Source organism: Diaporthe batatas, assembly GCF_019321695.1.
Source record: "Diaporthe batatas strain CRI 302-4 chromosome Unknown Contig00016, whole genome shotgun sequence".
Taxonomy (NCBI): Eukaryota; Fungi; Ascomycota; class Sordariomycetes; order Diaporthales; family Diaporthaceae; genus Diaporthe; species Diaporthe batatas.
This window is the reverse complement of record NW_025408563.1, coordinates 129,246-196,365: the sequence shown is the minus strand read 5'-3', so window position 1 is coordinate 196,365 and position 67,120 is coordinate 129,246. Positions and strand designations below refer to the sequence as shown.

General features: G+C 56.8%; 12 protein-coding genes across 12 annotated transcripts; 2 read left to right on the top strand and 10 right to left on the bottom strand.

Annotated features, from left to right (window-relative positions):
- Positions 1–15,812: 15,812 nt before the first annotated feature.
- KVR01_011605 (uncharacterized protein) lies at positions 15,813–19,812 on the bottom strand. Its single transcript, XM_044792433.1, has 2 exons — positions 16,660–19,812; positions 15,813–16,599 (listed from the first exon to the last, which is right to left on the bottom strand). The coding sequence occupies exon 1, from the start codon at positions 18,972–18,974 to the stop codon at positions 16,962–16,964; it is 2,013 nt and encodes a 670-aa protein (XP_044639314.1). The 5' UTR covers positions 18,975–19,812; the 3' UTR covers positions 15,813–16,599; positions 16,660–16,961.
- Positions 19,813–21,298: 1,486 nt separating this feature from the next.
- KVR01_011552 (uncharacterized protein) lies at positions 21,299–23,809 on the bottom strand. Its single transcript, XM_044791940.1, has 2 exons — positions 22,893–23,809; positions 21,299–22,761 (listed from the first exon to the last, which is right to left on the bottom strand). The coding sequence occupies exons 1-2, from the start codon at positions 23,217–23,219 to the stop codon at positions 21,358–21,360; spliced, it is 1,731 nt and encodes a 576-aa protein (XP_044639261.1). The 5' UTR covers positions 23,220–23,809; the 3' UTR covers positions 21,299–21,357.
- Positions 23,810–26,339: 2,530 nt separating this feature from the next.
- Positions 26,340–29,353, top strand: KVR01_011509 (uncharacterized protein). Its single transcript, XM_044782340.1, has 3 exons — positions 26,340–26,738; positions 26,850–28,502; positions 28,578–29,353. Exons 1-3 carry the CDS (start codon positions 26,679–26,681, stop codon positions 28,686–28,688), a joined length of 1,824 nt encoding a protein of 607 aa, XP_044639218.1. The 5' UTR covers positions 26,340–26,678; the 3' UTR covers positions 28,689–29,353.
- A 1,940-nt stretch (positions 29,354–31,293) lies between these two features.
- Positions 31,294–32,472, bottom strand: KVR01_011501 (uncharacterized protein; the record flags this gene model as incomplete). Its single annotated transcript, XM_044785789.1, has 1 exon — positions 31,294–32,472. The coding sequence occupies one exon, from the start codon at positions 32,470–32,472 to the stop codon at positions 31,294–31,296; it is 1,179 nt and encodes a 392-aa protein (XP_044639210.1).
- Positions 32,473–40,882: 8,410 nt separating this feature from the next.
- KVR01_011608 (uncharacterized protein) lies at positions 40,883–45,191 on the bottom strand. Its single transcript, XM_044793827.1, has 2 exons — positions 43,921–45,191; positions 40,883–43,860 (listed from the first exon to the last, which is right to left on the bottom strand). Exons 1-2 carry the CDS (start codon positions 44,533–44,535, stop codon positions 41,665–41,667), a joined length of 2,811 nt encoding a protein of 936 aa, XP_044639317.1. The 5' UTR covers positions 44,536–45,191; the 3' UTR covers positions 40,883–41,664.
- A 467-nt stretch (positions 45,192–45,658) lies between these two features.
- On the top strand, positions 45,659–46,651 carry KVR01_011734 (proteasome core particle subunit alpha 3; the record flags this gene model as incomplete). The annotated part of the gene is made up of 3 exons (XM_044794194.1): positions 45,659–45,682; positions 45,777–45,961; positions 46,105–46,651. The coding sequence occupies 3 exons, from the start codon at positions 45,659–45,661 to the stop codon at positions 46,649–46,651; spliced, it is 756 nt and encodes a 251-aa protein (XP_044639443.1).
- Positions 46,652–46,944: 293 nt separating this feature from the next.
- Positions 46,945–48,222, bottom strand: KVR01_011789 (uncharacterized protein; the record flags this gene model as incomplete). Its single annotated transcript, XM_044791428.1, has 4 exons — positions 46,945–46,953; positions 47,028–47,921; positions 48,030–48,086; positions 48,196–48,222. The coding sequence occupies 4 exons, from the start codon at positions 48,220–48,222 to the stop codon at positions 46,945–46,947; spliced, it is 987 nt and encodes a 328-aa protein (XP_044639498.1).
- A 397-nt stretch (positions 48,223–48,619) lies between these two features.
- On the bottom strand, positions 48,620–50,973 carry KVR01_011701 (uncharacterized protein). Its single transcript, XM_044785051.1, has one exon. The coding sequence runs from the start codon at positions 50,906–50,908 to the stop codon at positions 49,337–49,339; it is 1,572 nt and encodes a 523-aa protein (XP_044639410.1). The 5' UTR covers positions 50,909–50,973; the 3' UTR covers positions 48,620–49,336.
- Positions 50,974–51,840: 867 nt separating this feature from the next.
- KVR01_011736 (uncharacterized protein) lies at positions 51,841–56,346 on the bottom strand (the record flags this gene model as incomplete). Its single annotated transcript, XM_044788397.1, has 5 exons — positions 51,841–53,306; positions 53,396–53,864; positions 54,034–54,722; positions 54,786–55,019; positions 55,074–56,346. 5 exons carry the CDS (start codon positions 56,344–56,346, stop codon positions 51,841–51,843), a joined length of 4,131 nt encoding a protein of 1,376 aa, XP_044639445.1.
- Positions 56,347–57,034: 688 nt separating this feature from the next.
- Positions 57,035–59,731, bottom strand: KVR01_011771 (uncharacterized protein; the record flags this gene model as incomplete). Its single annotated transcript, XM_044790104.1, has 4 exons — positions 57,035–57,085; positions 58,305–58,571; positions 58,658–59,318; positions 59,421–59,731. 4 exons carry the CDS (start codon positions 59,729–59,731, stop codon positions 57,035–57,037), a joined length of 1,290 nt encoding a protein of 429 aa, XP_044639480.1.
- Positions 59,732–60,318: 587 nt separating this feature from the next.
- KVR01_011508 (uncharacterized protein) lies at positions 60,319–64,110 on the bottom strand. The gene is made up of 6 exons (XM_044789522.1): positions 63,150–64,110; positions 63,033–63,095; positions 61,529–62,983; positions 61,324–61,475; positions 61,062–61,263; positions 60,319–60,974 (listed from the first exon to the last, which is right to left on the bottom strand). The coding sequence occupies exons 1-6, from the start codon at positions 63,768–63,770 to the stop codon at positions 60,462–60,464; spliced, it is 3,006 nt and encodes a 1,001-aa protein (XP_044639217.1). The 5' UTR covers positions 63,771–64,110; the 3' UTR covers positions 60,319–60,461.
- A 656-nt stretch (positions 64,111–64,766) lies between these two features.
- Positions 64,767–66,583, bottom strand: KVR01_011620 (uncharacterized protein; the record flags this gene model as incomplete). Its single annotated transcript, XM_044783766.1, has 7 exons — positions 64,767–65,030; positions 65,092–65,286; positions 65,348–65,617; positions 65,677–65,981; positions 66,053–66,237; positions 66,306–66,390; positions 66,469–66,583. The coding sequence occupies 7 exons, from the start codon at positions 66,581–66,583 to the stop codon at positions 64,767–64,769; spliced, it is 1,419 nt and encodes a 472-aa protein (XP_044639329.1).
- Positions 66,584–67,120: the final 537 nt, after the last annotated feature.

Below are 67,120 nucleotides of genomic sequence, written 5' to 3'. Positions count from 1 at the left end.
AGTTCTGCCTGCTCATGAAAGGTGGCCGCCGCGTTTTCCATGCGCAGTATGATTCGTGTCTGTCAGCATCTCGTCCGGGAGGAGCTAGCATCTCACATGGCTCATAATTTCTCATGGTGGTCGTGGTACGGGAACTTCCTCACCTGGCAGGTCTGAGCAGCCACACTGATGGTCGAGTATGTCATACTGCATACACTAATTTCATTATGTTTTTATAGTCGTCATTTATGTCTGACTCTTCATTTATTCAGAGGCACAGATCCTTTAGCAGTATGAATTTGATAGTAGTAAATGTGGAAGAAACTTTCACCGCAGTGTCATATCGCATTCATTGCTTGTACATTCTGCATTGAACTACCAGCTAGCCATCCATACAGAGACATTACTGCACGGGGATCTTTGATATAGAAAGTCTGTTAGCTATTGAATCCTTTTTCCTCAGTCATGATTGGTAGTGAAATAGCAGCTAAATCCTGACAGACACCTCGTACATTTGAGAATATGAAGGAATGGCCATATCCAGGTACTATTTCAGTAGACGCTTTAAGACAAATCCTTGAAATCAGGACTGAGAAAGACAAGTTAGTATACGTAGGCACGCCTAAAGATCTTTCAGAGATTTTGAGGCGCTTCTGTCAGTGTACGAGTTACGACTTCGTCAATCAATGTACAGCTCAAAAGCCCTGATACTGTGGCTTTCAATACTAACAACGACACGACGAGCCTAGCTAGACGCAGGCCATGACAGAGCCGCATGGCAATGCATCTCGAGAGAAATACCTAACCTCCCCAGATGTCAACAATCAATCTACACATGACATCCATCTCATTGGCCCAACGACACAGACGAATAGGGAAACAGACCCGGCCGTCACGATCTTTGGTCGAACACCAGACTCATCTATCTCTCTCGGCACCCGCATGCACGCACGGAGCAACCTCCTCCATCGAGGGAGCTCTTCTCGCAACTACTAGTATGGCCGCTGGGGAGCAATGCGAGGACAAGTACGTGGTAGGTAAAGTTGAAACACAGGCCTGGCAGGGGCCGGGACCCCGGGGACGTGGATGGGACAGCACTCGGAAGCGGCAGGTCCCGGGCCAACAAGGTGCTTGCCAACCTTGGGACAGCCGGCTCCTGAGATTGCCCGCCCGTCGGTAGGGTTTGGATTGGCCCTGGTGCGGCGGGCGGGAGGACACATTGAGGTTTTTTCCAATAGGGCTGGCTGCATGCAAACTGGGGGTGGATCAATGGCACTGACGTACTGACCCCGGATTGATGTGTCGCCTGCTGGGTTGGTTGGTTGGTTGGGTGTCCGGGAAAAGACCACATCGGTTGCTTGACTGGGTGGTGTATTGCGTGGTTTGGATATGAGCACTGAGTGAATGGTATCGCGAAACCGTGGGCCAAGCTCGAGCCCAGGTTGGGCGCTCCAGCGAGGGCGTGTCCAATCGCAACTGCTAGTATATCTTGCACCGACTCGTGAACACGATGCGAGTAGATATGAACGACATGATGCGATTAGTCACCTAGGTATGAACGAAATCAGGACAAAAAAAAACACAAACTCTGCGGGCTGGCCAGGCAGACAGACGACATTGTCTTCTTGGGACGAGGGACTCGAGCATGAGGTAGGTATCCGTAGCTTAGCCGACCGGTTGGTTGGGAGGGGCGAGGGCGAGCCTGTGTGGGTGTGAGCCCATGTGCTATGAAACAGGCGGCGTTTTGGAGACGAGGGCGCAACGGGCATGGGGAGTATCGCGCGAGAGATAAGACTTGGCTCGCCCGGATTGACGGATTGATAGCTGGGGGCGCCTGGGTTGTGATTGCTTCGTGTCATAGGAATGACGGGGGAAGACGTCATGTTCAGGTTTTGTGCTCGGCGATTGAGTTGGGTGCTTGGTTCTTTCTGATCAGGTCGAACTTTAGGAGGACTCGGACTATACTATGCTTGGGTGTAGAGGTTAGATGCTGGATCCACGCATGTCCGTGATGATCTCACTGTAGAATACATAGGTGCATATTGACTGGCCACGTCGATGTCGACACTACTAGTATACTCCCATTATCTTCCAGCTTAGTAGTGGAACTCAAAAAAAATACAAATAGTCCATAGTCCATACTCCCATTATCTGCAGGAGATAAGTTTCGTTCGTCTCGTTCATAACTTTGTGCGTTTTTGGCAGATGAAGGAAGATGCGACTCGGCAGCCGTTTCGTTGTCTGCCCAGGTGCCACGCTACCGAGGTATTCTAGTTCTACCAGGACTCGGACGGGCAGCGGCGAACGGAACTTCCAAGGTTACCAGTGCTGTGGCACTGGGGCCACGTCGGATATCTGGCCGGGCTGGGCACTGAGCAAAAGATGTACTGTGCAGTAAGCTCGTACGACGGTACATGGCCATTCGCGCGGTCCTGAGCACACGAAAGTTTAAAACTGCCCGGGTCGGAGGTACTCCTCAGGCCACCCACCCACCGGGCAGGGAGTACTAGTAGCAGTGGGCACGGTAAGCACTCGGGACCTTGGAATAGAACATGCAGGTCTGACAGCATCACGACTGGTCAGACAGTCTGACTGCGACCCGACACCTGTAAGGGGGACCCGAGGGGCATGAATCTGCAGTCCAGACGATACGATATCCCCACGTGCATATGCATACATACAGGCGACCGAGCCTGAGAGCAGACAGAGGGAAAGTTTCTCACCCACCCACCGTGTGATGTGCCTCATACTGTACAGTACTCCGTACCTGCGTCACCCCTTCTCAGCCCTGCCGAGACCTGGCGGTTCAGACCCGGACCTGGGACTCTAGTGTAGTGTACGCCACACACAAAAGCCCGTGCTCGGGCCTGGAACCTGCATTACCGAGTAACCGTAGCAGCAGCAGCTGGAGCCCCCTCGAGGGCCGCTCGGCGGGCAGGTAGGGCAGGATGGATGGATTGGGGGTGGTGGGGAAGAAGATTTTGGGGCCAAGCGCAGCACGTGGCCAGCTGGCGAGGCACGGGCGGGAAACAAGGATCATGGAGGGAGGGAGGGCGCATGCGTGGATATTTGTGTGTAGCGCTCTGCGCAGTAGTCAGACGCCATGTTTTTTTTTTGTCGTGAGTGTTCTAGCTGGATGGCTCTTTGAGGTGGGACTAACTTGGATGTGGTATATGCGCATAGGGACTGACTGCATTGGCATTTACGTATTATATATAGGTGGCGTGGAATCTATTCTCATTCTCATTAGCAGCATATATACACTACACCAAAGCCCCATGTATAGTGTATACGTGCCATGGTATATTATTACACTGACACTTGTATTATGGGCCGCCGTCTGCTTCATGATGTTGCAGTGCAGTGGCGGGCGCTTGTGAACGTGAGCATTTCTTTTGACACAGGTGACACCATTTACGTAGTCCAGCCCGAGTCCGTACTGCATGCAAAGGAGAAGGAACAGTCAGTCAGTGGTTGGTGACGACAATCGTCCCTCTGGTACGGGGTACGGAGTGCAGACTGACTGTTCTACGACCTCGGGATGAATCCAATTTGGGAAGCAACCCCCTGAGTGGGGCATGGGGCAGCGAGGGCCCCCCACCTTCCTACATGTCTGCAGCAGGCCGTCAGCCACTCATCAGTCACCCTCGTTTTCGCTGCTGCTGGCGCTGGCGCTGGCGCCGCCGCTCGCTGGCCCTTCTTTTTGGGCTTGCAGGCTGCAGGAGCTCATCGCCTGCAGGTGGATCTGTGCCACCCGATGTTGTGTGCCCATGCAGCCCGATGCTGGTCAGTATTGTGTACAGCACGGAGTAGATACAGATTACAGTGTGTGCGATGGGGGCGGTGGCCGATGAGATAGATGACTGAGATGCCAGGAAGCACATGGCTGGCAGTGGTCAGCCTTGAAAGGGGGGACCACAGAGTACGGAGGTACATGGTACGAGAATAAATAGTACGTACCACCCACTGCCTATCCCAATCCTCTCCTTTCCGGTTTTAGCGTGGTGGACAGCGCTTTGTCTTTGTCTGTGGGAACATTGAAGGCTCAAGTGTTTGTTTGGATGCAACCTGGAGTGGTGCTGGCAGACCACTGTGGTAATGTTCTGCATCAGCCGACCAGAAACACGCATCCTGTCAGCCTGTCAAGATGCTAGGTAGACCTGGTAGACAGACAGTCCCCGTTGACCAGCCCCGTTTGCTGGAGCGATCAATTGATACTTAGAGATAGGGACCCTCTAGATAGGAAGAGGCACCACTTGTGGCCCTATCCGGCCTAGCACCAAACCCCATCTGTGTGGTCTCCCGTTGATAGGTACTCGGTACCCATGTACCACAACACTGAACCGCCCGAGGACGGTTGTCCCCAGCCCCCAAACGCCAGCCCGCAGACCGAACCCACCGGTACCGTACCGCTACTGCCGATGCCAAATGCGTCTTTGGGTCTGGCTGTTACCGTGGGCTGAAGAGGCGTGGGGGCTGTTGGCTGCGTGCGTTCCTCGGCGGGTGGGCCTTGGGGCCATCGAGAATGGGGTCCTTGTGGTCAGTATCTTGCCTGCATTTTGCATTGACCGACAAAGCTGGGGGAAGAGCAGGAGTGGATGAGGGGAGGAAGAAGGGGTCGGTGGGGCGGGCCCAGGGACCAGCTAGTGTACTACATTAGTATGTAAACCCACCCGCGCACCCACAAACAGCAGGAGGCTACGGGCACAGCACGGGCTAAGGATAATGGGGATAAGGAGCACTTGGTGAGGAGCCTTGGGAGCCCAGTTGCCCAGGTACGTGTTATTAGTGTAGTCCGTAGTCTGGCCACTGCCTGCAAGGTACACACCACTCTCTCGATTCCTTCCGTCCTTGCAGCCTCGCTATCGTCGCCGTAACCCGTAACAAATCCCTCCGTCTGGGCCGTAGGGGAAACACACCGGCAGTCATCCAGTTCCATCCACGGCCGGCCTGCAGTCGTTCGTTCCTTCTTCTTCTCCCCTCCTCCTTGCCGCCGCCTCCCCCCTGCGCCGCCGACTGCACCTTCCCACCCACCCCCTGCCGCCCCAAACGCCACCCCTGCCTTTTCCATCTTAACTCTTTCTCTTTTCTGCTGCTCTTTCTTCCCTCTTTCTGTCCCCTTGTCCCGTGCTTGATCGGAGGCAGCATTGGCTGGCTGGCAGTAGTTGTACACAGTATTTTTTATTTTATTTTCTGTTTTCCTTTGGACCACCCGAGCGAGCCTCATCTGGCATCTGATCTGCATTGATGATCCATTGAAGAAAGACTGTCTGTCTGGTTCTGGCTTCTGTTGGCTTGTCTGGCTTTTTTGGCTTCTGCATCGCATCGGAAGTGGCGTCCCACCACTGCTAGATCGGCCTCTCGAAGCTCGTGGCCCGTTCTGACCATTCTGGGAAGAGACTGGGCTGGTTGCTGGTTGCTGGTTGACGGTTGAGTCCCTCTACCACAGTCGCAGTCCCCTGTCGCTCGGTCGTTGTCGAATTGTCAAACCGTCAAACCAGTCAAACCACACGCTTGCACCGCTGCCACTCGCTGCCACTCGCTGGCACCCGTGGTCCAATCCCAGACCTCGCAGCCCGGGACGGGGTCATTGACGACAAGGGCCATCCCACGCAGAGCTGGCAGCACGCAACGCAGCGCACGCACACACGGCCTGGCTCTCAGACTCTCCCAACTCTGTTTCTCACGCCTCGCACGCCTCTCGGTCTTGTTTCTGCGACTGCCTGCCCTCTCCCTCACACCCCAGCCCAGCCCAGCCCAGCCCAGCAGCAGGGACACCAAGGACAGACTCACGCAGCCGACACACTTCGCATAGACACCAGAGACAGGGAGCAACAGGGACCGGCTGCCACTGTCACACGCCGGACGCGCTCGCCCTCCTTTGGCCCTCCGTCCTCTCCCACCCCCCGCCTGCTGTGCGTCGGGGCCAGGAGAGACAGCCCGCCAGCCCACGGAAATGCCATCGCCTCACGCCCATGCTCATGCGCATCAACACACCGGCTCCGTCTCTGCTGCTGCTGCCGCCTCAAACACCACCGCCGCCGCCACCACCTCTTCCGTCTCCCTGCCCCAGTCCGCCTTCAACTTCAACCTGAACTCGGCCTCCTTCTCAAACCTCTCCCAGGCCTCCCTCGCAGCCTCCCTCCCCAACAACCCCACCCCACGATCGACCACGCCCGCCTCCCAGCTCACCCTCGCCTCCTCCTCCAGGAAGCCATCCTCGTCCCAGCTATCCCAGCACAACAGCAACAGCAACAGCAACCACCAGCTGCAGTTCCAACACCAGCTCCAGCACCCCCTGCCGCCGCCGCCCCAGCAGCAACACCACAACTTCCACCAACAATACCACCACCAGCAGCAGCAGTACCACGACCCCTCCTTCTCGGCAGCCCATGTTTCACGGCCCGTCTACGGCTCCGTCCAGTACAATCCCGCCCACCGCCCATCCCACATCGCCAACAGTGTCAATCTCACACCCTCCTTCTCCTCTGGCTCGCTCCCGCGCACCTCCTCGCTGCTGCCGCCCCCGAGCCTGACCCTCGACCAGTCCTCCTCCTCCGCCTGGGATCAGCCCGCCCTCCTCAACCCCTTCTCAAATGCTCCTGCCGCCGTGCCTGTCCCCGCCGACCCGGTGAACGACCGCGAGTTTGACGACTCCGTCTCGCCAAAAAACACCCGCCGCCGCCACTCCAAGTCCCACTCCCGCTCTAGCAGCCTCGGCGGTCTCAGCGACGGCTTCCGGAACCTCAATAGATGGTCCATCTCCACCGCCTCCAGCCGTGCTTCCAACCCCGCCTCCGCCACTGCGAAGCGCTTCTCCCGCCGCATGAGCATTGATTCCACCGCCCTCTTCTCCCAGTCCTCCTCAGCCTCGCCCAGGCGCCTGCACAAGAGCCGCCCCTCCACCGCCGGTGGGTCCCCCGAGGACGCCCGTCACCACTACCAGCACCAGCAGCAGCCCTCCGTGCCGCCCCTGACGTCCCTGCCTCCTATCGTGCAGCTGCCCTCCCTATCACAGGACGACCTGGTCGGCGCTGCCCTGTCCGGCCGGGACCCGAAGCCAGACCGCAATACCTTCTTCCCGGGGCCGGGCGCAGACGGTGAATCGGGGACTTTCTGGGATGATTCGTCAAGAGCCGGCGACACCTCGTACCTGTCAACCTCTGCGCGTAACACCCCCGACCTCGTCGTGCCCACCTCGACCTTCAGCCGGGACGCCATAATGCCACACCCCGAGGATGGCTCTGCACATCGTGAGAAGGGGCACTCGAGGAGCCGGTCCCAGGGGCTCAAGAGCAGCACCGATTCCACCTCATCCCAGAGGAACCCCAGCCGTTCCAAGCAGCCCTCGCAAAAGGCAATGCTCTCCAGGGCATTGCAAAAGGCCAACACTGCGGTCCAACTCGACAATGCCCAGAACTTCCAAGGCGCCCGGTCCTCGTATCGGGAAGCATGCGATTTGTTACATCAGGTCCTGCTGCGGACTGCCGGCGACGAGGACAAGAAGAAGCTTGAGGCCATCGTAAGTCGCAACCAACACCCACGTTTACCGTTGATTTGTTTTTTTTTTTCTCTTTGATTTTGATTTTTTTTGTCCCCTTGACAATACTAACGCGCCTTCGCACCGTTCAGCGCAAGACGTACGCAAGCCGCATCGAAGAGCTAGACCAGATGCTCCCAGACGAGGAGCCGGAGAGCAAGGCCCTCCCCCAGAGACCGAGAAGCAACAGCACAAGCTCAATACCAGCGGTCGCCGGGCGCACGAGAAACGGGTCGGTGGCTGCTGCGGACCCGAGGGACGATCAGCCCTCGAGGCTGCGGTCCGATTCGGAAAGGAGCCAGGCCAGCCAGCGGCCGGTGCCAAACTACGCGAGGCCGACATCGGTTGCATGGAGGCCACAACACAGCCCGAAGCCATCGCTGGACGGCGGGCGCTATGTGACAGCCACGCCGACAAACTTCAGCGAGCCCTACACTCGCTCGCAGTCTGCCTTCTCCCAGACATCCCCCCGCAGGGATCGGTTGGCCCAGCCAGACACGTTCCTGGCTCGGCCCATGGAAGATGAGTATAAGCCCCCGCCTCTCTCACCGCGCAGGCCAATATCCCCCAATAAATTCGGCCCGGATGTCTCGGTCCGGTCCGATTTTTCGAGCGACATGAACCGTCTCGCCCCGACACCGTCTTCCCAGAGAGGCCACCAGCACAGCAACAGCCACGAGTCAATATCCTGGCTGGACCCCATAGACGAGTCGGCGGGCTCGTCGGCATCGTCGGTGCACTCGCGGTCGTCGTCGATGGGGGTCAGGAGGAAGCATATCCGGTCGGCCAGCGGCGACACAGAGGCCGAGTTCGATGCAGCTCTTGACGATGCTATCGAAGCGGCGTATGACGACGGCTACGAGTCAGCGGATCCAACGCAGCGTCCCGTAAACCTCGACCACGTCGTCGACGAGGACGACGTCATCGCCCAGGCCCTCAAGAAGGTGCAGGTAGCTAAGGAGCGGGTGCGCCAGTCAGAGCTGGAGATGCAGCGGCTCGCCAATGACAGGAACCAACGCATGAAGGCGCTTCAGGAGGAGGAGCAAACACTGCCCGGGGGCTTCTACGACGGGGATGATTCGGAAGAGGAGGAACGCATCCTCGAGGAGATGACCTCGGGCTACGCCATTGAGAACTTCACGCTCGAGGACCAGTCAGCAAGGAAGCACATGCCGCGCGAGTCCGACTCTAGCGAGCTCACCTCGCGGACGTGGCACAGCTCCACCGTGTCGAACCCGCCCACCGCGAACACGGTGCTGTCGCCCGTGACTGAGACTACCACCAGCATCCCGTCTCTGTCCAAGAGTCAAGGCCCCATAGCGCCGCCGCCATCGCAGTCGTTGCCCAAGCTGCCCCCCGGGCCCCCCGGGCGCCCGCCATCGTCTGGTGGCCGTGACAGTGTGCGCGACCGCCGGCTGTCTGGGACCAATGCGAAGCAGCTCAAGATCGAGACCCAGAAGCTCGGGCCCAAGGTCCAGGAACCAGCTACCGCAGGCCCCTTGATGCAGAGCAAAGACTCACTCGCCGGTCCCCAGCAGCCCAAGACCGCCGGCATCGTCGGTCAGCAGCAGAGGCAAACCCTCGGTGCCACCCCCAGCGCGGCCCGCTCCGCCTCGCAGCTTCGTGGTGGGCCACCGCCGACCCCGCCAGTGCCTGCTGGCCCCGACGGGCCCGTTGATGCCCGGTCCGAGTCGCCGGCCGTGTCTCGGCCCCCGGCGTTGCGCAAGAACTTCTCGTCGAACTCGTTGAAGAGCATGAAGACACGCAACCTCTCCATTACCAACATCGATGAGTTCTCGGACGGTTCCCCCGGGACGCCGCTGTCCAACCAGTTCGGAGCCACCCCAGCACCGCGCCTTCCCGCGCTGCCATCGCTCCCCACACCGGTGGCTGCAGCGTTCCGAGACCGGGTCACGTCCGGGTCCGCGGCTGGTGGCTTCCACCTGTTCGACAATGACATCCACTCCCCGGCGTCGCCAGGCGAGCAGGACACCCCGTCCGAGGATGCGCCGCTGCCCCTGGAGCCCTGTCCGACGGACGTCATGCTGCGGCCGTTCTGGCTGATGCGCGCCCTGTACCAGACGCTCGCTCACCCCAAGGGCGGATACATCAGCAACAAGCTCTTTGTGCCGAGGGACGCGTGGCGGGTCAAGGGGGTCAAGATCAAGGGGATGGAGGAGAAGACCAGCCAGTGCGACCTGCTGACTGCCGCCCTCCAGAAGCTGGCGCGGGTGAACTCGGAGGATGCCGACGCGCTGTTGGAAGAGATGCAGAGCTTCGAAAACGTGCTCGAACAGGCGCAGGTGTTCCTGACGCGGCGGCTCGGCAACGAGGTCGGCGTACAGGGCGCGGGCACCATGTTCAAGGACGCGGACGGGGTGTTCGAGGCCGACGGCAAGCCGGTGCCCCGCAACAACTCCGTGAGCGCCAAGGGGGCATTCAGCTGGCGGCGTCTGCGGAGCAAGACCAGCTCGACCGGGCTCGGGAGTACGTACGAGCGCAGTGGCAAGAACAGCGGGGCGGGCCTGGGCGGCGGGGCGGAGGGCATGTCACTGGCTACACTCCCCATGACGGACCATCCTACCTCTAAGCCGGGTAAGAGGGACGCGATGGGCGTGCAGTTCAGTGGGCCGAATGCCAATTACATGGCTGCGTTGGCGCGCCTGTTCGACGCCGCGCAGACCATCGGTACGTGTTTGCCTCTTTTTTTTTTTGGTTGTTTCGTGGCGTCCAATTGCAAAAAGGTTTCTGACTAACGCTGATTGATGACACAGACCAAATCGCCCGCCAGGTTGAGGATCCGGGCCTCCGACACGCGGACAAGACGCAGGTGGGGCTCGAGCTCTGCACCAGGCATGCTGCCGAATTCTTTGCCTTTTACATCTGCCGGTTCGTCCTGCAGGACCTGACGTTGCTGCTGGACAAGTTCATCAAGAGGGGTAGTGAATGGGTGATGGTCTAAACCGAGGTGACGGCAGGAAAGCATCTTCCGATGATGGGAAATGAGCCGCGGAAGGGGCCCTGAAGGGGTGGGGGCTCTAGGGATGGATGATCACAGTGGAGGAGGGACGAGGTGTGAAAGAAAGATGGAGGGGCTCACTGCTGGTGATGGCAGGCGAAGCCACCTCGCGACTGGCAGAGGACAGGAGGTCGACCTCGTGTCTATTGTCTCATTATGCCCACCGGGAATGAGCCGACCTGATTGACGTTCCTGGGTCGGACTCGGCCATTGTGGGCTTTACTGGTTGTTCCAATTCTCTGGAGTTTAAACGGAAAGATACCTAGGAAGATATCCCGCATTGGGTTGACATGTTTCAATGATATCAACACATTCGTTCGCCTGGTTATTCTGGCGCGACAGCAATCAGCAACTGGCATGCTCGATATGAATAAATGCGTGAGATGCGTGGTGTGCACAATAGAGAAATAAATACTCAAGTCCCACCCAGTACGTAGATACCTACCTAGGTACTTAGGAACTTGGTTGGTGCTGCGATAAGATAAGGAGGACCCTTGGTCGGGTCGGTCCAGAAATGTAGAGGCCAAAAGAATCGAGCCGACCGACACGACAATGACCGGCACCATTTCCTAACAGCCATCTTGGATACGCGGCTGCGCGGCGAATTCTCCGATGCGACCAGTATGTCTGCGGCCGCTCTGCCCATCAAGCCGCCTGGTGCGCAGCATTGCGTGTCGTGACCAGCCGGGCAGAAGAATAACCATAATACTACCTCCTCCTTTGCGACAGGGACCACTTGCACTCGCAGCAAGATCGTATTCCTCCCCTTCGTCCTCGCCCCCCTCGTCCTCGTCCTCGTCCTCCTCCTCCTCCTCGTCGCCAACAACAACAACGTCAAAGAAGGGAGGAGGCCCAAAAACCGACCTCGAGAAACGCATCGCCGCGATCCCGCTCGAGCGGTTCCGCAACTTCTGCGTCATCGCGCACATCGACCATGGCAAGTCGACGCTCAGCGACCGGCTGCTGGAGCTGACGGGCACCATCTCCAAGGACGACGAGAACAAGCAGATCCTCGACAAGCTGGACGTGGAGCGCGAGCGGGGCATCACGGTCAAGGCGCAGACGTGCACCATGATCTACAAGCACAGGGGCCTCGACTACCTGCTGCACCTGGTCGACACGCCGGGCCACGTCGACTTCCGCGCCGAGGTCACGCGGTCCTACGCCTCGTGCGGCGGCGCCCTGCTGCTGGTCGACGCCTCCCAGGGCATCCAGGCCCAGACCGTCGCCAACTTCTACACCGCCTTCGCCCAGGAGCTGGTCATGGTCCCCGTCGTCAACAAGATCGACCTGCCCACCGCCGACGTCGAGCGGGCCGTGGCCCAGATCAGGGACACCTTCGAGATCGGCGCCGACGACCACCAGGGCGGCGCCCCCGTGCTGGTGTCGGCCAAGAGCGGCAAGAACGTCGAGGCCATCCTGCCCGCCGTCGTCGAGCGCATCCCCCCGCCCGACGGCGACAGCACCAAGCCCCTGCGCCTGCTGCTGGTCGACTCGTGGTACGACACCTTCCGCGGCGTCAACCTGCTGGTGCGCCTGTTTGACGGCACCGTCAAGGCCGGCGACCACGTCGTCTCGCTGGCGACGGGCAAGAAGTACACGGTCGGCGAGGTGGGCATCCAGTACCCGCACCAGGTCCCGCAGGGCGAGCTGCGCGCGGGCCAGGTCGGCTACCTCGTCTTCAACCCGGGCATGAAGCGCATCCAGGACGCCAAGCTCGGCGACACCTTCACCACGGTCGGCAGCGAGGCCAAGGTCGAGATGTACCCGGGCTTCGAGGAGCCCAAGCCCATGGTGTTTGTCGGCGCCTTCCCGACCGACCAGTCCGACTACACGCGCATGTCCGAGAGCATCGGCCAGCTCGTCCTCAACGACAGGAGCATCACGCTGCAGAAGGACCACTCGGACGCGCTGGGCGCGGGCTGGCGCCTCGGCTTCTTGGGGAGCCTGCACTGCTCCGTCTTCCAGGACCGCCTGCGCCAGGAGTACGGCGCCAGCGTCATCATCACGGAGCCCTCGGTGCCGAGCCGCATCGTCTATCCGGACGGCAAGGAGGTCATCGTCACCAACCCGGCCGAGTTCCCGTCCGATGAGGACCACCGGGCGCGCGCGGCGACCTTCTACGAGCCCTTTGTGCACGCCGTCGTCACGCTGCCCGAGGAGTACCTGGGGCGCGTGATCGAGCTGTGCGAGGCCAGCCGCGGCGAGCAGGTGGGGATCGAGTTCTTCCACGCCACGCAGGTCATCCTCAAGTACGACCTGCCCGCGTCGGCGCTGGTGGACGACCTGTTCGGGAAGCTCAAGGGCGCGACGAGGGGGTACGCGACGCTCGACTACGAGGACGCCGGCTGGCGCGAGAGCAGGCTGCAGAAGCTGCAGCTGCTGGTGAACAAGAGGCCCGTCGACGCCATCTGCAGGGTGGTGCACGCCTCGCAGGTCGACCGCCTGGGGAAATACTGGGCGTCGCGGCTGAGGGACTTTGTGGATCGGCAGATGTTTGAGATTGTCATCCAGGCCGCGGTGGGCAGGCGCATCGTCGCGCGCGAGACGCTCAAGCCGTTCCGGAAGGACGTCCTCGCCAAGCTGCACGCGAGCGACATCTCGAGGCGCCGGAAGCTGCTCGAGAAGCAGAAGGATGGGCGGAAGAGGCTTAATGCCGTCGGGAACGTTGTCATCGCGCAGGAGAGCTTTCAGAAGTTTCTGACGAAGTAGGGGGGGGGGGGTGGTTGAGGGATGGTGCTGGGTTGTTGGAGCCCTCCTGGGTATGTGGCGGTGCCTGGGTGCTGTCTGTGTCTGGATAGACAAAGCCGAAAAAGTCGGGAGGCGGTGGGGGGAAAGGTAGATTACTTGCTTACTACATACATGTCGTAGATATCATACATGGTAGGTGTACAAAAAGCCAAGACTTTACAGGAACAATCACCCCCGGGTTTCGATACACTGTGGAAGATGATATCCAGATCTGACTGGAAACCTTTGAGACGCCTTGTATGTAAGAGAGAAAAAACTTCCCCGGAGGCTGCCCGGCTAGGGTCTGGCTACGGGATCACGGACTGGGATATGTTCTGAATGTGGGTGGGTATAAGGCCTTGTGCGAGTAATTTACATGGAAGGTATAGTTATTCACGCGGCGGTTTTCTATGAAACTGCTCCGTACCGGCCTGTCGATCAGTGGGTGCGATTTGTTAATGTGTTGTGTCAACGTGACTATGACTGCGTATGGACTACTAACTAGTACGGCATGGAGTGTAGTTATCTGCTTTGATTCCGCTACTGAGTTAGGGGGGGGGGTGGCTCCCAACGATCGTTAATATCACCGTAACTAGTGCTGGTTGGGTGGACAGCGAGCGACACGGTATCGAGGGCCAACAGGACTCAATTTTACTTTGCACTCATGTATATATGGTTGAGAGCTCGTCCTGACTGGGCCCCATCTTGTCTGCTTGCAATAGCAGAAAAGCTACAGACTATCTGCATTCTACTGCATTCTTCTACGATGTCATCTCAGCAGCAAGTGGCCCCATAAGGGCAGAAGGATAATGAATATTTTCTAAAAGTACGCAGTAGGCTGTTCGTTATAGGGTTTAAGTTGCGACGTTCCAATCTACTTGCACAAACCGGCGTTCTCTCGGGAATACAATGCTGCCAACGCACTCCTTGGTGCCTGTACCTTAAAACGGTCCCGTTGGTGATCTCTCTACTTTACGAATTTAATAATGTGTGGGTTCTCGGGTGTTATCTATTAATATATAATTATATAAAATATTCTTCTATTTTAATTCTATTTTTTAAGTATTTATATATATAAAATTAAAGTGTATAAAAATTATATTTATATTTATATTTATATCTTTAATTAATAAATAATTATTATTTTATTAAATTATAAATTAGTTTTTAATAAAGTTATAAAAATATAAAAAATATAATTAAATACTTTATTTTTATAATATATTATAATATTATATTTTATATTTAAAAGAAATTTTATTTAAAGTTAAAAGAAAAGTTATAATATAGTTTTTTTTATAAAATTTAAAATTTATTATTATTTATTAAATATTAATTTTATAATAATTATTATAAAATTAAAATTTAAAAGGTATTTAACATATATATTATATATTATTCAATTAAACTAGGTTAGTAATTAAATTATATACTTATTTTAATAATAGGTATACTATCCGTCTTTACGGGTGCGAATATCTGCTCTCATTAGCACTCACAGTGGTCGCAGGCTTCCATTGAACTGGGTCATTGGGTTGAGTGAGCTCACAGAGTCACGAGCAAAAGACTTGGTGCGTATCTCATGGATGGCGAGGGCCTTCTTCCAGTCTTCTATGTTTGTAGTCAAACCTGGCATCACTATGTGAACGCGCCACACACGGTTTATGTGTATGGGAATTAGAAACGAAACCACCACCACACCTCAGGCCTAGCATGAACAGCTGACAGGGTGGGGGTAATCTTAGGACTACCTGAAGTTGAAGTCTTTGAGTTCCTCTATAAGCCGGAATAACAGCAAATACCCTAGGTGATCCTTTCAAGATAAATACATCAAGTTTCACTCTGCATGTATTCTAACAGTAACTTTCTAATTTGCTTCTGTGAACTAGTATCATAGCCATTGCGTCAAGTTGTCCCAGTACCTGTTCTTGCTGGTGCTGTCAGCGATGAACAGACTGTCTATCCTGTACGAAACTTCCAGAGAGCAACGCGCAGGAAGAGCCACGTGTCAAGCGGCACAAGACTTATCTGAGAGTGACTTTCGGACGAATCGGTGGTACTGTCGTCCCCGTCTCAAAATATGTCTACCAGGCGTCACGCCCAGCATTCGGCATGAGCATAAACGAAGCTAAGCGTATGCATGTGGACCCCAGTGACGTACAGCATCACGAACTAGGTGTTCAAATGACAAGATAGAAATCAAGCAGAAGATATTAATTAGCGTTGAACGCGTACGGCTGCGTTCACATGGTCGGCTTGTCCCGAGGCAGCCCTGGGGGTGAAGGAACAACTGTGCACCGCACGCAGGGGTCCGCGGCTCAACTGTCGCCCATTGGCAAATATAAGCCCTGATTCTCATTCGCAGCCGCGTCCCAACCCCCACGGGCGGACATACGTAATTGGGAAACACTTTGGGCATGGAGGATCTCGGTAAGGTTCCCCACTTGGCAAAGACGGTATACTTCACTACATGTTGTCCCGAGACGTTGGGATGCCTCTTCTCGCCAGGGACACCGATCGCGCAGTCCATGCACGTAGATGAGGGCGGAGGGGGCCCGGTGATCGTACACAGCCTTCTGCGGCTGTAAGGCCGAGGAGTTAATCTATCTAGGTTCGCTATCGCTTTAGGACAGCCCCTTGGCCGCGGCTGTGGGATTGTGGATATAAACCTCGTCGAAGTCCTGCCGCTCAGCAATGATGAAGGGCAGAAGACAGCAACCACCTCAACAGCCGTGACCTAAGTGGCTCCAACAAGTAATTTCCCGCCACTATCGCTCCCCCACCGATACTTTAAATTTCCAACCACGTGAACGCATATTTCGACCCCATCCACCACCTCGCGGACAAGATGCAGCTCAGCCACGCCTCGGTACTGTTCGCCCTCGTCGCCTCCGCCTTGGCCTGGCCGCTTGTCAAGGAGTCGTCGTCAGCCCATGAGAAGCAGCCTCTCTCTGGACGTCAGATCGCAGCATGTGAGACGCAGACGGCGGCGGAGCAGGTCGGCTGTATTGAAGCATGCCATGGGGGCGCTGCTTGCATTGTTGGCTGGTGAGCACTACCCTCTCGCCCTTGTTTGTTGTTCCGCCCACGGTTTACTTGGTCCTAACACTTCTGGGGATTCCTAGCACTGCAACCGCCGTTGATGGATACATCAGCTGTGCCGTATAACGAATGTTGTGACGTTGCGGGCCTTGTCGAGTCTCTCGGAACATTTGGAGGTCAGCCGTCGGGTTAAATCGTTCCGTGGATAGAAAAGGACATCGTGAGGGATGGTCTGATGATGTTGAATGCTGCTTGGGATTTCCCCCCCCTCAAACTCCTTCGTGTTCATCTATATGGTTCTCTGTTAGTCGCGAACAAGGGGGCGGCGGGTTTCAATATCTGCACGTACATATGCCAGTATAGGGCGACCGGAAGAGGGCGACTTGCACGGACCAGACAATGATTTCAGACGAGCTCCGATTTGTGTAAATTAAATATTCCCAAGATAGACAGACTTTGATCAAAATCCGGTACAGAACCTTAATAAGTAATGGACATGCTCGTGGGGCGAATGTTGCCCAGAGTTGTTGAAACCGTAGATACTTCATGAATCATACCCAAAAGAGAAATAACACTGAACCCGCTCGCTTTTTGTGAGTGCAAGTTTGATGGCTGGACAGTCTCGGTTGTCAACGAATGTCATGGGATCGATCATGTCATGAGCACCTGCTTCCCAAAGACCCTCGAGCACGCGGCAATGTCCCAGTTCTCGACGTCCATGTCGCCCGAGTCCCTCAGCTCCCACACGCGCTTCATTATCCGCATGCTCTCGCCGACGGTGCCGAACTCGAGCAGGGGCCCCATGGACGAGGCCATGTGGGTGAAGAGCTGCTCCTGCTCGCGGGTGGCCAGGCAGCCGAGGACGTAGAAGGGCCAGGTCAGGCTCTTGAGGACGGCGGGGCTCGAGATGCCGTACAGCAGCTGCATGGCGACGGCGATGCTGCTGGCGGCGGTGCGCACGGCGGCGGCCCACCCCGTGACGACGACGGACAGGTAGGCCATGGAGGCGAGGGCCCAGATGCGGGTGGCGGCGATCTGCTCGTCGATGCGCATCTGGTGGGCGGCGTCGGGGCGGTAGTAGGACCTGAGGACGGCGGTGATGTCAAAGGGCCGCTTCTTGAAGCTCTCGCGCTCGAGGCGGGCCAGGCCGCCCTGCAGGCGCTGGTGCAGGCGGCTGCCGTGCTCGGTGAGGTCGTTGAGGCTGAAGGTGCCGCGGGCCTTGTTCTCCTTCTTCCAGGCGTCGAGGACGGCGATGTCGGCGACCACCAGCAGCACCCAGCCCTGGCAGCCGAAGAAGCTCTCCATGCGCAGCATCTCGCAGGGCGGGTTGGGCGTCTCGTCGACGATGATAAGATTGTGGTAGTTGCGCAGCCGCGGCGGGCTCTCGAGGGACGTCGAGGCCACGATGTCGGTGTAGAGCAGGAAGGCCGAGAAGAAGCGGAACGCGCCCTGGTCGCAGTGCCACACGACGCGCTCCATCATGCCCTGGTTCCACGACGGCCGGCTCAGGGCCTGGATGACGGCGGGGATGTCGGGCTTGCCGTCGGCGCCCACGCCGTACTCCTCGAAGATCTCCTGGAAGATGGCCATGGCGGCCGAGAGGTGGACGTTCCAGTCCGACGTGCGGGCCATCGAGTGCTCGAGGATGAGCAGCTGGATGATGCTCTCCATGGTCTTGCCCTTCTGGAAGATGGTCGTCCTGCCGTCCTGGCCGCGCTTCAGGTCCTCCATGTCCTGCTGCATGGCGCGCACCGCCGTGTCGACGTGGGCCACCAGCTTGTTCCAGATCTGCTGCGAGCAGACCTGGTGCCGCTCGCCGCCCTTGAGGATGAGGGTGAAGAAGTAGGCGCTCAGGCTCATGCCCGAGTGGAAGAAGGCCGTGTTGCTGCGCAGCATGGCCAGCAGCCAGCTGCGCCCGCCCTCGAGCACCGACGGCTGGTAGAAGGGGAAGAGGAACGGGAACACGTAGTCGAGGAACGTGATGGTGAAGTCGGTCTCGACGTCGACGGCGATGGCCCGGTCGCGCTCGTTGTCGATGCCCAGCAGCTTCCACACCGTGTACTCGTGGGCCGGCGGCAAGGGGGGCGCCACGAAGCCGTCGGTCACGCAGTCCGGGCACACGGGCGGCGACCTCTCGCTCGAGCTGGGCGGGCTGGTGCCGGGCGTCATGCTCATGGCCTCGCCGGCGGCGGACCCGTCGCTGCGGCTCTCGTCGCCGCTGATGTTGTTGAGTGACGAGAAGGACGGCCTCTGGTGCATGGTCTGCATCTCGGGCTTGTGCGGCGCCGGCCTGTCCTCGGCCAGGGCCGGGTCGTCGGGCCTCCTCATGCGGTCCTCGTGCAGCGTCAGCACCTGCACGTACTGCCGCTCCCGCCGCGCCTCGGCCCCCTGCCGCACCTCGGCCTTGATCCGCTTGGCCATCTCGTTCTGCAGGTCGCCGCCGTCCATCCACTCCGGCCGCGCCTCGCTGTAGTGGCATGTGATCTCCAGCGCCGAGCACGCGTGGCACCGCGGCTTGGTGCGGTCACACTTCTTGCGGCGGACCCGGCACGTCCAGCATGATGGCGGCTGGTGCAGCGGCGGGCCCTGTGAGTGGTGGTGTTGTTGTTGTTGTTGTAGTTGTAGTTGGGAGTGGTGAGGCTGAGGGTGCATCGAGTAAGACATGGTGGAGTGTGGATGGGGGTGGGATATGTGTGGTGTGGTGATATGCTTCCGTGACTCCGGCTTCTCTCCAGCCCGCCGCTCTGGAGCCTTCCGGGGAGGCCGCGCTAGAGTGGGCGGTGGAGGAGGAGGCGGTGTGTCTCTGCGTCTGCGTCTGCGTCTGCTTGTGAGCCTGAGCCTGAGCCTGAGCCTGAGCCTGAGCCTGGGCCTGAGCCTGAGCCTGAGCCTGCGTCTGACGTCTTGACTTCTGACTCTGGCTGATTAGGGGGGAGGGGGCCAGGCGGAGGAGGCTCAGCTGTCGATGAACTTTGTTCTAGTCGTGCGGTGGGTAGGAGTGTAGTCAGAATCCAAAATCCACAAGGTCGTCGGCTGGAGGGAGGCGCGCGCTGCTTCTTGTGTGTCTTTCTCCGTTGTCCTCCTGGCTATGAGCAGATATGTTTCGAGTCTGTGTATGTGTGTGTGTGTGTGTGTGTGAGGGACAGGCGAGCGAGCATCTGGCCTCTTGTCTATGTGTGTCGATATGTCTTCGTATGCGTGTGAGCGTGAGCATATGCCACTGTGTGTCTCACCTCACGTGGGATGGAATGTCAGGGAGCTTGTATGTAGGATGGGATGTCCGAGAAGCTCTGCTCCGTGGACCACATGTCGTTGTGCCATTGAGGTGTCGTTAAGCCGCAGCCCTGTGGACAGTAGCCGATCTGTGGGCCCGGAGCCCCAAGCTTGGCGTACGCCTGGCGTTGATCAGGATAATTAAGGTTTTTCATGCCTTGGATTTTCGAAACGCATCTGTGTACCGCACATCAGGCCAGAGGAGGCCAGCACAGGCAATAGTGCCCTTGGGTTTCAGGGGGTTACCTGGGAGGGGATAGCCTGGGCGGGCTGGGGAGGCTGGGTGCCTTGGGGCCGTCTTTTCTTTCTCCGTCGGCCGATAGTTGGTTTTACTGTGGTATTCTGGGCTGCCTGGCAAGCCTGGGTACAATCGTGCTGGAATAAACTCGGGTCCATGTCCCCAAGCGACTGGTCTAGATCCAACCGACCCCCCCGAGGGCCCATTTGCCGTTTGTGCCGTCGGAGATTGCCCAACGCTGTTTGGGCGCAGCTGGCGCAGCTGGCGCATAGATGGTGATGCCCAAGTGACCTGTATTACTCTGCTGATCCCTATCATAACTACCTGCCCCGTGCTGCGGCAGTGTGCCCTACACCCAAGTGCTGCCTAGGCAGTATACACCCGTGGACTAGATGCGGACGCAGACTGCAGATCACTGGCATTGATCACTGGCAATGATCTGGCAGGGCAGAGGCAGACATAGGTACCTACCTAGGTAGAGCCACGATGAGGCATAAACGAGTATATTCACGTCCACCGCACAAGGGCCTGCATGCCTCGGAGAGTTAAAAGAGGTGGCCTTGCATCGAAACCAGCCAGCTGGTTGCCCAGGGTCTCCAAGGTTGTCAACGTGGGCCAGGCTGGCCTCCGCCTCACCCGCCTCGCGCCAACAAGAAACAGAAACTCCATTTGGAAGGACAGGCAGGACAGGACAGGAATGCGTATGCACCGTTGCTGTGTACTGTAATTCTGCTAATTCACCACCACCCTCCAGGACCACCCTAGCTGCGGCCGACGCAGCCGAGTTTGACAGAGAACCATGACAGGATCCATTGCCATCATGCCTTCATTCCCACCCTTGCCCCGTCCCAGTGTAGCAGTCAGGCCCGAAGGGGGATGGCCCAGCGCAACGGATCTCTGGCCCCATGCAGAACTGACTCGAGCCCGTTTGAACTGAAATACCCACGCGCCCGCCGCTTACCTCGCTAGCTGGGCCTATGGGACTATGGGAGGGGCGGCTTGGCAGCTCTGGGAAACGGCGCCTCTGAGATTGCTGGGCCTTCTGCCGGCGGCGGTCTCGCCTTTGTTCACAACGGTCGAGATCCTGCAGCGGCTTGGCGGCAGTGTGCCTGGCCTGACCTTTGACGTTTCTATTCTCGGCCTGTCATTTGTGATAGTTTGACGCGCCTGAAATGCCTGGTCCCCTCGTGGTTGCCGGTGGTGTGGCAAGGAGGGGGCCCCGTTTATGCTTTGGTGAAGCAGCCACTGGCATCTGACAGGCGTAACTTTGAGGGCGTACACGACGGTTCGGGAATAGCAGCTAGGTTTGACAGGCCACGTGCGGCTGGCCATTTGCTATTTGCTGATTTACGCAGTACGAGTCACGGCTGGGCGTGGGCCCAGGGGACGGACCAATGACGTCCTGTTTTGGGTTCTTGTAAGAGGACGAGATGGTTGGTATGAGGATCACACGTAATATGGTACAGTATATATAATTTTAGTTGCTACTACCTCGTCTTGTTATATGCCCATGCGAGCATGTGCGACGCTGGCACCGGGCTACGACACTGACCTCTTTTTCTGACGAATGTCCACGCCGATGCCGAACCAATACTCGCAGCGCTGCATCAGCTCGGAGCCCGCCAGACTCTCCATGCTCGTCAGGCCGCCCGTGTCGAACAGGATCCGCTGCTGGCTGTCCTCGTCCCACGGCTGCCACTCTGCCGTCCCGTCGAGCCGGTACGTGTTTGGGTCGTACGACCTGATGAAGCTGGTCCAGTACGCCTGCACCACCGGCACGGCGTTGGCGTTGGTCCCGTTGGGATAGTAGCTGTCGGGCGCGTTGCCGCGGGTGTTGAAGGGCCCGAAGATGGCGTTCAGCTCGACCGTGTGCGGCACGCCCTTGCCCGCGGCCACCTGCGCCGGGTCCTCGACGTTCCACCGGTAGTGCCAGCTCTGGGGGACGCCGTAGCCGACATAGGCCGAGGTGATGTATATCCCCGGGCACATGTAGCGCATCTCGCCGTACGTGTCCGACAGCTGCCGCCAGTAGCAGCCGGCGTTGGGGCACGTGTCGTTGGCGTTTGGGTACAGCGCGTTGATGTCGGCGAGCTGCGCCGGCGTGATGTAGGGGAACTGGTCCCGGAGCCACACGTTGCTCTCGGCCAGCGTCGACGTGTCCTCGGGCGCGAACGACGTGCCGCCGTTGGTGTCGTCGCCGATGATGACGGGCACCTTGACGAAGCTGCCCTGCTCGAAGGCCGTGTATGTCAGCTCCCGGATCAGGTCGCCGTCGATGGCCGGGTTGTACATGTACTTGGGCGCGGCCTCGGCCCCCGGGTACGGGATGTTGAAGTTGGCGTCCTGGAGTTCCACCGCGGGCTTGGCCCGCAGGCACGCCAGAGTCTCGCTGCTGCTGCCGGTGCACCCCAGCCGCACCGCGAGGCTGTCGTACTGGTACTGGCTCTCCTCGGGGGTCAGCACCGTCGCGAACGAGACCGACTCCGCCGCCGCCGCGTGGAACAGCCCGTCGTCGCGGCCCCCGAACGCCGCCAGGTGCAGGCTGACGCTCGCCGCACCCGCCGAGTCGCCGCCCAGCACGACGTGCCCCGGGTCGCCGCCGAACTGGGAGATGTAGTCCTGCACCCACTGCAGCGCCTTGCGCTGGTCGTACAGCCCGTTGTTGGCCTGCAGCCCGTCGTTGTTCGTCAGGAAGCCGTACGGGCCCACGCGGTAGTTGAAGGTGACTACGATGATGTTGTTGCCGGACGCGTTGACCAGCCCCGTGCCGTTGTAGTTGGCGTTGGAGTTCTCGTTGAAGCCGCCCCCCTGGATGAAGAAGAAGACGGGAAGCCTGGATGTCGAGGTGGCGTTGCTCGGCGCGTATATGTCGAGGTATAGGCAGTCCTCTGATGTGTCGGTTGCGTTGGATGGTTTGCCGGTGCCGATGCAATACTTGCCATGCTGGTTTCACACATGTCAGATCCTCTTTTATATATATATATATTCCGTATATATTAGGTCTATGTATACACACAGACAGAACTACTAGTGAGTTCATCACCGGGGCACCCTCAGGAGATGGATAGACATACTTGGTTAGCCGGCTGTGGGGTGCTGACCACAGCAGGGTCCTGGGGCCGTGCAAAGCGAAGGTCCCCAAGAGGAGGCGCTGCGTAACGAATTCCAAGCCATTCAGTAACCCCTGTGCCCGACTGTGCTGTGCCGATATAAGTCGAGTAGTCGAGGCTGACTGTCGGGTCAACAGCCAGTGCCGGAGAAGGCGCGCCGGCAAGGAGGGCAGACAGCAGCACCGCCGAGGCGGACGAGAGATTGGGAGACCTGACCATCATGGGGGGACGAGGGGAGGAGGAGAGGCGGACGGCAGCACGACAATCACCAAGGCCTGATCGAGCAACCATCCGCCTCCGGCCCCAGTGGGCGGGCCCAACCAGGCCAGTACTTATATATTCACACTACTAGATGAGGGTGAGGGTGAGGGCATGACGACGACGACATGCCATCGGCACGCCTGTGGCTACGGTGACAGCTGCGCCGACTGGCGAGACAATCTCAGGGCCCGTCCGCGGCGAGAGCGAGCCCCAACCGGGCCGACTTTGATTGCCCCCAAGAACTCCGGCCCACCGGACCTGCCATGATGCAGCCATGTGCAGCGAGTCAACACCAGCTGGCCGTCCCCGTCGGTGCCGGGATGAACTGGTGTTTTCCCTGGTGGTGGACAGCCCATGCTGGCCTGTGGCCTGTCGGGCGGGGCAACACGCTCGGGTTGCTGTGCCTGACGAGTGGCAGGCTCAGGCCATGCATATCATGTGGCTCATAGTGTGGGGAGGAGTTCCCACCCCATACCAATGCATGGATCCCATGGGGTTCCCCAGATGCCCTGATGCCCTGGCCCAGATGCGACCTCGGCAGTCGTCCGCTGCGACTCGCACCCCGAAATGGCGGGGAATTGGGCCACGCGCTTTTTTGCGGTTGCTACGTGACGGCTGGCGCCCTGCCACGTTTTGCGGGCTTCGGGGAGGGCTTTTGGGAGGGCCTCCTCCTCAGCCACACGTATATATATATACGGTTTATACGAGATACGAGCGGTATATGCGGTGCACGTATGACAGTATGTAATTTGCGAGCCTGGCTGCAGAATATAGTCAATCACGCATCACACCCTCACTGATAAGTCGACAAAACTCTAATGGGCACCGCGGGACCCCCGGGTTTGTGCAGGCAGCTGTGGACCAGGGCAAGAAGACTAAGGAATTGCCGTTCTTCGTGATGACGCTTCCACAACGGGCGGAGTCCGAGCTTGTCGTTCGCGCTTCTTCTTAGCCCTGGCCGGCACATGGGCCTTACGTACAGCACCTGCAGTACCTACAGTCACCACATTCCAGAGACCCTCTCTGTATGACCTGCCTGCCTGCTCGGCTGAGGTCGTGTCCATGCTGTGCAACGCCTGCTGTGTGTCTCGTGTGTGCCCGCCCCGAGGGCCGCGACATTGTTCGTGCGTCCGAACGGGTCATATGAGGCTGCTTCCGGTTGGCTGGGCTGTCTCACCGTTCCTGCTGATCGCCGCGGGCCTGTTGCTTGTTTCTCAGGCCCAGGGCCGCCGTCTGCTGTGTCACGGCAGAAACATGGCGGTAGCGTGGCCAGTCCCCCCCCCCCCCGGCCCAAGATCCAATTACCACTTGGCCCTGTCTGGAACTGGTCATTTCTCCTGCGTCGTACCCCACCCTCTCGGGCCTTTGCCTAATATGTGTGACGAACCCCGCCGTCTTGGAATCGAAGTCTCTTTTTTCAATAGCGCAGAAGCACGTCTGCTGCAGCAGCCTGCAGGTGATGATCGGGCTCGACCGATCAAAAGACCCGGACTTCTGGGTGCGTTGCAGGCGAGATGGTGTTAGTGTGCCCGGGGCGGTCCGTCGTGAATTCGACACGCTTTCCCAAACTCTACTAAACTAAACCCCCATGCGGGTGTGAGTGTGCCAGTGGTCAGTGATCCGCATGCCCCGTAAGTGAGATGAGAAATGGGCGATGTTTGCGGGCGCCGCATTTCATCTCGACTCGGAGTTCCAACCAAGATGGTCAAGGAGATGGAGACTGGACCGAGTTCACCCGATACTTCTTCAGCAGAAACCGTACGACTTAGATCAGCCCAAGATGGCGGGGCGGTTGGGTGTGATGGTTGTCCACTGGGCGTGGGTCCCGAGGTCGTCTTGCCATTGTTTTGTTCTGCACATTGGGGCGTGTACGGGGCAGAGGTCCTGGAGTCGAGGAGCCTGCCCAACATCTGGCCCTACCAGGTACTTGGGCCTGTGGCCTCGACAACAATGTGACGCATCTCACGACGATCATGCGACATGGCACTGAGATCACGGCTGCAGCAGGCGGCAGGCCTTGGAGAGCGGGGCAGACCAGCTTCACAGCAGACCTATATGTCGGTACTCCGTGGCCAGTCTGCCTGTCGAGAGTCTTGCCCTTGCGAGGACCAAAGCTCCAAGCTCGTGGATGTCAGACCACGGGGGAACGAATTGCGAGCAGCTAGGCGTGAAAGAGACAGGCTTCCAGCTCTTTTGGGGGCCAAGTCTCCCAGAGGTGAGAACAGGTGAGGCGACAGGAGCAAGCCTGGGAGAATATCGGCAGATTCGAGTGCAGCTCACTGGCAATGCCAGCGGGCATGCGATTAGGCCCTGTTAGCCGTTCGTTATGGGCACAAGTGCCACGTTATAGCTCGAGCCAAGCTTGAAACCGTGCATGCAGGCTGAGCCTCGCCAGACTGGAGATGCGAAACTTCAAACAGGTCACAGAGTTGAGACGATTCTGACCATGTCTTGCCCAAGGACGATGGGGCCCGATTCGGATGCTCGCTGAGTTAACAACCCTGGGGAACACTTGGCAGTGCCGTTGAGGGGACGGAGACGTGTCGCTTGCATATAGTAGAGGGTCCCATCAAGCAAGCATATCTGAGATCGATCTGGTCGATCCGGGGTCTGGAGATGCTTAAATCTGTTGGTGGAATCAAAGGTTCCATACTAGCATGAGCTCTTCAAGTTGGGAAGAGTTGCGAGAAAAAGAAAAAGGGAAGCAGGTAGAGCCAACAAGCAAGAAAAGGCAAGGTAGCATAAAGAAAAAGGAACACAGGTCCAGCAGAGCTGCCAGTTCACCCACCAGAGCCAGAGCACTCGACACATCCAAGACCAGGCCAGCAAGCAAGCCGATCTTAGCGTGTCGTGTCACAGTGTCCAAGACGCTGGGATCGTCTTAGCAGGATCTGTGCGTCCTGCAGTGTTCCCTGACCTGGCTCTGGCCGTAACCTTAGTGGTCGTGTGGTTCCGACACCACCCACATCGCAAGACAGAATACTGTGTGCAGAAACTCGGTACGTGTATGCATCGTCGGGCTAGCCCCCTGCTTCCCTGCGCCTGTTGCCTCCCTGACTAGGCCAGCTTGGGAAATGCTCCACCCGGGGAGACGAGGAGTTCGTTCCCAAGGGTTTGCGGGATCTCCACAAGCCTCTTCTTCCGACTCGCTTGGCTTCGACACTGATGGTTTAACACACGACGCGGCCTCTTGCATGTTGGTTTCTTGTCTTCCTCCCCCCGCGGATGTGATCGTGAGGGAGACGCAACAAAAGTGCTTTTCATATCCCATCGTACACACCTCAGCGTATTGCCCCTTTCGGACGTTCAATGTTCATATACCCCTCCTCCTCCTCCTCCTACTGCCGGCCAGAGACGACATAACGTAACCGACCCAGCCAGCAATCTTCCTCGTCCGTGCCGGTTCCACGGTCCGCATTGGACCATCGAAGCACATATCGCCGACAGGATTCGGCGAGACAGCGGCCCAGGCGGCGATATCAATTCGAAATGGTGTACTGCGGGAAGCCCTCGATGGGCTGTAGGACGTGCAGGGCCAGGAGAATAAAGGTGCGGTGCAATAGCTCCCTGTTCTTCCCCCCTCGGCGCTTCTTCTCTGGGTGTGACGGATGCTCAATGTCGGTCTGAGACGCATTGGTTGACCGTGGCATCGCCCTGCAGTGCGACGAGACCAGGCCTGTGTGCAACCAATGCATCAAATCACGCCGTCACTGCTCAGGGTACCGATCCGACTTCGACATACTCCACCGGGACGAGACGCAAGCAACAGCTGCCCGGGCGAAGAAGGCTGCGGCCAAGAAGGCGGCCAAGAGGGCTGCCGAGGAAGGGGGCTTCGTTATCACATTCGACACGGCCCAGGATATGAATAGTGGCAACAAGGCTGGCAGCAGCAGCAGGAAGAACTCGGCCGCGCACCTCGGCGCCGATCACGGCAGCTCTTCATCACAGTCCTCCTCGCCAACGACCTCCTCACCCACATCCGCCGTGCCAGGCCCTTCATCGAGACCCAATGCCTATGCCTCGCCCCTCGAGGTGGTGTCTTTCCCAGCAGCCGCCCCAGCTATCCCACTCGACCAGCGCGCCAGCCACTTCTTCGCGTGGAACTTCATCATGGTGCCCGGCCAGCGAGGCAGGAATTCGGGCCACCTCGACTACCTGCTGCCGCTGCTCAACTCGCAGAACCGGCCCGACAGCGCCTTCCAGCTCGCCTACAGCGCGGTCGCCCTGGCGGCCATGGGCAACCGCCTCAAGGGCGACTCGACGGACCTGGTGGAGCTGTCGTACATGCAGCACTCGCGGGCCCTGGCCGCCATCGCCAGGGCGCTCCAGGACCCGGTCGAGAGCAAGCACGACGGCACGCTGGCGACGGTGCTGCTGCTGTCGCTGTTCGAGAAGATCACGGCGGCCAAGGAGGTCGGCCTGCTCGCGTGGCGCACGCACATCGAGGGCGCCATGCACCTGGTGCGGTCGCGGGGCCGCGAGATGGTCCAGAGCAAGGACTCGGTGCTGCTGTTCAACGCCGTGCGCCTGCAGATCATCGCCCGCACGCTGTCGTCGGGCACCTCGTCCGTCATGGGCGTCAACTGGTGGCTCCCCGAGTCCGTGGCCGCCGACTCCATCGGCGCCCGGTACCAGCGCTTCGCCCTCGAGGTCACCGACCTGCGCGCCGAGGTCACCCGCCTCATGGCCACGCTCGCCCGCAACGACCAGGGCCTGGAGCTGATGCTCGAGATGCTCCGCAAGGTCCAGGACCTCGACCTCCAGATGGCCAACTTCCTCCAGGGCCTGCCCGCCGAGTACCAGTTCACCCCGCTGCACTGGGAGGACGGCGTGCTCGAGGACAACGCCCAGATCCGCCAGGCGCCCATGTTCCCGGGCCGTGTCGACGCCTACTCGGACCTGATCGTCGCCAGCATATGGAACGCCACCCGCGCGACGCGCATCATCCTCATGTCGCTGCTGATCCGCGTCGCCGCGTGGATCTGCAGCCCGGCCGACTTCCGCTCCACGCCCGAGTACGCCACGGCCGTGAGGACCTGCAAGGCCAACATCTCCGAGATCATCTCGGCGGTGCCGTACATGCTCAGCATGCACCAGAGGAACGTCCAGCAGCCCAGCGCCCCGGCGCCCGGCGGCTTCGCGTGCGGCACGGACGAGCAGAGCAAGATGCTGGGCGGGCTCATGGTCGCGTGGCCGCTGAGCACCGTCAGGACCTGTGACTACACCATGGACTCGCAGAGGGAGTGGGCCATCGGCCGCCTGAACTTCATCGCGAGCGAGCTGGGCATCAAGTATGCCAGCAGTCTGGCTGCCGTGAGTTACCCCCCCCCCCCCCAACCCGTATTCTCCGTTCTGGGTGTCTTATATAATACTAACGCCCCCGCCCAGGCAAAAATCCGCTTCCCGTCGATGCTCATCCGTCGGGACGGGCTCATGCCGAGCAAGGACCCCCTGGGGGAAATCAAGCAGACTCTCTCTACCAAGATTGCTGTAAGATGAGAACAGAAGTCTGACTTCTCACCTGAGGTCAGCTCTGTGAAAGGCAAGCCGCCAGATGCCTATCATTTCAAATCAGGCCACCTCCGTCAGTGTAGGTTTGGCCACCTGCTTCCAAAAAATGGCCATCAGATGCCCACATTGTTACGCCTTGCTTGCCCGCCTCCGCCTCTTAGGCACGGGACTCCTGGGCCTATCTCTTTTCTCATCTCAACTGAACGGCATTTCATCAGAGTACGCGGGAGTCAGGTTGGCGTTGGGGCAAGGTGTTCGGCCACGACGCGCAAGATACCCGGGTTATCAGACTACGGTGGAGTCAAGGCGCTTTTCTTGCAGTGGTCACACGCGATGAATCGTAGGCCATTTTGGATTGGTTTCATCTATCTACTAGGTATCAATCAGTATCTCGATATAGTGAGGGGGCTGGCATTGGTAGGTAGTGAGTGCTACGTCTTGAGCAACACGCTGCTCTCGGAGGTCCTCGTGCTACCAGGAGGGCCGGCACATGAGCTGGTTTCGACTGCGGCCATAGAGCCACGACAACTTCATGCTTGATTTTGCCAGTGAAAACTGTACCATCACTGCGAGACACGTTTTTCCTTACCTAAGCAGGACAGCAATTCCATAGTGGGCATATATATAATTGAAATACTACTACATTACATCAACCCCTTGTGGTACTACCTCGTTAGCGAAGCCTGCGAAAAATTGCACACAATGGGCTCTATGGGTCTAGGGGCCACCGCAAGGCGCAGTAGATAATTGACCGGTGCTCGGGTGAGGTTTGAGAGAAACACGGACCCCGAAAAGCTGTTGGCATGCCATTGTTACTTCTCTCTGCCGCGGATTCCGCGGGTAGGTGTATGCTGGTCGGCTCAGAGACCATAGCCGTCTTCCAGGTGGTTGGACACTCTGTTTGTTCTGGTGGCTGTTTATGAGTCGTTTAATCACGACCTTTCTGCTCAGCAGGTGCGGGCTTCCATGCTTGGTATACCTGGCACATCTTCCACTACGGAGTGCTGCCTGGTGATCATGACCCTTGGGCAGATATGCATGAGGGGCAGAACCTGATGTACCGAGTACGCCAAATAGCTATCGTACGATGAAGGAAGAAGGGTGACACAGTCAGGACTCGTGTAACCCGGCAGAACTTGCTGTGCCGTCCAATTAGTCCGTAATTCGAGCACCCCAGCAATCCTCGAAGAACATACTAAGTAGTCCCGACCCACACCTACGACCTGGCCGCCGTACGTCCAACCACTCCAACCCTTGTGAGCCTCGTGGCCTGGAAAACAGGAATGGAGGAGGCTATCTTCGGATCCGCAGCACATTGCTGTCAAGGCAACAAGGTTTGCGGTTATCCACAAATGAGGCTAGTACTACCGGGGGAGGTACACAAGGGCCCATCTAAAGATCCATCCCTTACCGGTCCATGGGCAGTCTCGAAGTGCCCAGAAGCTTTGAGCCAGATGTCTCCGTGATGGCCGAGGTCTTCAGAGAGGCTAGAGACTTGAGCAGCCACCTGGCGAACAGATGTGGTCGAAGATATTCCGCAGGCTATTGCAGGCAGGGTGTTCGAATATCAATGGCGTTAGCAGCAGCATACGTCGCCCTGGGTTGAAATTAATACAGCACCGCTCTTCTATATGAAGAGACGCGAGACATCTCTTGACCATTGTGCTATGTACCTCTTTCTGTTGATTTCTTTGGATGCAGACTTTTGTTGACTGGCTAAGCCTGTATTTCCCGGAAATGCGCCGTAGAATCCAGTGCAAAGCGAAATAAACAGTACAAAGGTGTATGTTCCAGTTTTGAGCCTGCCTGGATATTGTCACGAATACGACATCTGGAGGAACGGTTGTCGTTGATCGTGTCTTTTCTTCATACCTATCGGGCATTCCCAGCCAGCTGAAACTGAATTGCTTCATGAGCCTGATCTCTTGGCATCTATCTATATCCAGCCTACAAAGTACTAGTTGGTGGATACTCCTCCATCTGCCGAGGCGGCACGCCCGTCTTGCCACCACTGATCCACCTGCCCAGGTGGCTGAGATGGCCTGATGGACCGATCACCCGTCATTGAAGCCCAAGAACTTGTTGACTCAAGCTGCGACGAGTCATGGCTGGCTTGACTCTGGCAGGGGCACTGCGGTTCAGAGCTCCCGGCCGCTTGCCAGTACCCCAACGACCGACAAGACAGTCGCTTCACGGAGGATGTGCGGATGACTGTGAACGAATTGCGCGTGTGCTGGAAGGTCCGTGAATCTGGAGCGGTATAGCCTATCGTGGAAAATATGAAGCTCTAAATGCCGCCGATCCGGCCAATACGCCCACATTTTACCAAGTGCATCCTGCGCACGGATTCGAGACGGGAAGCATCATGTAGTGGATGGGACGAGAAACCGCCCAGGCGTGGCACGTCGGAGCACCTGCACTCATGCGGATTCTACCAAGGAACAATGCCCGGTAGCTGCTTTCGAGAACGTGAGAACCAGCAGAACGTGCACCTAGGTACGTACTGAGGACCACGGCCAGGGGCAGTGCGACAGAGGTGTCAAAGCGTTCATTCTTCATCACTGTCTATGCGAAGCCGGTGTGCTCGTGAGCACTACCGCAGGATATCATTACCAAGCACAAGCTCTTCCAGGTCGCTCTTCTCCTCCCACTCCTCCCGTCGGTCCCGCCGTATGACAAACTGAGTCGGCACAGGCATGCTGTCACCGTACTCGCCGCTGGTGTCGGTTCCCGCCCCAGCCCCATCGAGGCCTCGCCGCTGGTGGATGGCACCCGGCAGCTCGATCCCGTTGCCCGTAGTAACGTATGCGTGATGTCCTAGCATCATGTTGTGATTATTAGCCGTATACCTGATTATCCCGTCGTGGTCAACCGTCTGGGTCAGCTGTGCATAGCAGCTGGTCCCTGCGCTGTTCTTTCCCATCGCGTTGGTGTCATTGCCGGTGTCGGGCTCGAATACCCCCCCGGTTGGCGCTCCGATGCGTGCATTCCTGTACGCCCTGGTCATGTCGACGAGCGAGTTCAGGATGCTGAACTCCAGCTTGAGCTTGATGCTGTAGACCATGCCCTTGTAGGCCGTCTGTATCACGTACAGCCCTGCGTATTCCAGAGCCAGTATCGTGATGTCCAGGACAACGACCATGACATTGATCTGGATGAGATGCGTGAGGAAACGACGTCCGGTGGCGGACGCTTTTGGTGACGACGGCCATGACTTGTTCCTGAGAAGCCTCATGGTGGCGATAACGTATATTGCGGATATGCCGAATTCCTGGAGGAAGAAGAGGGTGACATGTATGCGCTCCATGATGGCGTAGGGCTCCACCCAGCGGTGCGGATGCCGCGAGTTCGACCCGTAAAGCATAACTGAAGTAGGAACGTGGCTGATGATGGCGTTGATGATGATGCAGGCCAGCGTTGTCCTTAATATCCTCTTATCCCTGACCAACAAGTGCATCCTGCTGAACAGCACCATCGACTGCCCCGTCACCATGCAGACCCATCCGACTATTATGAGTGAGCCATAGATGAAGCCATTGCGGATGAAGCTGAGGTCCTTGGTGAGGAAGCCGACCGAGTAGACGGCGATCCCCCACGTCGCGACCACGAAACTCCAGAAGTACAGGCCGGTCCGCCGCGGGAAGGAGCTGTAGATGATGACGTTGAGCTCGACGACATTGTAGAAGGCCACGGCGAGGAAGCATTCGACTATTGTGACTGCCGGGCCCGGGGGGAGTCCGCCGGAGCTGATCCCAAGGTCTGAAATGGCCATCCGATCGTGTATCTGGGTGCCCCCAAGAGGATGGGCTTTAGATCTGGGGTCCACTGGTCCTGAGGCCGAGCCCCGGAGTGTCGGCAGGTACAAAACCCTCTCTACTGGGTGACAGGGAAAGCAAATTCAAGCAGGCTCATGATGCTGCTGCTGTTGCGGCGGCGGCGGTAAGGGCCCTCATGTATGAACGGCTGGATGTTTGTCTGGACGGACATCAAGGATGATGGAACAGGAGCGGGTCGACACATGGTCAGCAGGAAACAGGGTCCCACATGTCCCATGTGGGACTTAGACGGGAATTGAGCTGCGCGAGATCAAGGTCTTGTTTTGCTCCTGGGAAATGCGTGACCGCTGCAGGCTGACAGCATGTCCGGCCTCCTCCTGCGCGCGAAACAGTCAATCAGATCCGAAGGGGGAGATCGCCGGGGCACCTTTAGACGCATCGGATACAACGAGCATGACTCGCCCGGCTGCCTGGTCGATGGTCGGGCTTTTACCGACATGCAGCCGCGAGCACCCAGTGGTGGTTGAGCAACGACGATGCCGGCCCAATGCAGGTTGCGCCCTGTACGTGGTACCAGCCCGTGGAAGGCGTCGAACGGGAAAAAACCTTCCTTCTAGTGTGCGGTGCCGCAGAGGCTCATTTTTCTCCTCTGGTGCGGGCTCCACCGGCCGAGGGTCGTGTCGAATCGCCTGCCATTCGTCGCGGGGGGGTGATCGTCGTGGCCCGGGAGGACGTGAAGGGGTCATCCTAACCCGGGGCCCCTCGCTGCCAGCCTGTGATAGGCCGTGGGAGCCGTCGTGATCGCATGCTAGGCCCTGAGATCGTGCTCGAGTCGGGAAATGTCACCCTCCCTGAGCCCAGATGAGTCGAGGGTACTTACTTCCGCAGCGCGACCTTGGTCTGATCAATCTCCAGTACAGGACGGCCCTTGGGCTGCCTTGGCCGCGGAAAACCTGTGGGCATCCTCTGCTCGTCCCCGGGAATAAGGACGACAAATCCGTAATAGGCATCCGGTACACAGTACTGAGGCGTCCGATCCGCGTTGGCATTCCTGAGCCCAGGCGCCCTGCACGAGCATCAACTGGAAGCCCGTTCACCGACTCTTGTTTCTCCCGGGACAAGACTCACCCATGGCCAACACCACCAACATGGAAATACGCATACCCCCTCGGCCCACAGCACGGTGTCAACGGGCTCCTTGATGGCAGATGCATCGGCGAAAGCTGCCATAGTTTGAGACAGCCCAGGTGCAAAGTTCCGCTAGCCCCAAGTTATGGCGGATCACCTCCACGTATTATTGATAGAGTCGCATTTGCTTGTTGACGTGCCGTAGTCGAGTCGGATGGCGTCATTCACATCGCTGACACCGAAAACTTGGACGAAGAGCAGCAGGTCATGACTAATAAGGCATCGGGAATGGTGATCTCGAGAAATTTGGCAAAAGGGTGTTCATATAGTTATGGTATTGTTGAATAAATATGTACATACGCCACGGTATTAGAATACTACTACGGCAGCGAGAAAGGGCACGATCCGAGGGCGAGCCCAAAAACCCATGGACGGAAGACGCACCAGGGCTTGCAGGGCTATACGGATATGCACACGCACATACCCCAAACAACCTTGTTACGTTGGTTTCCCTCCACAATGTCAAACTCAAGAAGAGGTCAGCGTCTCGGAGCAGTCACCGCTCGGGACGTCGGGACTACGGCCTGCTCGATGTAACACAGACCGGACACGGACACACGCACATGCGCATACATACCATCGTTTCCCCCATCGACTACACACTGAGTTCAGCATGCCGTGTAGGGGAAGCATGGTAAGAGAAAGCATGGCACACCGCGCAGCCTATCACATCACATCACAACACAGCCAGGACCTTATGACGTCGGCTTCGCAGCCCAGCCGAGGCGCTTTGCGCCGCCGTCAAAGACCACAAAGGCCGCCTTGAGGGCGATGTCGCCGAAGATGGAGATGCCGATGTCCGCGTCGGACTGCAGCCCGCCGAAGCAGGACGTGCTGGCGGTGTCGACGGGCGCCCAGTTGATGTAGGACCCGGGCACGGTGATCTGGCCGTCGCCCACGGCGAAGGTGAAGTCGGGCAGCTTGGAGTCGCACGGGAAGACGAAACCGCCGTCCTGCTGGCTGTCCTGGGCGCCGTCCACCTGCGCGTAGTACGCCTTGACCACCTCGTCGGGCAGCATGAGCAGCGTCGTGCCCGTGTCGGCGATGCCCGTGATGGACGCCTGCGTCAGGGTCGCGGCACGCTTGCTGCCGGCGGTCACGGGGGCGTGCTGCCGGGTCGGGGGTGCCGCGCGGGACTCGTGGGCCTTGTTGTTGGTGTTGCTCTTGCGCATCAGCTTGTTGAACCAGCCGACCCACACGGAGTCACCACCGCTGCTGCTGCTGCTGCTGCTGCTGCCCGTCTCCTGCGACTGTGCCAGGCCGTCCAACAGGGAGCCAAGGTCTCCCAGGTCGCCGAGGTCGCCGAGGTCGCCAAAGCCTGAGGAGCCGCTGCTGTCGCCGCCGAAGCCGGGGAAGCCGGGGAAGCCGCCACTTGACTCCGATCCGGACCCGGAAGAAGAGCCCGTGTCAGAACCGGTGCTTCCCGTGCTGCCTGTGCCAGTGCTTCCTGTGCCAGTGCTTCCTGTGCCCGTGCTTCCTGTGCCAGTGCTGCCAGTGCTGCCCGAGCCAGAGGTCGACGTGGCGGAGCCATCACCGACGGCATAGCCCGTGGACTCGAAGGACCAGAAGCCCGCAAACTTCTGGGTGCTGTTGACCAGGTCCGTGTAGAAGATGTCGCCGGTGAAGGCGGCGGTGTCGATGTAGCCAAAGTTGTAGCTGCCCTCGGCGTCGTGCTTGAGGTCGGCGGTGAAGACGGGCTGCGACAGCTTGGGCATGGCGTTGTCAAAGAAGGTGTTCTGGGCCCTGGGCGAGACGGTGTTGATGGAGCTGAAGGCCAGGCCCACGAGCCCGGACATGTGCGAGTCGGCCGTGAACTCGGACGACACCTGGGTCGCCGACTCGACGGCCTGGGACTGCACGCTCAGGTTGCCGATGGTCACGATGTCCTTGTAGACGTTGCCGCTGGACGAGGACCCGTCGCCGTAGCTGATCTTCCAGCTGGCGCCGGCCATCTTGGTCGCGGTCGAGCTCTTGCCGGGCGAGTAGACGGCCTGCCCGGACACGGACTGGCTCGACGTCTCGCTGCTGAACACCCACAGGTCCGACGACCCCGTGTCAAAGTCCATGGGCAGCGTCTGGGGCGGCGTGCCGATCTGGATGTTGGCGAGGTACTCCGAGTCGAACTGCTCGGGGGACGTGGCGACGGAGCCCTCCGTCTCGGAGCGCTTGCCCGCGTCCGGCGCCATGCCCACGCCCGCGCGGTGGTTCGCCACGAGCGTCTTGAGGCGCGTGGGCAGCTCCTTGCCGTACTTGGCGTACACCTTGGCCATCGCCACGCCGGGGTGCTTCTTGTAGACCGTGTTGCGCTTCACGGGGACGGAGAGGGTCTGCCCGCCGCGGGTCCTGACCCTGTCCATCGGCTGGGGCAGGGCCGAGGCGAGCTCGGCGCTGGCGGCCAGCAGCGCAACCAGGTACGCTCCGAAGGTCTGCATTGTGTGTGAGAGAGAGAGGAAAAGAGGGTTATGTGAGGATGTAGGGATGGACGACCACGAGGTCAAAAGGCTGAGTAAGACCACCGCCTGGGTGAGGAGCTTCCGAGAAGTTGGAAGCTGTGTGAGAGAATGGAAGAGGTGCGTATTGCAGAACAGTGGGGATCAAAGAAGGAGGAGAATAGAAAGAGGGAAAAGGAAACCTGGATCCGTCCTTAACTGCGGATGGCAAAGTGATGGTTAGAAACGACGAGCAGGAAACACAAACAGGCAGAGGTACAAGAGAGATGCCAAGCTCGATATATATACACCAGGTAGGACGTCACGGTGGGAATAGAGGAGTGGGCGGCACAACACGCGGTTCGCTGGCTGACGAGATTGTGGCAGGGGTGTTGGTGCCGATTCCGATTTCTCGTGCCCCTGGGACCCACGGCAGCTCGCATTCAGGGCGGCTACCTCAATCCAGTAGGTCATATCCGTTGGAAAGTACCTGCCTACAGTAATCTATTCAGCTTCAGGGACCCTCGGGGAGGCAAGGTGGCTGCCTGTCGGCAGGGGCGAAGACTGACCAACCAAGCCATCCTGAGAACATCTCAGGCCGTGCCCCAACGAGGTAAACAGCCCGCCCGCTCGTCATTGTTGACGTGTTGCAGCTTGACGAAAGACAATAACGGCACAGCTATCGTGTGCGTGTGCCCCTGGTGTCTCCCCCGTGCCGACTCTAGAGGGAACCGATGGCGTTGAGTGGCCAGGATGGGGAATTAAGGCCGGGCGCTCCCATCCAATGGTGCGGGTGAGAAGTCGGTGCAGTGGTCGTGGTGGATATCGGCGTTTCTGGCACCAGCCCTGTCATTTCCCCCAGGACAAGTGATCGGCGCCGGGATCTAGTCAAGCTTTCAGGATAAGACGGGTAATCTGGGTGGGGGCCTGGAACCAGATAAACAGCATCTGGCCGGGCTACCACTCTGGCAGGCGGTGCAACATGTGACATGGGGGCAAAAGGAGGCCCCTGGACCAGAGGTTGATGAATTTCAGCCGCGTGCTCCTTGTCCGATCCCCACATTGCTGCGCCGTCTTTCATGCGCGCATGTCATATGAGGAATATTATTAGGGTGTGATATGTGATCGCGGAGAAACGTCAGCATGGCCCCTGCAAGGTGACTTTCGTGCCAAGCTGGTTCTACATGTAAGCGAGAAGTCACTTCACAAGCGCTGTTTCTTATTTGGCTCTGGGGGCCGTCTATTGGCCGGGGCAAAAATGTCAGTCGTCCGAACGCTGCGTTTTGCCCGACTGGCCAACTTTGGTTGGTCTGGTGTGCGCATTGAAAAGTACGTAGATCCTTACCAGCCCTGGAAGAGAGGCTGAGGTAACGGGGAAATTACAGCGGGGTAAGAGGAATAGGGCATACGCTTCATCTTTTTTACATAGAGACTCATGACTACACCCATATTTACTCTACTGGAATATTTATTATGATATTTACATTTAATCAAATACATAGACTACCTCTCGGTGAAGCGATACTCGAAACATGCATACAAAGCTACGAACAAGTCAGCTTACGAAGCACCTCATATATATCACACAGCCGCGTTTGGCTTCGAACGCATACAGAGTAGAAGCGAAACCATCGAAACCAGTCATACAACATAAAAAAGGCTCAGTTCGTGTTGTTTGAGTACCCGAGAGCCGTCACAGCGTGCATTTGCTTTTCAACACACCTCTCGCAGGGACTGCTTGGACCAGGATAGCTGCCGTGACATCATTTCAGTCAAGAGGATATATAGATCTTTGCTCTTAGTATTCACAAGGTGTGATCGTCTTCAGTATCTGACAGGAACACAACTTTTCTTTTCACAACTTTTCTTTTCACAACTTTTCTTTTCACAACTTTTCTTTTCACAACTTTTCTTTTAAGATCAAGCTACAAGCAACATGATTTGGTCAGAAGATGCACAGTACCAAAGAATATAGAAAGTAAATAATCAAATATCAGAAAACAGTTACATGTATAAAATGTACACCCATACAAGACAGACGTGTAACTATTAGTATGACATCAGGCGGGCCGGACCGACTTCTGTAGAGGAATCGTCCCGCAATGACAGGTGTACAAAGACTATAAACCCCACTCTGTAACCCTGGACACTTGTTGACATCAGCGTTTCCCTTTCATATGTCCTAACTTTACAAAATTGGTGTTTGATGAGTATCGCCGTCCTTTTTGCGTTGGTTGTATGGGCAGAGGTCCACCAACAACCACACAGCAACCTCAAGAATTCTCATTACCTACGCACGCCGTCCACACTGGCCGACGCACGGGTCAGGTATCTTCAAATTGCGGGCTGATAGATGATCATCCATCTTGTCATCATAGGTATGTTACGAATGAGCATCAATAAACGCACCCTTTTTGTGAGATTTGTCGCTCCTCAGTGAAATTCATGACAAGGGACTGGAATGATGTACGAAGGCTGCGAATATTCACTTTGCACGGCAATGGCTTGTTCCAAAAAATCCATTGAGCCTATTATCAACCCATTCTCTATCTAACTGTGCACTCGATTAACCCCAGGACCATGATTGCTTTTGTCGCTAGGCGTTTGGTGGCACCTCGGCCAGTCCGTCATTACATCTGTCACCGATGGTGATGCCTCCCTGACAGTAAGCAATGAAGATGACATTGCCATTCTCTACGCATCGCCACATTGATTTCAACGCCAATGCATAGATGTCCTGGTCGTCGCGGGCCCTGCCTGCCATCACACTCGGTATTCCCCGCAAGGTAGAGTTCATCAGCCCAAAGTAATAATCCTTGTCGACGTCCAGTAGTCTCGGTCCGGTCAATTTGCCGGGGGAGCATACCCTCCGAGGCCTTGGGAGAACATGTTAGCATCTGAAAGCGAGGATACTGGCATCTTTGAAAATGACCAAGGCGCTGACCTACCGTGACTGGCTGGGCGTCGGCTGCTCGGAATCAGCAGTAAGCCAGAGTGTCTTTGTGGAAACTGAAACATGTGTGATCGAGGGTTCGTCCATGGTCGTTTCCACGGCTGCTTCAGTAGTCGTTTCCACACGTGTTTTGGTCATCGTTTTCGTGACTGTTGCTGCAACATCATCCCCCGTCACAGTGACGGTAGGAATTCCAGTCGCCAGAGCACCTGTTGATGGTTGTGCTTGAGAGACGGCATAAGTCTTCGTTGCTGTGTATGGATATTGTCAGTCCAGTGTATGCCATCAGCTGAGATGGAGAGCCTCTTACCGTAGAGAACCGCCAGCACTGTTGTACAAATGGCCAAAACGCCCACCAGAATGGAGAGGACGAGTGCCTTAATCCATAGCCTCACTTTCTGCTGCCGTAACTCCTCAATGGTAGAAGATAGAAGGAGTCTATCGGGAATGGTATCCCGTTCGATTTCGTACCCCATTCGGAGGTCCTATGGAAAGCTTTGGAGTAGAGGTTGCTGTTGGTTTGGTTGAGTTGAAGGGTGGTTTTGCCACGGCGATATGCCGCTCGTTTCAAGTGCCCAGATCTTGGGGGGAAGAGTCGGAGGTGTTGCGGCTTGATGTGTTTACAAAGCCGTGTGGATGTTACTCGCGATGGAGACGGTCTTGTCGGCGGTGCGAGGGGAAAGGGCTTTCCGGGGAGCCCTTTTATATGTGAGCGCGGGATCTCAACAGCAACAGAAAGGTCACGGCGAGCTTTGTGTCACTGAAGCCTGCGACAAAAGCCATTGGCCGAGATGGGCGTTTAGTCACGTCCGGGTCTGATCGCCCATCCGGGGTGCCATGCAGACAATTGATCTTAACAAGACTTGCATTGCTCTCTAGAGATCTATTTTCTCGTTGCTGTCGTTTCTAAGATAAGAATAATATCCGCAAGCCCCAGGTTCTGGCTGGCTGGCTCTTCCTTCATTTTCCAAAGTTCCTCTCTCATCAATCTTCTGCAAAAAGCCGCCCGAGTCCACGTCCACTCAGGACCCCTCAAGACACCGATGCCCCCCCCCCCTCAATAAGACCGACTATCTCGTTCGCCCATGATGCCGAGGTCCAGATTCCACCAGCTCAACCACAATCCCATTGACGGGTATGCGACCCCACGCCATGCCACGCCGGGGCAGTTCGTCGGTCAACGTCCCGCCGTCTCACCCCACAGACAACAGGATTCCACCCTCCGGGCCGGCCCGCCTCGTGCTGTTCAAGGTTTGTACAGCCGGGGCTGTTACTCTGAACCTCAGAGGTCCAGCCAGTCATCACCTAGGCAATCAGTAAAAAGAACGAGACAAGGGAAGAAAGAGAGCGTGAGATTACGGCGCGAGGGTTAATTAGCAGCGCTTCTGCAAGGCTGCCGTGATCAGCGGACGACGTTGTTAAAGCGGGATCGCCCGGGGTGTGTCTCAGTCATCCCAGCGGTGTTGTCTAGAAGCACAATATGGTGGCCAGCGTGTTTGTTTACCATGATTCACCTGATCCGCGTGTCATCAGACGTTGGATGATCTGACCCCGTGCCGATGGCAGCCATGACATCTGGAGGCAGGCCACAAGCTGATTCACGACGCCCGAAGTGCTCGCCTTCAAGTCGTGGATTGAATCACCCCCAAAGCCGAATGAACGAAGGGTAAATGTAAATTCCGAGCATCGAATCTTGACTCGGGTCTTCTACTTGTGGTTACCAGACTGTTGCTTCTTCTGACATGTGGTGTAGTTTCTCTGCAGGCAAGGCTCGTCATACCTTACCAACTAAATTTCTCTTACGAACGCTCTGTCACAGACCACCATGATTAAGGTACCTAGAAATGTCGATTCCATAGTAGTGCCTATTCCCTAAGGGCCCGTAGTGCGTGCTTCGCACAAGGGCTTGTACATACAAATACAACATTGAACAACGTCCACAGTTAAACTGGGGGGTTGATGGTAACCACCGCAGAGCCCTCGGGCTGGTGGTCCCATCTGAGCTCCCTCTCCCCTCCTGAAACAACAGAAAGGCCAGGCACAACAACAACGCCTTTCTTTTCCATTCCCCTTGCACCCCACCACTCGTTCGGCCGGTGTCGACGCAAAACTGCACTGTAAGAAAACTCCAACACTGGTATCAAGAAATAGACCACTCGATATTCTGTTCTGTTCCGCGCCCTTTCCTTCCCTTGTAATCTTTTTTTTAACTTTCCATTTGAATCAATAATGGCTAAGCCTGAGGTGCATCATCGCCTGCAGCGTCATTGTTGCAGGGGAGAACCCCCGCCTTCCCTTGTTAAAAAAAAAACAAAAACATCCTCATCAAACAATCATCGTCCGCGCCGCTGTCGAGTCGACCCCCGCCCTCGTCGTACAGCCCCACGGGGCTTTTGCTGGTCCGGCAGGTTCAGACTAGAACCTCCCCGATCTTGTCCATCGGTAGGTTCAGCTCTCCATTCCGTGACCCCCCCGCGGGCTTGTGCCTGCGCGGCCTGGTATGACTGGTGGACTGACGCAGGCATGCCCGGGATGGACGGCAAGGAGACCGGGGTCCCTCGGTTCAGACCAGAACCTCTCGAAACTCTCTGACCTCGCCCACCGGTAGGTTCTGCTCTCTATTCCGTGACCCTCCCGCGGGCTTGCGCCTGCGCAGCCTGGTATGACTGGTGGACTGACGCAGGCATGCCCGGGATGGACGGCAGGGAGATCGGGGTCTGTCTGGTGGTGCTGGGCGGGGAGGCAGACTGTGGGGCCTTTGGCGACGCACTCGGTGCCACTGGGGCCACTGGCGTCGCCGCCGCCGCCGCCGCCGGGGCCGGGGGCGGGACATAAGCCTGCTGCGGAAGAGGGGGTGCGATTGCCGGCTGGACTGGCGGAGCCGGCTGTGTGGGCTGCGGGAATGTTGCTGGTGGGTTAAGCTGAGGCGGAGGAGGGGCAACTTGCTGTTGCAGTTGCAGTTGTTGTTGCTGCTGCTGTTGCAGTTGCTGCTGTTTCTGTTGCTTAGCCTGGCCTTCTTTCTCGATGAGCTCACCGAGGTACTTGAGGTTATCGCGCGCCTGCGGCTCTCTGTCGAGAATGGAGCGCACAATGTGCCATTCGGTTGCCTGCATCGCATGGGCCTGAGGCAGGATGAAGGCCACCGTCGAACAAGAGATGTGCTCGCCAAGGATGTCCCGCGCCACGGCCTCGCCCTGTTGTTGGAGCTCCTCTTGGGTCAGCGGCCTGTTGGGAGGGGGCTGGGGCTGTTGCGGCTGCGGTGGTGGCGGGAAGCCACCGGAGCCGACATGGGGCGTCGTCGGGGAGAAGCTGGGGCCAGACAGCGACGCGCTGCGGTGTGAGAAGTTTGGGGGAGCAGGCGTGGGCGTTGCGCTGGCCTGGGCGGAGGGTGAGGCAACGGCCTTGTTGTTCCAGTCAGAGCCGTGGAGTTTGTTCATCGTCGCAACGTCATTCCTATAGACGATGACGAGGAGCAACATGTTCTCGTCTCGAGTCTGGGGCAGGTAGTTGTCCTCGAGGTTCAGAAGGAACTCCGGGTGGTTGCCGGTGCCCGCCGCCACGGGGATCAGGTAAGTGTCTTTGACATTGGCGACAGACTTGTCGCCCACGACGGCAATCTTCTGCCTGGTGTCGAAGTACTCGTAGATCCTGTCGAAATCTTTCCTGCCGTCCTCGTACGCTGCTGTCAAGCTGGCGACAACAACGTCCACGGTGGGACTCCACCGCATGCCACAGAGGTACTCGGTCGCCGTGGCTACCGACAAACGGCCCCCGATGACGAGCTCCTGGGGCACAAAGGTCTTCCAGGGGAGGCCCAGTGTTTTCGAGAGGTCTGCCCCGCCGACGTGCTTGGCCTTGGCCTGAAAATTTGCTATATTTGTCATTTGGACCTTGCCACGCCACACGATATCCGGATCCGTCTCTTCTGTTGGTGAGTAAGGAGGGGACTCATTGCCGTCGTCTTGAAGCAGCCTATCGACATCAGGATCATCGCCAGGACCCTGCGAAGGGGCAGGGGCAGGAGCAGGGGCGGAGGGTCGGCGCCGCTGCGAACCGGTTGGAGACTTGACGCTGGAAAAGACCTTGTTGATATCGAACTCCGGGTTGGAGGGTGAGCGCTGAGTGTCGATCCTCATGGGTTCCCCGGATGGCGTGCGGGCATGAGCGGCCGGGCCCCCAGCACGGGCTGCTGCGCCAGCCTTGGAGGCCTGAGCTGATGATTCGCGGTTGGCCTGGCGCTGCGGGAACGATGCTGTCTCGCTTGGCACCGAGAAGCTATCACCCTCAATAAGCTCCTCGCCCTTGTGGGTGCGCCTGTATCTCGGTCCGGTTTGAGTTTCCTCTGTGGCGATGACGGACTGGCGCATGCTGCGTTCCCTAGCCGCGGCGGTCTCCTGCTGTTGTTTCTCCGAGGCAAGCTGGTCAGATGTCATCACGGCCAACATGGGCGGAGTAAGCGAATGGTTGAGCATCCGCACGATGAGCTCCGGGTTGCTCTTCAGGTTGGCGGACAGAGTCCTGCACTGCTTGGCGTACTCCTGGACGTTGGGGTGAGAATCATGGACAGCCCTCTCGACGGCAATCGAAAGACGTTCAGCCCGGGACTCGTTCGAGACGCCATCTGATGGGTTGTACCCGCCCTCCTTCTCGTAGACATTGATGGCGTGTACAAGATTTTTCTGAAGCAGCTTTGCAGACCCTTGGCGGCCGCTGGGGAGCTCAGGGATGGTGTTGGGCAGGTCACTCGGGGGCTCGTAGTCGGCGGCAGCAGGCACAGACTCGCTCTCGGAGACCTTGCGCAGCTTGGACGGCTCCTTTTCTTGGATGTTAGCAAGCCGTGCAAAGTGTACGCGGGAGGAGGATAAGCTACTCACTCTTGTGGCCGTGGTGTCGGCCGAATCGTGGCGCTCCTTGCGCTTCCCAGCTGCTGTCTTTGCGCCGGGGGCCTTCTTCTCCGGGGCCGGGGAGGCAGAGGACATGGCAGACTTCTGGGAGGATCTTGGGTCGTCCTGGGACAGCTCGCTCTGGCGTTTCTTGCCCTTCTTGGCGCCCTTCTTCTTCTTCTTCTCGTCCTCCTCGGCGGCCTTCTCCTCCTCGTATTGGCGCCGCTTCTCCTCCCAGGGCTTCTCGCCCTTTTCGATGGCCTCGACCAGGTCCTTGTGGTCCTCTGGCTTGCACTGCTCGCAATAATATGTGACGTCCTCCAGGTCCTCTCCGAATATGCTCATGCCCACGCAGACATTGTGCTGCCAGACGCCGCAGCCTTCACACCCGATCCAGGGCTCGTCCTCGGCGTAGCCGTCCTGGCTGGTAGCGCCACATACGCAGCGGATGAGCTCATCCTCCTCGGTCTCTGGCTCTGGCTCGGACTGCTTCTTTGAGGATTTCTTGCCGCGGCGTTTGGGCTCGAGAGGAGTGTCGAGGGCGTCGAGCGCCTTGTGCTGGCCCTTGGTGCTCCGCACAGAGCGGCGCGGCTCTGCTTCCGACATGGTGTCTCTGTGAGGCGAAAGGACGGCGAGGGTCGTGATTGATGTTGTGGTCGACAGCGGAGTGGTGCTGGACGCACTCTGGGGTGCCGCCGGTGTCGCGCTCGTGGCGATCAACAGGCGAGGAGGAGTGCGTGTCAAGCTTAGGTTGGTGAGGTTTTCACTACAGCTGCTGGTCTCGACTGCTGCTGGGAGTGCGCAACTGCCTGCTGCCCTTTCTCCCTTCCTCGTGGTGGAAAGGCACTAGGATGCCGTTGGTGATGTTGCCGCCAGGTTTGGAACGGGGCAGCGTCACACATTCATTGGCAGAGTAGGCTACTAGATGAGGCAATGTCGACGGGCCTACGCAGGAGTCAAAGAGATGGAGGACACGGTCTACAGGCAGAGAGGCGTTGCTGCGATGCGCGTCGCTGTCGCGAAAGTGGGACGTTTTTGCTCAAGCTCAAGCCGAGGCGTGGCGTGGCGTGGCGTGCGGTGCGCGCGCGACGCTCCAGGCACAGAGCTCTGGTGCGGGGTGAGTCAGATCGAGATGCGGTCGCGATACAGTTGCGACACGCTTTCTGGCAGAGATGCACGGCGGATTGGTGAGGTTGTTGGAAAAGTCGAAGCAGAATTCTTGAGGATGGTCGGAGGAGACTGGTACAAAAAGTGGAGGCGAGGGGGGGGGAAGCAACAATCGACGGCAGCAAAGTCACCAAGCCGCTTGGAAGAGAGCATCTCCAACATCGTACTAAGAGCAGGCAGCTCAATGATTGGTCCGACAAACCAGGAATGCTGACTAAACAGTCGGAGGCAGCGGCACCATTGTCCGCGCTAACCAGGATTGGCTTAGACCTGGAGTGTGTGAAGCACTGCTTGGCCCCTGCAGACAGTCGCCCATTGACGCGTGCCTTCGCTTGCCTGGAGCTCCCTCAATCGTCAAGCTCCAGTTGCCTGCCGTCACCAAGCAAGCAGCCTCTCCAAACAACCTCCCTCCCACTCTCACCCTGTCGACGCCAGCCAGCCCGCCAGCCCATCATCCCATCCCATCCCCACCAGCACACTTCCTCTCAGGCCCGACAGGCAACCAGATCTCCCAAACACCCTCCAGACTTGTTGAATTTGGGCCGACCGGGGAACTGCAACCATGTCTCGAAGATACGATTCCCGAGTAAGTCTGCCCCCGGAGCTTAGCTGAGCTGCAACATGCACCCTTTTGGAGGACGAGTCGTCTCTTGTTGCCCCGTTGCTGACACCTGGCCCAGACAACCATCTTCTCGCCGGAAGGCCGTCTCTACCAGGTCGAGTACGCCCTCGAGGCCATCTCCCACGCCGGAACTGCTATTGGCATCCTGGCCAAGGATGGCATCGTCCTGGCTGCCGAGCGCAAGGTGACGTCGAAGCTGCTCGAGCAGGACACGTCCGCCGAGAAGCTGTACATCTTGAACGAGTTCGTCCCCTCCGTCCCCTCCGTCCCCTCCGTCCTCTCCGTCCTCTCCTCCTTCCTACCCACAGTCCTGCACCCAGCCGCTTCTGCGTGTGCGTGCCTGTCTGGTGAACCGCATGCTGACCGTGCGGCACATGGCCCAACAGCAACATGATCTGCGCCGTGGCGGGAATGACCGCCGACGCCAACATCCTCATCAACTACGCCCGACAAGCAGCCCAGCGCTACCTCCTGACCTACAACGAGGACATCCCCTGCGAGCAGCTGGTGCGCCGGCTGTGCGACCTGAAGCAGGGCTACACACAACACGGCGGGCTGCGGCCCTTTGGCGTGTCGTTCATCTACGCGGGCTGGGACCCCCAGCGCCAGTTCCAGCTGTACCTGTCGAACCCGTCGGGCAACTACGGCGGCTGGAAGGCCACGAGCGCGGGGGCCAACAACGCCAGCGCGTCGAGCCTGCTCAAGCAGGACTACAAGGAGGACTGCACGCTGGAGGAGGCGTGCGGCACGGCGGTCAAGGTGCTGAGCAAGACGATGGACTCGACCAAGCTGAGCAGCGAGAAGATCGAGTTTGCGACGGTGGGGCAGACCAAGGACGGCAAGATCTACCACCGGCTGTGGGATGCCGACGAGATCGACGCGCTGCTCAAGAAACACGACCTGGCCAAGGAGGAGACCACGGAGGACAGGTGAAGGGAAGAGCGGCGGGGGGGGGGGGACGAGACCAACTACTACATCATGACCAATAGATGAATGACCTGGACCTGGGAGATGGAACTACATAATGCCCGTGTATCAATAGACGTCGGTGACCGCACTGAACCCGGGCCCCATGTGTGATGGGCTTTGCCAATGCTGGACAAAAGATACTACCAGATGTTTTAGCAGCCTGTGCTGATACGATTTCTCGATACGTTTTCAGCCCCAACCACCCACGTGGGGAGATCCACATATATGTACACCTGTTTGTTTGTTTGTTTGTTGCTTTAGCTCGGCTATAGGAGAAGATGCAGTGTCAGCCGGAGGGGTCTCAGTGTCTGGCCGGGAGAGGGCCCAGCTCTATGCCTACATTGTTCCCGCCCGCGCCACCGCCGCCGCCGCCACCACCCTCCTCCTCGTCCCTGAGCCGCCCGTACAGCGGCAGGCCGCCGCCCCGCCCATCACCACCATCGTCCCCCGCGGGATCCGGGTAGGGCTCGTGGCAGCGGCGGCTGCTCAGGTGCGGCCAGTACCGCCTGTAGCTCCAGTAGGCGACGACGTAGCCCAGCAGCGCGCCGGTGCACACGTCGTACACGTCGTGGCGGTAGTCCTGGCAGCGGCTGATGGCGATCATGGCGGCGCCCAGCAGGGGGCCCAGGCACAGCAGGGCGCGTACCAGGTCGCCGCGGGCATACACCGCCCTCTCGTTGTCGTCGTCGCCGCCGTCGGCCCCCACCGTGCTGCTCCTCACCCTCCCGTTGCTGCCATTCTTCCTGCTGCCGCCGCCAGCGCCGCCAACCACAAACAGGCGCACCTGCCCGGCCAGGAACAGGCTCAGGTAGCCCAGCCCCGCAAAGCTGAAGCTGCTGTGGCCGCTGGGGAAGCTGCGCCAGCCGTCGTGGAGCACGTGGTGGCGGGCCTCGGTGCAGACCTCGACGCCGACGAGCGTGTTCTCGGGCGTCCCGGGCGCCGGTTTGCACCGCGCGACGAGGTCGGGCCGCGGGCGGCCGACGGTGTTCTTGACGGTGTCGGTCAGGAAGCTCGTCAGGATGAGGGCGATGGCGAGGCCCAGGACGGCGACGTGGTGCTTGTGCCGCGGGGCCCCCGAGAGGGCGTTTGTCAGGAGGATGGCTGCCAGTGGCACGGCGGCGGCGTAGACTATGTTCAGGGTCACTGGGACGCGCTCCCTCTCGGCGTGGGGGAAGGAGATTGCCAGGTCGTTGATGTAGAAGAGGCGGTGGAAGGGCTCGACGAGGAGGGCGATCTGTTGGCGGGGGAAAGGGGGTCAGATGTGGTTAGCTTCTTGGGTTGGGCTGATCGCATTGCGTTGCATGGCTTGTCTTGTGTTGACGATGGGCGGCGCGGGACTGACCAGTGCGTATGCGACGAGCAGGAGGGCGAAGCCGACGTAGTCTGGTGCGTAGGAACGCTGTGGGTTGGGTCGTTGTTAGCCTGCTGATTGCATTCAAGTTCTGCGTTGACCACAAACGACAGACACAGACAGACAGACAGACAGACAAACAAACAAACAAACATACCGTCCAGAACCGGGCGAGGGACGACATCGATGCTGCGTCCGAGGACTGTGCTGTGGGGTGTCGCGGTGGTGCCAGCACACTTAGTCACCGTCTTCGAGCTCCCTTGAACAGTCTTCGAAGCATCTTCTGGTGTTCGCTGGTCGCTGGCCGCTTGGTCTCGTGAGCAAGGTAGTCTAAGGAGCTGTCTGGTGTTACCGAGCACACGTGCGTCATTTCAGCTCGGGGGGGCCCCGCTGGCTGGTCCCCTAATTAAGGCTAATTTCCAGTCTAGGCCCGAAGGGAGGAAGGGTAGAGGCGCTACACTAGATGGTGCTGAGAGGTCGGGCAATCGTGTAGGGGCTAGGTGAATAACCCACCTGGGATGAACCGTGTGGGGACCTGCGTATGCATCTATGCGAACTTCATCTCTCTTCTATCCTGATCTCTTGCTCCATCCCACTCTACCAGGCCTGTCACTGGCCGATGCACCTTTGGGAAGTTCCTCTCAGTCTCATGACGTTTTACTCTTGCGGCTCACACACTAATTGATCATTTACACAGAACAAAATCTCGCCATGGATGCCAGCTGGGTGCAGTTGAAATAGGAATCCCAACACATGCGTCTGGCCGATAATGCATCCATCACCTGTCCCTAAGTGCACCAAGCCATATCTGATGTGTCTTTATAAAACTGCTACAGACTTGGTGACCCGGGGATGCAGCTCTTACACGTCCACAACTTTTGACCGTATTATCACATATTTCATTTGATCCTGGCATTGCGAGACTTATTATACCATGTCCCAGCTAAATGAGGCTGCACGATGAGTACATGGGATTCACTGAATCCACTCGATGGCACATGTGCCAGCCTTGTTCAGTACAGATTTGCGCCACTGTCTGCACTGGCCTGTCCAGTGGGATCTGATTACATGTGACGTTGCTGAGAGCTTGTTCTACATATAATACACCTCCTGATATCTGATAAAGGGGATTCCTCTGCGAGACGGGGTGGCTGTCCACCCTCACGGCCGCCGTCACGTACATGCTCTACCGCCATCAATGATGGCTTCCCGTGCCCCTCAAGGGCCTTGGTACAAGTTTCCCACACATGTAGCGGCCGGGATACTACCTGGGTACATGGGCTCAGTCGCACTGTAGCTCAAGTGGGCTCGTCTGATCGTAATGACCCCTGCCGTGACTCTGGCGTGTCGGCTTTGGCGTGCGTGTCGGCTTTGACGTGCGCGTCGGCTTTGGCGGGCGTGTCGGCTTTGGCGGGCGCGTCGGGTGAGCCTTGTTGCTCTTGGTTCTTGGTCTTCGGAGCCTTGTGCGCACCCAGAATCCTACGTGGTCTTGGCCGCCTCGTGTTCGGAGGTGTGTTCGTTGCCCGCTGTTCCACCTCACCCGTTGGCTCTGCTAGTTCCAACCTGGCGCCAGCCGCCACGCGCCTCGTGGACGGTCGGATGGGATCCCAATCTTGGGGCCAGAGGGGAGAGGGCCTCATCCTCTGGTCGAGCCGCAGAACGAGGAATTCCATGTCGTCACTGGTCGGGGACTTGAGGATGTATACGGGCGATTCCCCCTTCCATGGCTTCAAGTGTCTTGCGCCGTCGAAGATGGTCCGGTAGCGGCTGGCGAGGTTCATGCCGCCCCGGGCTTGTGCGTCCTCGGCGTAGAGGGACTCGTACGAGTCGTCCCACTCGGCCATCCGGGCCATGGAGATCTCGGTTATCACCCCGTCCTGGCTATCGCGCATGACCTTGTAGACCGACAAGAGGGGCTGGGAGGGCAGGAACTTGGGCGCGGTCGCGGCCAGCCTCCTCTCGAGGGTCCAGACCCGGCGCCACTCCCCGGCCAGCCGGGCTGCCCTCAGCTCGCCGGCCATGTCGTACGCGGCGGCCTCGAACGGCCCCCGGTACTCCTGGAGCAGGTCGCGCATGGCGTCCTCGTGCACCCGCAGTGCCTTCTGTACGCACCTGGCCCGGCTGGACAAGACCTGCCTGCGCGCCTTTTCCGTGTTGGAGGCGACGGACTCGAGGTAGCAGCCGATGGCGCGGCTCTCGTACATCAGCTGCTGCCACCGCGCGTACCAGCGGCCGAGGGCGTGGGTGCGCAGCGTGGCCGGGTCGTTGGTGTTACCGCTGGGCACCCGGCGCTGGGCCACGTCCTCGGCGACGGCGGACAGGACCGGCGCCAGCTTGTCGGACACGTAGGAGAGGCGGATGGCGGCGCGGTTCAGGACGTCCTCCAGTGAACGCTCCGGCTCAGACGAGGGCGGACGCTCAGCAGGCCCTGCTTCTGGGGCCGCCGTGTCGCCCGCGGCGGCGGCGACGTACTGGTCTGTCCCCAGCATGGCCCGGGCACGGGCGATGGCCCGGCGGAGGCCCCACCTGGGGTAGGAGGTGGCCCGGCCGAGGAGGTCCACGTAGCTCATGGGCTCTGGCTCGTACGCGTGGGCCATGTAGGGAGACCGCGATCCTTTGCTGGGCCGCCTGATACGAGATGAACTGTTGTGTTGTCCTCGGTCCTCATCCCCATATCGGCTCCCCTCTTCTGGGGGCGTCGTCGTTGTTGTTGTTGGTGATGATGATGATGAAGATGACGTCGTCGTCGACGTCGTCGTCGTCCCCAAACACCGTGCTCGAGCTCGAAAGGCAGAGCCCACCGTTGCCGTGGCCCTCGGCCACTGGAGCTTGAATCTGGTTGCAAGCATGTTGGCCGTTCCAGATGTCATCAGTCAGGGCAGCACGTGCCGCCAGGGCCTTTGTGAGATGGGTTTTGTACGGTGACGGAGTCGAGTGTTGTGGTCAGGTTATGGAGTAGGTACTTAGGTACCTGGCCAGGTTTTAGGCATGGGTAGCTCGACGGTGGGGGTGCCAGGGTTTGGCGCTGCCAGGGGACCCCCTGGCCCAATGGACCAGCTCTAGAACTAACAGAGCTGTATCAACGCGAATCGACAGGAACTTGGCTTCAAACATAGATTTCTTTTTTTAAACCCTTTGAGCATGTTCAATTTTTATGTTCTCTTATTTTCATATCATCTACTTCCACACTCACACCTTTTCAGTACTTTCCAAGTCCTCGGGCTGGTTCCCCTTCTCTTTTATTTCTGTTTAGGATGTTGAGACGGTCCTCACGATCGATTGCGGGGGCTCAGATTGTCTGTGAGGAATTTTTGATTGAAAGCTGTGCGAAGAGGTTCGAGAGAGTGACCCGGATCATGGATACCTTGGCTCTAGATGTACGGCTCCCAGCACATCACTGTGCAGACAAAGCGAGCTTTATGCCCGCCGCATGCGAGGTTGGCGGCTCATGTGCATCGTTGCCAGATGAGGTCGTACATCAGGGACCGATAAGTGCCAGAATTTGTAGCTGAAATACATCACACGACTATACTCTAGCGAAAAGCTCGCATCGTGACAAAAGCTCCGCTGGCGGGCCAACGTCAGCAATTTGTCCATTATCCAGGACCACCACGCGATCATATTCCATCACAGCCTCAAGCTTATGATTTATAGCAATCAGGGTCCTTTTCCGGAGATGGGTTTTCAGCAGTGACTCTATCTTTTTCTCAGTCCTCTTATCGGTACTGTGTGCCGATGGCAAGTTGTCAGTACTGATAAATTGTTGCAACACAATGTGCCGTAGACGATGGGACGACTTGACTTACCTGCTCGTAATCTCATCCAACAGGACGATCCTATTTTCGCTTCCCGGTGCTCCGATACCTCTCTCATTCTCCAGTATCACGCGAGCCACGCTCAACAGTTGCTCCTCACCATCTGAGAACCTACAATCCCCTCTTTGGGCAGCCAGGCCACCGGGAATATTGCGTAGCGCATCCAGGATGCCACATTCAAGCAACACGGCCTCGATCTTCTGATCTGAAAATGCGTCATGCGGGTCCAGTTCCTTGCGGAGGGTGCTAAAGCTCTCAAGCCTGTCTTGCGATATGACGAGAAAGCTGCTACGCAGCGCCTCCAGGGACATGGTAGCGTGGTCCACGCCGTCGACGAAGATGGATCCAACGGGGATATTCACCATGCGCAGCAGCGCCAGGTGCAGCGTCGACTTTCCCGAGCCTGTTCTCCCGCACAGCGCAATGCGCTCGCCCGGCTGGATATCCAAATTAACGCCTCGCAGGCTCCATTCCGCCTTTGAGTCTGCGGTCTCCACGCCTGCGCCAGCGCTGTACGTCGCCCAAACATTCTCAAACTTGATGGCACCGCGACCACCTGCACAGCGGCCAGTCGGGCCTGCTGTCAGGAGCGGACCATCCTCGACCGGCGTCTGGCGCTGGAGTAGCTCGATGCGGGCAATGGCTCCCATCGAAGTCTCAAGCCCGGTCCACGCGAGAATTAATTGCGTCAGCGTCTCCCCGAGCGTCACGGCGTTGAGGAATGCCACGCCCATAGCACCGGCGCTCACCGTCCTGGACATTTTGAGTGCGACGGAGGCGCCGAGCACCGCGACCACGGTACCCGCGACTACCAGGCCGAGCACGACCTGAAGCCAGCGCTGTATCGAATACAGCAGGTAAAGGGGCTCCTGGGACCGGTCCAGCTTCTCGAGGAACCGAGACATCGTAATGTCAGACCAGCCGTGAGCGCGTATGGTGGAGAGCCCAGCGCCGGAGGCCGTCTCCCCTATCTTGGTGATAAGGCCCGCCTTTGCCTCTAGCTCCTGGAGCCGCAGCTGTTTCGACGTCCGGAGGTAGAAGTGTTGCACTATATACAACACTACCAGCAGCACGGGGACGGCGCTCAGCGTTGGGAGTGATGCGACATTGATCAGGACGACCTGGATCAGCGCTGTGAATAATTCGGACGACGTGTTGAAGAGGTCTATGGGCAGCTGCATGTCGACGAACATGAGGTCCTGGCTGAAATGATTCAGTATCTTGCCCGTGTCGACCTGGCTCATGACGTGAAATTGCGCTCTGAGGACCGTGGTGGCCAGTTGGCTGTGGAGGTGCTTGCCAGACCTGGTGATGACGTTGAACTGCTGATGATATACCCAGGCGGACAGTACTATGAGCGCAATAAACCCCAGGGCCGCGTATATTCCCAACCAGTATCCTAGCCGGTCGGCGCCTGCGGCGGGGGCATCTGACCACCATTGAACCCAAATGTCTGGAGAGACCAACGGCGTCAACTTTAGCACAAAGCCTTGACAGGAAAATTGAATTCCATCAGACACCTCATTCGCTGGGGTCACTTACCAGGAAACTTGAAACTGACTGACCAGGCCATGGCGCCAAAGAGGAATATGGTCGTGTGAATCAAGCCCACAGACTTGAAATACGTCCTATACACGGCTCTGTCCCCTAAAGTTTGCTTTGCCGCCTGCCTGTCCATACTGATGAGCGGTGCTTGAAGTTTATTCACCACTTGATTCGGCTTGTCGCCGCTTGGAGACACTCGGGAATGCGCCCCTTCAAATGAAACAGCCTTGGAATCGTCGACAGATTGTCCCTCAATGAGAGTGACCGGAGCCAACCCCTTTGACAAGCCTAAGTCTGCGATTTGCAAGATATGGCCCGTGTTATCAATGCGGTATACTTCGTCTGCGAGGCTGGCAATGTATTCTGTCAAGACGATTGTTAGCATCGTTGCCGGAGGGCCTGGGGCAAAGATGAGGAAATGTAATACCATCGTGAGTGGTATAGATAATTGTTTTCTCCGTATTTGCTAGAGGTTGCCCGAGCAGTGTGTTGGCTATGTGCTGTCTCGTTCTCTGGTCCAATGCACTGAAAACATCGTCGAGAATCAAAATGTCACTTTTAGTCGATAGGGCTCTCGCGAGTGCCTGAATAGGTATCAGTGGCATTTCAATCGGGTAGAATACTTGCAAACTCACCAGTCTCTGGCGCTGCCCACCACTAAGCTTGACGCCGCCACTGCCAACAGATTCAGAGGCGAACGTCGGCAGCTTGACGACATCCTCCAAAGCGCAATCCGATACAAGATCTCGATAAACCTTTGAGTCGCTCGGTTCCCCTCCATATTGCGTCAGATTCTGTTCAGCAGAGACGTTCTCAAGCCATGCAGTCTGGCTACAGTAGGCGGTAGTAGTGGACGGGACTACCGTTATCTGACCATGAGTTTTGTGGGCTTCGCCGATGAGACCCTTAAGGAAGAGCGTCTTTCCCGTCCCCACCGAGCCAACTATGGCAACTCTCGTCCCTCTCTTAATGCGGAGACTGATATTCTTCAAGGCTGGGTTGCTCTCAGCGTCCCATCCGAAGGAAACCTCCCGAAGCGACATGATTGGTGAATCACCCGCTCCAGATGTCTCATCCACCTTCATTTCCTCCCTATATTCTTTCCGTTCTTCCAGTAGCAGAAACTTGTGAAGCCGATGGAAGCATCCCTGGGCACCGCCGAGTTGAGGGACGACTTGGAAGAGACGAACCAACGGCGCAGATAGCAGCGTGACAATAACCAAGGATGTAAAGACTTTGGATACGCCGAACTCATATCCATTGCTCGCAGTAGCGATATAGACACCGAACAAGAGGGGAGGAGACAGTGTCAATGGGCAGTATGCTGTGGACGAGATGTTATCAGCCGAACTGGTGTCCCGATAGATGCCAATTCCAGGTAACTTACACAGGAAGTTACTTATCAACATGAACCAACGGAACGAAGTTGAGTCTTTAATTTCGCGTTCCCGATTATCCTTCAGGGCTTGGTAAGCCACACCATCCTGGGAAGTCATCTTGATTCCCTTCAAACTGTCGAGCACCTGCTTGGTGACTTTCAATCGTTTTTGGGTAGCAGCTAGCCATTTCTGTTGGCTGCCCCCGGTTCTCTTTATAATCTGAAGAGAAAGAAGGCCGGAAGCTTATGTGAAATGTCAGATGTTGCGATGTTTTGTCTCAGCTGGGAGCCACTCACCTCCAGCAAGCCCGAGCATGACGAAACAAGACGGCCCAAGTTGCCTGTACAGCAACCAAGTCGCCAACCCAGTCTCGATGACACCAGCCCATATCTCATGCCCACGCGCAATGGCAGACATGATGCGCTGGAGGTCATCAACCATCAAAGTAGTAGCCATCGCCTGAACCTCGTCACCTTCGGGCACCCTCAGCAGCTTGTCGAATATTGCGGTGGCGAGCCCGGCGCGGACCATGACGGCACAGCGATATGCTTGGTGCCAATACCAGCCCGTCGCGGCAGCGATGCCGACGTAGCACAGGAACGCCGCGCCTATAAGTCCGTATCCGTGGCTCGCGGGGGTAGGGTCATCCGCCTGAAGGTATGTTAGTGCCGCGCTGGCGAGGAAAGGCTGTGTGAAAGTGAAGGCGGTCACAGCAAGCCGTGCAGCAATAGGACCGAGCCAGGTGCGACCCAGGGTGGTAAATGTGAGCACTATAAGACCGTTCCCCGTGGGAAGGTCTACTTGCTTCAAGTTGCTGGCGTTTCTTCCGTAGCGATCGTTGATACCTCGAAATGTCAGTCGCAAGTGCGTGGTGAGCAAGCGGTCGTCAATAGGGCCAAGGTCTTCGGGGTGTATCAATCCACGATAACCGCGTGTCATCAACCCATTCAGCCAGTAGAAAAGAGTACGGCTGATGGGTCCGGCCAGACTCTCGACGGCTATCTTTTCATCCTGTGCCAGCAAAAGCCCCTTCTTGCTCAGAGTCTCAAGGTATAGAACAACAAGTCTTATCCCAACGCCCGCGGATAGTGCAGCCGCCAGAGCCGCCTCTCCGCTTAGCCAATACGTACGGGTTCGTACGGCCTCGAAAAGACAGGTCAGGGAGAGGAACGAAATCAGGAGGGCAGATGGGCGCAGGGATTTCAGGTGCTCGAAATGAGCAACCACGGGGATGAGGAGGCTTGCCACGAGCGAGACGACGGCGCTCGCGACCGAGGCGGTTGTCTTATTGGCGAGAGACGCTTGTACGGCTAGAATCGCGATATGCACAGCTGCCAGTGCGATCGCGGAGGCGAGTTTCAGTACCCGTAGTCGGCCGGGGCGTACTACCAGTGGGCGACCCTGTCGCAGAACCAGAATGGCACAGGCAGTTGTGATAAAGACGCATGCTGGGATTATCACGAGTACCACTTCTTCAAAGAAGACTGTGAAGTCAAACACCCGGCGACATGAGGACACGGACGGTCCAAATTGTTTATCCGCTGCAAAGCTGCACTGGATGGTGTCCATTTGGCGTTTGCGACAGGATTAGTTTGGCTGTGGTTGTATGGGGACATTTGCAGCTACGACGAAATGGTATAAATTAATGGTGGGAGGTCCCTCCTACTTGTAGCGGCTGAGGATTTCGATGTGGTGGTGTGGTTGTTGGTGGGAAGAGATAAGTCTGGGAGATGCCGAAGTGATAACACCCTGATGACTAGGTACTGTCCCTGGATGCTGAAAGTGTTCACTGTTGTAACGGATCCGGTATGGTTCTGCCTGTGTCTGCCAACCCCTACCAACGCTTATCCCCAAATTGCACTGTCAGAGGTGTAAGTAGTCCCCTTTACACAAGACCCAAGATACGAAATACGAGCCGTAAACTGTTTCGGATATTGCCCCTTGCGGCTGAGCACAAACACCCATTTACTAATTTGAGTGAAGGCGTTTGCCATTTAACTATCATGCGCTCTTTTTCAAACCGTGCGAGCCAGATGTCCATGTTTACGACATCATCCCAACCCCCTTCTAGATTTTGCATACTGGCCGTAACAGCGTCGATCATCCCCTGCAACATAATACCTTTCTTTAGGTCTGTCATAGAAATGACCTCGTCCAAATCGCCTTGGAACATCCGCGACTTGAGCACCGTTCTCACTTTCATCTTGGCGTCGATTTGTTCAGGCGAAGGTGTGGCCATCTGCTCTTTTGCTCGTGCTCAACCGGCGTTCGCATCAAGCGCAGAAAGGTGGTTTTCCCGGTTGATATGCTCGAAGGAGTAACGAAGGCAAGCTGATAGCTCTTGAAATGAAAGACCGCTCATTTTCCCTAGGTATCAATTGATGTGATTGCTAGAACAAAAGAGGCCGACCACCAGAATGAGCACATGAAATGTAGGTTAGACACGAGAAAAGAACGGCGAGTATTGCATGTGTAACTACTCCAATACCTGGGCCACTGGATACCTACCGAGGCGACACAGAGGAGACAGAAGCAAACAGGCACGGGCATATCACAAATCGCAGTGGGTCCTACTGGTATCTTGGAAACGTAACCCAGTTATCACTGCAGCATGGATTGTGAGGCAACAGACGCGTATGTCGGGCAAGCTTCTCATACTGAAAAGGAAGGAGGAATCAAGCGATGTCTCCAATTTGATGCAGCTTAGTGGCACGGCAACACGGGTACTTTTGTAGGCTGCCAGTAGTTCCAACCAGGGTCCCGCTCGGAACACCAAAAACCAACGGCACTCTCCCCGCCTCTTCCGTCACGGCCCGGGCTTCAGATAAGCTTTTGCTACCGTAGTCGAGCATGTTCCTCCGCTCCCGAAGCTTGGGTGAACGCCAACAGCCGGACTACACAGTCACCGCATACGACCAGCACCAATGCCTACATCCAGCACCAATTCCTACAGGACCATCGCGATACATGGTGGCAAACAATAAATATTTCACACAAAATCTAGTTACTTCCCACTACCGTTTCTAATCTGAGATTGCGCGGGACGAAACAGCCCTTGGATGACTTTGAAACGCATTGCCGTATTACAACAAAAGACCCAAAAAGAAACAAATAAGGATTTGAGGACGACGAGGATGGTTCAATGGTTGTGAGACATACGTAAAGATTATTAAATTACAAGTTATCAGAGATGTATGCTATTTCTCGGTATCTATAAAGCGCAACATGAGTCTAGGCAGTACTGTAGTGCTTTCGCCATGAGCGAACCTGTAGCAACGAGTCTATCGTAGGAGGGGAAGCATGATTCAGACACCAAACCAAAGATATTACAGACGTACAAAACAAACTGTAATAAATCCGCACGCAAAAAAACCAGCCACCAGCGCGAATGGTATGCCAGTCCACTCGGTCCCAAGACTGAGACCCCAACGAAAGGAAAGAGCCAGCAGAGGCCCTGCTATAAGTCCTCCAACCGTTTGTGTGATGGCGAGAGTAGTATAGAGCAATCCTGCTTCATCCTGTCGTACAAAGCTCGTAGCAAGGCTCCGTGCGGCTGGTGAGAAGCCGGAGCCGAAGGCAAAAACAGCAATGCCCAGTGCTACCAGAGGCATAATAGGGGCTGCGGAAATGACTAGTGAGCCGATGGCAAACAAGGCGACAGAGAGGCGACTGATGAGAAGATCTTTGCTCTGTGGGGTTGGGCTGAATTTGAAGGAGACCTTGTGCAGGGCTGGAAAGCCGACAATGAGCAGCGCAAAGTCGATGACGGCTCGGAGTGTGAGGAACACACTAGCCTGGATAGAAGAACGATAGAATGGTTAGTAAAGCCGTGGTTTCGACCCGTGGAAGTGTTCAAGCACGAATGCGGCCGAGCACATACCTTTTCGTAGGTCCAACCAAATCTTTGTCTGATGTACTGCAAGAGAAATTGCATTGACTGCCGTCCAAGTGAAGAGACGAAGAATGCCAGCAAGACAGAAATCACGTTGCGCTTGAGAAGAGGTCTGAATTTCGATATCGCCGCCGATATCGACGACGGCCTCTTCGTGGAGGTCGGAAGACTTTCGTCCGTGCCTGAATCAGACTCGCAAGCAGATGTCGTTCCATTTGGCGTAGTTTGCGGCGACGTCTTCGATCTTTGGAGCGTTTCAGGCAGGAAGAGTATTGGTATCATGCCAGAGATCAGGGTGAGAAGGCTGTAGAGAAGATACGGTATCCACGGGTTCCATATCGACATGAGCAAGGCGCTTAAAGGTGTGGCTATAATCTCCCCAACGCGTTCGCAAGCAGTGAGAATAAAAAACAGCCTTGCCCGCTGATCCGGCAAAGCAACATCGGCGATAACGAGAAAGATCAAAGAGCTAGCAACAGCGTCGCCTCCGCCCACGAATGTAGCAAGTGAAGACAACCAGATTAAGTGCGGTGGGAAAATATCAGATCGCCAAAGAACGATTTTTGAAATGGCATCCTGCAAAAGGGCCCCTACTAAAACCAGGACAAACAGTGGACGACGGCCGTAGCGGTCGGCTAAAATACCAAAACTGCTACGCGTTAGCTACATACTATAGATGCCCGGTTGACATATAATAGAAAAGTTCGCAGTCAGGGAGCGGGTTAGCCAACGCGAGGATGTTGCTACATACGGGATAGCGGCGAAGAGGCCTGGTAGACGGTTGAATGTGTTGAGCAACTGGTTGATTGTTGCAAGTTCGGCCTGGACGGGCGCAGCCGTGCAATCTGGGGCGGCATCGTGCTGCTGGTAATAGCGGCGGCATATGTTGCTCTCAAGGATGCTGGTCTGTGGCGCGTCCAGGAAGCAGGCTCCAAAGTCTCCCAGGAGGACTATGGCGAAGCTGATGGCGACAACGCGTCGGCGGTGCTTCTGCTCGAGCAGCTTGTGGTCGTCGTTGCTGGGGCCCAGCAACGGCGTCTCTTCTTCGTTGGTAGTGGACATTGCACTGATCTCAATGGAGAGACTGAATGCAGCCGTCAAGACTTGACTGGAAAGTATAGAGACGGTGCCCGGAACTTTAGAGTTGAGGTCGAGTGAGGTGCCACGTGACTCCCGCGTCTTTTGGGCTGAGTTGGTGAGGCAGTGATGCCAAGTGAAGGCGTCTTGGGGTGTGCTGAGGACAATCGACTGGACAGAGAATGTGGTGGAGAGGAAGTACAGATTACCGCATGAGGTCGCTCAACCGTGCACAGTTTCACCGATGCGCCTTTAATTATTCACTGGCTGGAAAAACCCTGGAACCAACAAGCAGCCGTTATCCGACTTTCTTTTAGGAAGGTGTAAGCACTTGTGAATTATCAAGATTAAGAACAGAGTTAGCAGTTCCCTAAGGTCCCTAATGGCTATCTGTTGGTTGCCAGTGTGCGCGTCCCGACTGGGGTCATAATAACACCAGACCGAAGACGTCCGGAAATACAACGGCAACACGCAATCTAGAACTTACACGCGGGTCAGACCCTCGGTTGCCCCCTACAGAGTACACATTTGTAACAAAATGATACAATCCCTTGAAGGATATGTAGGCAGAACGCCGTTATTGTCTGCAACTAATAAAATCAATCTGGGTATCATAGCGCATTTATCAAGCACGAGGTGGAATCCTATCATTCCTCTGGTCCCATCCCTAGGAATATTATATTTCAAGGTGTTCCATGACCGCTCCAGTTCTGGGCTACGACAGAACCTCCACGACACCCTTCTTATAGTACACAACAATCGAGTGCCCATCGGCAGCTCCTTTAGAGGGAATCACGCCCACCTTCACTTCTGTGTTTAGGTCCGGGTTGTGCCGAGGCGCCCACGGTGTCTTGGTCTCTAGGGTAGGGTGTACTGGGGACTTTGACGGGAAACAAAGTATACCCTCGGTCCCGATGATCTGCTCGGAAACTTCGACTTTGCGATGGGATAAGAACCCGCTTTTTGTGGCTCCGACCAGAAGCATGGAGTCATTTATGGTGCATGCGGCCCAAGCGTTATATCCGTGAAGGTTGTGTGAGTACTTCTGAGGGGTTAATCTGTCTGAGCCAGTCGACGAGGAATATTTTCTTGACGTTGACGAGCTGCTCCATCGGGGCTGGTCAATATTTCCCAGAAAGAAACGGGTTGGTGTTGGTCCAACTGCGACTGCGCACTCATGCTGTCTATCGAATGGGAGGACCATGGCTTTGTGTTCGCTGAATGCATCCTGTGCCTCTTTTAGTCGCGGCCTCTGCGCCTTTCCCGCCCCCCCCCCCCAGTGCGGCTAATATGGGGGCGAATTTTCTGGGCTTACCTTGAATTTTCCACGGAAGATCTCCTCATAGACCCCATGGCCCCCTTGCTCGAATTTATAAGCGAAGAGAACCCCGTAGATGTTCTGGTGGCCCCAGGCGTATAGTACGGAGCCCGAGTCGTCGAAGGAAATATCTACAAATTTCCCCACTGGCTCCTGCCAGAGCATGGTGATCTTCGAAAGCTCTTTTACAGCCGAGTCCCTGCGACCGTGTCAGCTTTCTGCGCGGCTTTTGTCGAGTCTTTGGGTTCCGAGGACCAACTTGGCGTCGAGAACCAGTATCTCGTGGTTTTGTATCACAGCAATGAATCCTTGCCTAGATACTGCCACCCTTCTAGTCACGTTGAAGTAGATGGTTCTGATCGCGGGCTGGTTATGAGACAGCGGCCCGTTCGATGTATCATACACACGTAACTAGGCACACCAGTCAACGAAATGACTTCCAAATACGGTTCTTGAATACCCACCACTGATTCCCGCCCGTGTGAAAGTCTTGAGCCCCAGATCACAACGTAGGGCTCTGCCACTTTGATGCCACGCCACATGTGATCGCTCTGCAGCGGTTCCCTTTCGAGGCAAGTTTCCGGGTCGCTGACAAGGAAGATATCGAGGCCCTTTTTCGTCAGATATACCAGCTTACTGCCGTCCAAGTCATAGTCGATGACATCACCCGACGATAATTTCAGCTCGAATAGATGGCTTTTCAGTGCTGGATTTGGCCCAAGAAATGTCGAAGTCTGCGGTGGCGTTGAGATATTTTCTGGTTCGTCTTCCAGGGGTTTCGGCCCAGGGCGTCTGGGCCCCATCTGTCCAAACTGCATATGATCTGTTGTATTATCCCTTGAGTGCCTGTGTAGATCCGTGATCCATTGGGAAAGTCTTGGGGCACTTGGTCTCGCGTGCGGGTTCACCTCCAATATGTTCTTCACACATTCTGCCCAGCATTTAAAACATACCCCAGATTCAGCTGGCTCTGTTTCGCGTCCGGAGCTGAATTCTTCCAACCACAGCGAGACCTCTCTTCTGACTGTGCATGGCAGACCGGTGGATGATCGCCTCATATGCTCCGGCGTATTGGTGTAAAAGAAGTCGTTCTTACATATCGCCCCGTTTATGGTAGTCCGGCTTCTTCGTCTGCTGTCAAATCTCTTCACCCCCAAAGCACCATCATGAGCAAATGCCAGAACCTCTGCAAGTATTGCCCCGAATGACCAGATATCACTGGTCCTTGCGCCGTGCTCAGAGCTGTTGCTATCATCTGATGACGGCTGGGGATGTTCGATCTCCGGTGCCTGGTACACGCCGGGAATTCGTTTCGGGGATGTCCGGATCGTATCTGCAAACTTCATGAAGTAATCTCCAGCCGAGCCTAGCTGCACTGTCGGGGAGCCTCGCAGGTGTTCGGCGCCAAACACTGATATTCCAAAGTCGGAAAGCTTCCAAGTGCCCACCACTTCTTCTCGCTGAGACGATTCGAAGATCAGAATATTTGACGGCTTCAGATCAAGGTGAGCGCACTTGATCTTCCAATCGTTTGCATTGGTTTTGAATCCGCTGTGAAGGAATTCCAAGGCTGAAGCCAGGTTCTTGGACTGCGCCAAGAGTGACATTCTCAATTGACTGGAATTCTTTATTGCCGCGGGGAACTTTTCAGCAAAATCATATATCTTGTGTGCAGAAGGCCCTCCAGCCATGTCGTACCCGCCAGCAAGGAATTGGGCAAGGTCACCGAGACTGGCATACGGTGACACGATGCTCACAATGCCGGTGTCGTCTTCCTGTCTCTGCTCTATGATAGCGTCGTGAATAGAAATATTCACGTTGGTCACGAGACTCTGTTTGAGCAGCTCCATGTTCTTAGCTTCTTCGACGACAAGCTGCCGCGCCGAGAATGATTTGACTATTCTCAATAAAGGTGCTGTCTTCGGGGTATCAGCTTCTGTTTCTGTGTGTTCGGTCGGGCAGACTGACTGGCTCCCAAGTTTCTGACGCTCGTATCTCGTTTTCTATATACTCTCTGGGGATCCTGTAAAGCTGCTCGATGTCAGGGTGATCTCGAAGAAGTCTTAAGCTGCACATGCGACCTACTCGTACTGTCCCATATTGACTGTTGTAGCTGTCGTCACCAAATCCGCCGTGGATCATGACACCCGAGTGAACATCGTCAGTGAGCTCGAACGGGAGGGGGATCCGGGGGTCGATCCTCTGCGGGGCCCACTTCTCAGTGGCGAATGTAATCTTCGCTGGCCTAAAGCGATACTGTTCTTTCCAGCTGTTTGCCTGCCTCGGCGAAAGGCCCATGTCGACGAGTTCCGCCTGTGACCTTGGCCCATCATCGTCCTTGAATTTCGGGACAGCGGACTCTGGATCCTGGAATAACACATCCCTACAAGCGAGGAAAAAGCGTGGTCGCACTTCAACCTTGACCAGGAAAGAGACGAACAAGAGGAGATCGGTGAATAGAGTTTCCCTTTGGCGTTCGCTCAAGTGCCCGAAGACAATGTCAAGTGGCCTTGGCTCTGAGGTCCAGATGCTTTCGAGGTCAGAACGGCAGAAAAAGGATTTATCTTCTGACCCGATACGTCCAGAGCGTCGTTCGAATCTAATCAGATCGTTTGAAAGGATATCGGTCAAGCAGTCGTCTATGCGTGTCTCCAAATCCCTACTATCGAAAGATGCTTGACCTGGTGTAGCTGGTGGTGGACTCATACTTGACGGCGGAATGTGACGGCGATGGATGCCTCAAGCCTACTCAAGGCACTTGAAACTGGCTCACGGCAACTGAGTTCTCACACTCGATGGAATAATGATGAGTCTTCATCTGTGGCATTGAATGTAGTCCAGACAAAGACAGCATGAAGCCGTCGATGATGAACGAGGCTGCACGTAACCTGGAGACCAAGGGCACCGTAGCAGTGAATGAAGTGAGGTCAGTGTGGGGAAACGGACAGGGAAAGGGATTCTGTTCAGCTCCCTTGGGGTGTTGACGCCGAGACATTTCGGGTGGCCATGTGTCTGATCCAGGTCTACTTGGGTACATGGCCGCCACAGGGCTAGTACACCGACAACAGCCCTCAGCTCTCAGCCTAAATGACTCCAATCAGCAAAGGAATCGACGCGGTCAGAAGGCAGATAAGCCACATGCTAATCACCTGCACGTGGATGTATGAGGCAATGGTGCATCAGGGCTTCTCTCCAATCTAACCCTTTTAATACCCCGGGCCAGTTGGCGCAGATCTGTGTAGGATTGTGGCCAGGCGGCCTCCTAAGCAGGCAGCTAGGTCATATTATCCCGGTAATTTGTCCTGGATCATCCAGCTGGCGTCTCCATTGGAGCTCCTGGGCGTGGGACATATTCCAGTCTGACGACCAAGTCTCGGGTATATTTTGTGCCCGCAAATGTACGCTGAGTAAGTATTGGTTCATGAATGCCCTGTCATATATTTTCCTCCCTAAATTCCGCCATGTAGAAGACTGTTCCAAACAGGGATGGAAGTATTGGAATGAGGCTACAAAAGGACGCATTTACAGCCTAGGGTCAGTTTCTGGTGCTACAGTATGCTGTTTAATGATCTCTAATCAATGCAAACTCCGCGTTTGCAATAAATTTCAGTGTTTCAAGAACAAATAGAAGCACCTCCTCTCAACTAGAAGCCCTAGCATGTCCTTCCTTCCCTGCCAACGACTGCAAACTGCATTGTTTGCTCAGACATCTCTAGATCTTTCAAAACCACTTGTTGATGACAAAAGTCCACCAGGAAGATCTTCTGAAGGCTGCTTCATTGCCTCAAACGCAGCATTTTCGACCTTTTTCAGCCTTTTCCGGCCCCGCATGTAGGCCCAGAAGAAGGTGGCGGCAGTCAAGGCTGTCAACCCAATCCAGAATGCCACAAATATGTATATGTCCCTGGCAACGGTGATCCGTCCCTTTCCCTCAACAAAGTCGAAGAAATTCATCCCGAATACAGACTGGATTTGCAAAACCGTTACAAACATGACCTTTAGTGTCACTAGGAACTTGGGCACTCACAGTGGCAAAGCTCCCTGGTAGATATATGGCCGAGACAATAGTGATGACCCGGATCACCTCTCCGCTATGAGCAGAGTTCTCAGCGATCTGTGTTAGCTTCTTGGTAACGCTGCTGGTCTCCTCCGTGAGGACCTTTATCTCTTGGACGAGCTTTGCCGTCTCCTCTTGGCTGTGTATTGTCAAAGTGCAACTGATCTGAATTTCATCAGGTTTTTTGATCGAAGAGAGCTCGAAAACATGGTTTGGGGTGACTTACAAGTTCAATCGTGTTGTCGATTCGACCTTTTAGGAGTTGAGAATTCTTGACACAGCTTTCGATGGTACCTTCAACCGACAAAAGTACGTGGACATCGTTGCTGTCCGTCTTGCTTTGTCTGCTTTGGCGTATAGATTGGATGACAGCAAGATTGCTCAGGCAATGTCCCGAGGCTAAATCCACGCGGTCTCTGAGGGACCTGAGCCTGCGAAGCCAAATATAGCTTTGCTTGCCAGCCTCTGTTACCTGGGCTACCTGGGCTTGGTTGCTCTACAGATCGGATTGTCAGTTTGTGCACATAAACCCGATCGGGACCTCACCTGACCTACCATTGTTGATATCTCATTTCCCCACGATCTCAGGTATGGCCGCCAGTGTTTGACATATGCTTGCAAGATGAGGCCGTGAATACTCTCTGGGTCCTGTGACACATATCGCAGTTGGTCATTCGGGTCATGGGTAGGCTTTTGCGCAAGTTGTCGGTACAATGCGCTTGATCTGCTGCAGTGTACCAATATGTAAAGATCGAAATCTGCCTCGTGCCGATGATATACCCCAAGGTGCCTGGAGGACCAGCGCTCGCTCACGTTTCTATTGTTAGGTTCGACATAGTTGAGCTTGTACGACAAGGTATCTGAACATGGCTCGTCAGAACCTGCTCCCTGCCCCCTGTTTCGTCAGACACACCGCGGCCTTATCACTCACATGTGCCGTTCGATCTTTTACATAACAGACCGTTTCCATCACAAGCTTCGGCAAACTGAGGACCGTTGCCGAAGGCAACCAGCGTGTGACAAAATTCTGAGTGGACTTCGTATGCCTCTAAAAGCCTTACAGTCCACGAGGCGCTGATGTCGAGGTTGCAAACTGTGTTTTGGCTGCTGATGGAGCTTTTGAAAATCGCGATAGAACTTAGCAACTCTGCTACTATTAAGGCGACCGTATGGGTCATACACACATGACCCGCGTTCCACGAAGCTTTGTAGTAGCCAGCAGACTCTGAAAGCTGCTCTCGTTGTCGACCTCGAGTTTTTTGATGGTGTCTGCCAAGTATCAGTCTTTCAAGTGGATTCTCGACAGCAATATACGTGTGAATGAAGTGAATTTGCTGTCGACCTTACCACCTCTGATGTCAGTTACTTGAAAGCATCCGCCTTTGGAGCAGAAGACGTCCTCACAGTCCAAGCCTTGCTCCTGAAGCAGCTGTTCGATAAGTTCTATGCCAATAGTACCCATTTGAGATTCATAAGAAGTCCAAAGATGATATTACCAGTCCACGGAGGTATGATGAAAGGGAACCTGAAGAAATTGAGACAGAGAACGGCCAATATCGGAGGTGTTGAGCACGCGCTCCCGAGGTTGCACAATGCTGACCACCCTCCTGTCTCCAATACTGCGCTATAAATCAGAGGGTGCCTTGGGATCTGCCATCCTGTCAGCGCCATATTTGCCCAGATGCCCTTGTCCACATAGCTACGCCCAGCTCATCCCCTGCGCCCCCTAGCCGCCCCAGAGCCCCCCAAACACAAGGAAACCCCGCATGCTACCTCCCCTCCTCTGCCCCTGTAGTCCTTCACCTAAGCAGTGGAAGCTCAAGTACGTCCCTACGGCTGCCGCAGTACCCATCAGTACTCGAGCCCGCGCTTATTAGCCCCCTAACCACTTGGGTATGGCCGTCGTGCTGCCTTCCTAATTTTTTTCCCTTCGCCGGATGATGTCTCTCGTCATCCTCCTTTGTGCATCTCGTTAGTAACCCGCCTCGATCGTACGATA

Coding starts and splice junctions, on each gene's coding strand:
- KVR01_011605 (XM_044792433.1), bottom strand. CDS start 18,974: ATGTCTTACTCGATGCACCCTCAGCCTCACCACTCCCAACTACAACTA.
- KVR01_011552 (XM_044791940.1), bottom strand. CDS start 23,219: ATGGTTGCTCGATCAGGCCTTGGTGATTGTCGTGCTGCCGTCCGCCTC. Junction 22,762..22,892: donor CCCCACAGCCGGCTAACCAA/GTATGTCTATCC, acceptor GTGTGAAACCAG/CATGGCAAGTATTGCATCGG.
- KVR01_011509 (XM_044782340.1), top strand. CDS start 26,679: ATGGTGTACTGCGGGAAGCCCTCGATGGGCTGTAGGACGTGCAGGGCC. Junction 26,739..26,849: donor GCAGGGCCAGGAGAATAAAG/GTGCGGTGCAAT, acceptor ATCGCCCTGCAG/TGCGACGAGACCAGGCCTGT. Junction 28,503..28,577: donor ATGCCAGCAGTCTGGCTGCC/GTGAGTTACCCC, acceptor GCCCCCGCCCAG/GCAAAAATCCGCTTCCCGTC.
- KVR01_011608 (XM_044793827.1), bottom strand. CDS start 44,535: ATGTCGGAAGCAGAGCCGCGCCGCTCTGTGCGGAGCACCAAGGGCCAG. Junction 43,861..43,920: donor CCGACACCACGGCCACAAGA/GTGAGTAGCTTA, acceptor ATCCAAGAAAAG/GAGCCGTCCAAGCTGCGCAA.
- KVR01_011701 (XM_044785051.1), bottom strand. CDS start 50,908: ATGACATCTGGAACGGCCAACATGCTTGCAACCAGATTCAAGCTCCAG.
- KVR01_011508 (XM_044789522.1), bottom strand. CDS start 63,770: ATGAGTCCACCACCAGCTACACCAGGTCAAGCATCTTTCGATAGTAGG. Junction 61,264..61,323: donor ATACTGGTTCTCGACGCCAA/GTTGGTCCTCGG, acceptor ACACGGTCGCAG/GGACTCGGCTGTAAAAGAGC. Junction 60,975..61,061: donor TCTTCCGTGGAAAATTCAAG/GTAAGCCCAGAA, acceptor AAAGAGGCACAG/GATGCATTCAGCGAACACAA.